The sequence below is a fragment of the Bos grunniens genome, chromosome 9, assembly GCF_055505025.1.
Source record: "Bos grunniens cultivar Pamir isolate PY7600 chromosome 9, Bosgru_T2T1.0, whole genome shotgun sequence".
Classification (NCBI taxonomy): Eukaryota; Metazoa; Chordata; class Mammalia; order Artiodactyla; family Bovidae; genus Bos; species Bos grunniens.
The window spans coordinates 65,623,072-65,695,160 of NC_141173.1; the positions used below are offsets into that span (position 1 = coordinate 65,623,072).

General features: G+C 40.8%; 1 protein-coding gene and 1 long non-coding RNA gene across 3 annotated transcripts; one reads left to right on the forward strand and one right to left on the reverse strand.

Moving 5' to 3' along the window:
- Window positions 1-4,126: 4,126 nt before the first annotated feature.
- LOC147366065 (uncharacterized) lies at window positions 4,127-12,720 on the reverse strand. Its single transcript, XR_015132363.1, has 4 exons — window positions 12,562-12,720; window positions 11,551-11,614; window positions 10,617-10,675; window positions 4,127-4,455 (listed from the first exon to the last, which is right to left on the reverse strand). It is a non-coding gene; the product is annotated as an uncharacterized LOC147366065 (long non-coding RNA).
- Window positions 12,721-21,862: 9,142 nt separating this feature from the next.
- TBX18 (T-box transcription factor 18) lies at window positions 21,863-50,858 on the forward strand. Of its 2 annotated transcripts, none has more exons than XM_086316398.1 (8): window positions 21,863-22,607; window positions 23,753-23,957; window positions 26,163-26,264; window positions 29,358-29,529; window positions 35,579-35,746; window positions 40,411-40,475; window positions 47,077-47,171; window positions 48,769-50,858. In XM_086316398.1, exons 1-8 carry the CDS (start codon window positions 22,301-22,303, stop codon window positions 49,491-49,493), a joined length of 1,839 nt encoding a protein of 612 aa, XP_086172524.1. In that variant the 5' UTR covers window positions 21,863-22,300; the 3' UTR covers window positions 49,494-50,858. The 2 variants fall into 2 exon arrangements, with proteins under 2 accessions (XP_086172524.1, XP_086172525.1); XM_086316399.1 differs by lacking the exon at window positions 21,863-22,607 and adding an exon at window positions 23,088-23,587.
- The last annotated feature ends 21,231 nt before the right edge of the window (window positions 50,859-72,089 follow it).

Consider the following 72,089-nt stretch of genomic DNA (forward strand, 5'->3'; position numbering starts at 1 on the left):
TTGACCATCTGGTGATGTCCATGTGTATAGCCTTCTCTTGTGTTGTTGGAAGAGAGTGTTTGTTATGACCAGCGCATTCTCTTGACAAAACTCTGTTAGCCTTTGCCCTGCTTCATTCCATACTCCAAGGCCAAATTTGCCTGTTACTCCAGGGGTTTCTTGACTTTTACTTTTTCATTCCAGTCCCTATAATGAAAAGCACATCTTTTGTGGGTGTTAGTTCTAAAAGGTCTTGTAGGTCTTCATAGAACTGTTCAACTTCAGCTTCTTCAGCGTTATTGGTTGGAGCATAGCATATTGGTTGGATTACCGTGATATTGAATGGTTTGCCTTGGAAATGAACAGAGATCATTCTGTTGTTTTTTGAGATTGCATCCAAGTATTGCATTTTGGACTCTTTTGTTGACTATGATGGCTACTCCATTTCTTCTAAGGGATTCCTGCCCACAGTAGTAGATATAATGGTCATCTGAGTTAAATTCACCCATTCCAGTCCATTTTAGTTTGCTTATTCCTAGAATGTCAACGTTCACTCTTGCCATCTCCTGTTTGACCACTTCCAAATTGCCTTGATTCATGGACCTGACATTCCAGATTCCTATGCAATATTGCTCTTCACAGCATTGGACCTTGCTTCTATCAGCAGTCACATCCACAACTGGGTATTGTTTTTGCTTTGGCTCCATCCTTTCATTCTTTCTGAAGTTATTTCTCCACTGATCTCCAGTAGCACATTTGGCACCTACCGACCCGGGGAGTTCCTCTTTCAGTATCCTATCATTTTCCTTTTCATACTGTTCATGGGGTTTTCAAGGCAAGAATACTCAAGTGGTTTGCCATTCCCTTCTCCAGTGGACCACATTCTGTCAGACCTCTCCACCATGACCCTCCTGTCTTAGGTGGCCCCACACGGAATGGCTTAGTTTCACTGAGGTAGACAAGGCTGTGGTCTGTGTGATCAGACTGGCTAGTTTTCTATGATTATGGTTTCAGTGTGTCTACCCTCTGATGCCCTTTTGCAACACCTACAGTCTTACTTGGGATTCTCTTACCTTGGACATGGGGTATCTCTTCACGGCTGCTCCAGAAAGTGCAGCCTCTGCTCCTTTCCTTGGACGAGGGGTATCTCCTCACGGCCGCCCCTCCTGACCTTGAAGGTGGAGTAGCTCCTCTCGGCCCTCCTGTGCCCGCACAGCCGCCACTCCTTGGATATGGTGTTGCTCCTCTCGGCCACCTCCCCTGACCTGGGGCATGGGGTAGCTCCTCTCGGCCACCACCCCTGATCTTGGACGCCCCAGTTTCCTATGCAATATTGCTCTTTACAGCTTCGGACCTTGCTTCTATCACCAGTCACATCACTGCAGATGGTGATTGCAGCCATGAAATTAAAAGATGCTTACGCCTTGGAAGGAAAGTTATGACCAACCTAGATAGTATACTGAAAAGCAGAGATATTACTTTGCCAACAAAGGTCCATCTAGTCAAGGCTATGGTTTTTCCTGTGGTCATGTATGGATGTGAGTGTTGGACTGTGAAGAAAGCTGAGTGCCGAAGAATTCATGCTTTTGAACTGTGGTGTTGGAGAAGACTCTTGAGAGTCCCTTGGACTGCAAGGAGATCCAACCAGTCCATCCTAAAGGAGATCAGTCCTGGGTGTTCATTGGAAGGACTGATGCTGAAGCTGAAACTCCAAAACTTTGGCCACCTCATGCAAAGAGTTGACTCATTGGAAAAGACCCTGATGCTCGGAGGGATTGGGAGCAGGAGGAGAAGGGGACAACAGAGGATGAGATGCCTCAATGGCATCACCGACTCGATGAACATGAGTTTGAGTGAACTCCGGGAGTTGGTGATGGACAGGGAGGCCTGGCGTGCTGTGATTCATGGGGTTGCAAAGAGTCGGACACGACTGAGCGACTGAACTGAACTGAGAGACTTTGAAATTTTATCTTTGTCCTGCTTGAAAACACACAAATAAAAAACAGCACAGTTCAGTAGCTCCCAATTGCCCACAAAAACCAAACTCTTATATAAAACATTTAAAATCCTTCTAGATGTGACTTCAACTTCCCTCTCCAGCTAAATGCCTCCATCTCCCTGGGCTATTTCACCAATATGCCATCCACTGTCACTCTGCCATGGTTCTCCGAGCTATGTCCCTGTGTGGGGTGACTTTATCAACACCTCTTCCTCTGGCAGCATCTCACATCAGGACTCTGCTTCAATGTTATCTTTTCTGTGAACATTTCCTGACTCTCTTTAACAATCCTTTTCTCAAACCAGACAAAATTAATAGCTCCCTCTTTAACACTCCTAGTATATTTTGTTGGCACTTACAATGCCCCACTGGATTTTAAACAACTTGAGATAAAGGACTATATTAGTTCATCTGTGGATGCCTGGCATCCAGCTCAGTGCTTGGTATATTAGTAGGTCCTTAATAAATAGAGGTAGAATTGATCTAACCCAATTTTAATATTTTGGTTTTCATGTTAAAGCTATCTGGAAGCAGAAGTTTAAAGTACTGATTAAACGGATGCTGATTTTGTTGCAGTCTCTATTTCTTCTTCTTCCGTATTATTAGAACTCACAATTTCTGGTTGGACTCTTGGCTCTTGGAATAGAAACTACATTTCTCAGCTTCCTTGTAGCAAGGTGTGGTCATTTGTTAAATTCTGGATGGTAACATATAAGCAGAGGTGGCATGGCAACTTATAGGAAGGCTGAAAGGGAAAGCCCTGGAATGTGGACATAATTGCTGAGCCTCCAACTTTGACATGCATGGCTACTTTGGGAGTGCAAGCCTTGTAAAGCACAGCAGCAGGACAGATGGAGCCTCGGCCCTCTCCCCGTGGACTCAGTGTGCCACATCAGATCCAGCTGCATTATCCAATGGATATGAGACAAGGAAGTTAGATCCCACAGTTTTAAATTGTGTTTTACTTATTTGCTGAACCCAATTTTTAGTGATATAATTTAAAAATACTGGTATTTATATTAAAATATTTAACAAAACACAGCTTATTTCCCTAACCTTTAAACAGAGAGTTTAAAATATGATTTACTCTTCTTCTGATTAACAAGTATCACAGAACTATAATGATATGTGACATCATCCAGGAGACCACAATTACCTGCTTAAGAGGACTGTGCTTATAAGATTGTTTTCCTTGTCAGCTCTACCACTTCTTACTTTCAGTGTGCCTGCATCTACAAGGTAGGACGATATCCCTTTAAATTTTTTTCTATCTTCTGAAGCAGTCACCTACATAAAGTTTCATGTTCTCATTCTCCAATAATGACCCATAAAGGAAGTATCACTATATTTGAAAGAATGAGTTCCCCTCCTACATCTGCATATATAAAGCCTCAAAGTAGAAGACAACTTTGAGACCATGCACCACACTGTAAGTCCATAAACCATTATCTGTTCACAAAGATAAAAAACCGAAAAATAAAAACTTACAGCACTTTTGATATTTCTGTGACAGGCAAGCCCATGACAAGCAGTGTACTTGTTCACTGAATAGAGTGCAAACCACTTTGGATGCCATTTAATTCACTTGTTAAGTCACATGTGGCATGACCCGAGTGTATGTCATGTATACCAAGACCATGTGTTAACTGAAGATGGGTTCACATTTTAAAAAAACTTCAGAGAGTTCAAAACACTGGTCTACATCTGGGGTCAGAACTTGGGGTTCCTGATTTCTGGCTCAGCACTGGCTGCCTTGGTCCTTTGCTGCACTCAGGTGCTAACACTGATGTCACCAACCCATATCTCACCACTTGAGGGGCTTCAGAGTCATTGTCTAAACACAGCTCTAAACCTGCTGTGAGTGCTTCTGCAATGTGATTGGTTTCGCTGTGTCTGAACACCAGTTTTCCTGGGATGGACCCCATATACCTGGGTTCCAAGGACTGCTTCACCCCAGCATTGGCCTCCACTCCTACCGTCCCCTCAACACTATTCTCGATCCTGCTTCAAACTGAATAAACTATGAATCTTTCTCTCATCCAGTTCTGAAAATCTCCACTGCCTAAGTGCCACTACAGCAGTGCTCACGCTTCTTCAACAGAGAGAGAGAGAAACAGGGAAAGCACTTTAGATTCAACCCACACTCACTTGAATCAGTGGTCACCGTTTACTGGTCTGATGAAGTTGTTGAATGACCAATTCACTGAGTCATTGTTGAATTTTTAAAAAGATTAGTTCTGGCGATTGTGCACAGCAGTAGTTTTCACAAATGTTTGGGTAGGGTAGCTCAGTTATCAGTTTCCCACATGATTTACATTTCAGATACTAAAGCAATTCTCCGGGACTTAGCATTTAAGATGTGGATGGAGGAGTTATCCTTTAAACACACTTTATAGCCTTTTATATTTCTGCAGGTGTCTGTCCTGGCCATGCCTCTGCTTCTGCTGGTGAAAAGGCTCTTTACGAATCTTCTCCACCTGGTAAAAGATATATACCTGACAGTTTTCTGCAATTAGTAATTTGGCAAGTTGTCAAAGAATTGATCTGCAGCCATCACCAAGTGCCACATCCTACACCACTTGAATTATGTTTCCATTCATATAGCAAATGACTTCAGCAGCTGAAAGTAAACTTTGGGAGAAAGAATTGCCTCTACTAACATCACTGATTTTACATGTACTTTTTGTGTCAAAGCACACCAAATCAATTACCTCCATACCACCTCCACCCCAAAGAGTTGTTTCCTGTGGATTCTTTCCTTCTGCTTCAAAGAAGAGCCACAACAGTTTGTGCGTGGATTGTGGGGTGGTAAGCTACCTGTATGCAGTATTTTACTTTAAAGTGCTTTCAAATATACTGTCTCATCTGATTCACATAATCAGTTAATGCGTTTGCCAGGGTCCACATTACTCTGTATTTTTGTGTTTTTTTTTTGGGGGGGGGGGAGGAGCTGAGGAAACAGGCTCATCAAAGTTAGAAAACTTCCCTCAAAGTCATATAGGCAGCAAGTTAAAGGATCTGCACCAGAAACAATCTCTCAACTCTTACTTCTTCACCTGGCCCTGATTCCTATTCGGGCATTTTTAAATATTTCTGCATAAAAGAATATCAGTGAAGTATTTTCAGTCTTTACAGTATTTAGGTGCTATCATTAGTTTGCCTCTGACTATGCTTTCCTAGCCCTATTAATATAAATAACTTATTTTTGGTGTTTTCATATGGTTCATTTAGCTGTAAACTTTTGAAGGTGAAGGCCAGTTCTTCTCCATGGTCAGTATTGTTCATGACATGTGTCTCCTGGCACTCAAGGGATCCCCATTTAGTTTCTTTTGGCCAGAGCCTTCCTTGGGTGCTTTGAATCTGGCCAGTGAGCATTAACCAATCAAACAGCTTCTACGGTTCTGGCAGGACTTCTAAGACCTTCTCTCACACAAAAGTTCAGGAATGAGAATAATAAGTCAGGCTATTTTAAACAATAAATGCAACTATTCTAAGAACAGACAGCACAAAGGTTTTTCTAGTCTCTTTGAAGACTAGAACTATGGATCAATGTGCAATGACCATCATCTCTCTTAAAAAGAGGAGATTTCACGTTTTCTTCTCTTAACTCTATTTCTCATCTGGAAAATGTGAGTGTACTGGTGTTGAATCAACTATTCTAAATGGTATTACAATATACTGTTCAGTGAAAAAGTAAAATGCAAGAATATGTTGGGAAAAGAACTTAACAAGAAGGCTGCAACCACTTTAGAAGTGTAAAACTCCATCCGCAGGGGAGTTGGGACACTAAAACTTCCATCAAAGCACATGAAAATGACATCAGTGGTCTGTTATCCCCTCATAAATGAACCAGACCTGGGCAAGGACGTTTGAGCAACATCAACCCTTGTCAAACCCTTAACAAAGTTTGACATCTGTTAAATCATTAGAGGGACAAATAAAATGTTAACCAAGACAGAGAAGGAAGGGAGAGTGCTGATAGAAAGTATTAGGACTAAAGGTAAAAGACCAGAAAAGACATGATTAATTCCTGGATTTGGAATATCTCTATAACTTGTTGGCTAAACCTTCCCAAGTTCCAAGTCACTGGAAACTACTCTGGCAATAAAAACACTATGGAGATCTGTAATAGATGGATTTAGGGCTTTTAACACTGATACAGCTGTTTTCACAATAAGTGGAGATCCTTTGGCTCTTCATATCCTCATCTTCCTCCAGACACCTTGTTTCAATTCCATGGAATGTAATTCTCCCTGACCTCAAAGAGACCTTTGTCCTTGAACCAGCTTCGTAAGAACAAAAACCAAACATTGGCCTATAGTACTTATCTTAGTTTTTATACCTGATTAAACAGTGCACTCTTATTTTCTCTGTCCTTTGAGTCTGGGGCATACTAGTCTGGGATCACTTGTACAGAAAAGAGTGGGGTTTCCCTTCAAAACTTAGGACAGAGAAAAATCTACTGCTGTGTTGTGCAAGTGGCTTCAGTCACGTCCAACTCTTTGCAACCCCATGGACTGTAGCCTGCCAGACTCCTCTGTCCAAGGGATTCTCCAGGAAAGAATATTGGTGCCATGAGTATTGGCATCATGATAAGTGAGGTGCCATGCCCTCCTCCAGGGGATCTTCCCAACCCAGGGATTGAACTCACGTCTCTTACATCTCCCGTATTGGCAGGCAGGTTCTTTACCACTATCGCCACCTGGGGAGTCCTCAAGAATTGCTTGATACATCAGTTAGCATTACTTTCCATGACTAATACGTAACTTATACTATATTGAAATTTACAAAAACAAATAAGCTTGAGACTTATATGATAAATGTACCATAAATGGATCGGGATAAATATGCATCCAAATCTAACTGGCCTGAAGGTGAACAGCAACCAACCTTCATATGTGGGTACATGAGGACTTTCTGCAGCAACAAGGAGAGGTGCACAGGAAGTAACATTCCACACCTTTGGGCCTGCCAGTCAAAGAAAGGACCTTTAGAAGGAATAGCTAAAGTGCATTAGCTCATTCTTACTCTGTGTGTGGGTGAAGCCAGGCAAGAAAAATCCAAGAGAATTCACAGCAGGAGGAAAAGAAGTAATCTGGACTACTGCAGCCCAACCCCATGCAGACAAGAAGCACTTTGGCAGGGCCTCCAACACGTAAGACCTAAACATGTATGCAGGTCCAGCAATGGGAAGTTGGGGTAACCATGGAGATAGTATCAGTAACCAAAGCAACAGGTAAGTATAGCAACTTAATGGCAGCAAACAATAGCAGCAGAAGCTCCAGAAGAACCAGTTTTCCAGGGAGGAAGTGCAGGAGTGCCGCACCAGTTGGCCAAGCTGAAGCTCTGGGTGGACCATACCACGAAGGGCTGCTCAGAGGAAGCTCTAGTGACAGGTGAGCAGAGAGGACTGAGACAGGGGCTGGGTTGCAGGTCCCATGATCCAACTGATAGGGGAAGCAAGAAAATGTCTTCTTGTGAGAATGTACTGTAACCTTCTCCTCCAGTATTCTCCTAGAAAATACTCCACTGGTTCTGCCTGCAGCCTTAATTCTAGAATCCATTAACACCAGCAGAAGAACTCAGATTCACATACTTTAATAGAGTACAGTTGTATTCTCACTCCTTCTTTCCCTTCCCCTGAGAGAGTTTCAGGCAGTTGGCAAACATGGCCACAAAAACCATGCCACATGAATAGTCTGGCCTCTCTAAACTCCTTCCCACGGCCAGGTGGACCCTGTTGTGGGCTGCATGCCATACTCTGTACCCAATAACTGCATTATTAGGTGGGAAAAATCCCATCACAAGAAAACATCATAAAGCTTGCTTCCCTTCTGCCATATTCTGTGCATTTTCCAAGGAAAGGAGCTGGATATTTATTCTAAATCACTTGGCCTGTACTTCACAAACAACAAGGACAAGTGCACTTCTTGGCATCTTAATCATGGGGCCATGCCAACCTGAAACAAATTACCTGCCATTCTAAATGCAGTCAATCAATGCATAAACACCAAGATGTTTATGGCCTTCGGATGCTTACAATCATGTAGAACAAGTCACACAAGTACATACACATCGCTATTCTCTTCTGGGCTTCCCTGGTGGCTCAGAGGTTAAAGCATCTGCCTGGAATGTGGGATACCCGGGTTCAATCCCTAGGTGGGGAAGATCCCCTGGAGAAGGAAATGGCAACCCACTCCAGTACTTTTCTTTTCTAAGATATAACTAATGTTGGAAAATACAAAGACTTGGATACGCTAGATTGATATTTGACCCAGTACCAACCTTCAAGCTTTAGCAGGAGAAATGTGAGAGTTTAGTGGGTATTGAGCAGGTGAAAGAGGACGAAGAAGGAAGAGGGATAAAAAGAGAGGACCTCTTGGGGACAACTGCCTGGATAGTCTTAGGTGGTGGACCCGCAACAGAGAACCTGTCTCTGCAAAACCTAGAACCACTACTGGATTCTTCACAAGTACTCAGTTTAGAAGTTCTACACAGTAAGAGGCAGAGTGAGGGAGGTAGGGGGCAAGGGGAGGGTTATCTTGTATTTAGTTCCTGCCCCAAATCCTCAGTACTTCTAAGATTACTGACTTTCTAGAGTGACGGCAAAACTGTAGCTCCTGTCCCCGTCAAAAAAATACTCAAGAGATCTAACTACTTTCTCTTGGAATTCATTCATGCCATGACTCACCTCATTACCAAGGTGACCCAGACAGTTGCCACTTCCCCTGGTACCTAGGAGTGGGGCTACTGCACAGCATCCACTTGTGGCCCTGAAGCCTCAAGACTGACACTTCTTATACTTGCTGGATTAAGACAAGGTCTGTCTTACCAATACCTCCCTCTCTCTCCAGAAAAATAACTACTACAGGTAAGCAGGGAGAGTAAAGGAGCTCAGAGACCTTGCTTATATGCCTGTACTTGCAGGTCTTCCAGTCTTAAAGCTTGGCATTCTTATTTGCTCTGAGGCCCAAACGGAGAAGTGCCATTGAATGCTTTGTGGCTGTGGAAAAGGAGAAAGGAAACTAATGATTGTGTTATTATTAAGGGCAATAAAGACAGCAGTTACAGCCTCACACAAAGTTTCTTAGTGTCAGGCTAAAAACTGGGAAAGGCATACATCAGGGCTGTATACTGTCACCCTGCTTACGTAACTTATATGCAGAGTACACCATGAGAAATGCCAGGCTGGGTGAAGCACAAGCTGGAATCAAGATTGTCGGAAGAAATATCAAATAACCTCAGATATGCAGATGGCACCTTATGGCAGAAAGTGAAGAGGAACTAAAAAACCTCCCAATGAGAGGAGAGTGATGAAGCTGGCTTAAAATTCGACATTCAAAAGATGATGGCATCCAGTTCCATCACTTCATGGCAAATAGATGGGGAAACAATAGAAACAGAGACAGACTTTATTTTCTTGGGCTCCAAAATCAGTGCAGATGGTGACTGCAGCCATGAAATTAAAAGACGCTTGCTCCTTGGAAGAAAAGCTATGATAAACCTAGACAGTGTATTTAAAAGCAGAGACTTCACTTTGCCAACAAAGGTCTATCTAGTCAAAGCTATGGTTTTTCCAGTAGTCATGTACAGATGTGAGAGCTGGATCATAAAGAAGACTGTGTGCCAAAGAATCGATGCTTTTGAACTGTGGTGTTGGAGAAGACTCTTGAGAGACCCTGGGAAAGCAAGAAGATCCAACCAGTCAATCCTAAAGGAAATCAATCCTGAATATTCATTGGAAAGACTGATGCTGAAGCTCCAATACTTTGGCCACCTGATGCAAAGAGCTGACTCATTAGAAAAGACCTTGATGCTGGGAAAGATTGAAGGCAGGAGGTGAAGGGGACGGTAGAGGACAAGATGGTTGGATGGCATCACTGACTTAATGGCATGAGTTTGAGCAAGCTCTGGGAGATGGTGAAGGACAGGGAAACCTGGCATGCTGCAGTCCGTGGGGTCTCAGAGTCGGACAGGACTGAGCGACTGAATAACTAGAATACCCTCTCCTTCTGGCCTATGGGCTAGTTTGTCTCCACTTTATAAAGAAAACTGGGTCTCAGAGAGGCTTTGCCAAGGGCAGAACCCTAAGTGCAAAAGCCAGTAATGTACTCAGATCCCTCTGATTTCAAAGGTCTTTCCAGACACTGAACTGCCTCTGTGTAGAGAAGCAACTTCAGCCTAATTCTAACAAAGTAAAAACAACCCAAAAAGAGTACCTGAGTGTGTTGGAACTTGGGGGCCAGGAAGGGGAAAGGCAGTTGATCTCCCAAATGAAACAGCTGCTGCTACTAACATCATCACTAAAGTGATGGGAACACTTAGTATATTTTTAAAAACTGATTAGATTTCTCCTTGTGCATTATAAGCATCTTGTTTTGCTCTTTACTCTTGCTTCCAGGAAGCTCAGAGACAAACCCAAAGTTCCTGTTTAGTAACTGTGCAGTAAGCCACATGCATATCAGTATTTTCATCTTGATCCTGGATTTTGATTTCTATTTCACTTGGTTCTAACCTTTACTCACCATTTATCTATTTATTCACATGAGAAACCTCAATTTATTCTCATGAGAAACCTCAAAACTTTAGTGGAATAAGGTTAAGGTATGCGTGACATTAATTAAAAAAAATAATTTACCTGGGTGCAGCTTTCATCTGTAGCATCACACAGATTCTTTAGTCCTTTGAATTCTATTGCTAAAATATCCGAAGCAAAAAAAAAAAAAAAAAAGACACCATCTGGAGCCTTTGGAAAGACAGAGGTAATCAGGTCTTTGATCTGCTCTGCACATGGACTGGGAGAGGGAAATAGGACCAAATCTCCCTGACACAGACAATCATTTGCTTTATTAAACAAGTGTCTTGTATTACACACAGAGTAGTGCGTTATGTGGATGCACAAGAAAAAAAGATGATGAAAAGTAGATACTGAGCATATTGAATACTCTGGGTTTTGAAACATTAACATCACAGCTGTTTCTAATAATTTTTTCTCTAACTGCAAGCTTATTTCCACAACATGTTCTAATGTAACTGTAACTGCCCCAAAATGTTTTTCATTTTTTCAAATGAAGTCTTGTTAGAAATAACTATGCATCGGAGAGCCCATAGTCATCTTAGCTTACTACCCCATATACAGGTTATTTTGTATTCATTTATTGGTGTGTTATGTGATTCAAGACGTGACAGTTTGAAACAATCTAACCTACTTTTAAATTAGTGAAATGTGCCTTTTTAAACAACAGAACAACAACAACAACAAAACCCAAGAATACCTCACTAATGAGAGAAGTCAAGAAAGTTCATCAGTGGAGTGCCCTGCAGTTTTAAACGTAAATGACAACGAGAAGCTCATTCCTCCACCATCTGTATCTTGGGTACTGATAATGGTTAACAGGTCACTGCAACTGGCCTGGGAACTATGCTAGCAGGCCCAGGGCCTAGTTGGACATATCTAAGTCTTTTGTAGGAGGGTTCTTTGGTTTAAAGCATTCAAACTATGGGGTTAACCTAAATTCAGATGCAAAGAAAATACACATTAATACTCCTTTTAAGTTCCTCTTTATATTTACCTTGTTTTTCTCAACTGTCTCCCTCCATCCATGTAGCTGCTTTTTCTTCTAAATAGTTTCATACCTTTGTAAAAAGTTTGGGGATGTCTTCAATTGAGACTCTCCCAGGAGGTTTGACCATCAGAGGCCAATCTCTTCTCTGGGCTTGATTTTCCAATGAGACCCAGGACAGTTCAGGACAACCTAGAGGGGTCCCCTTTCAACCTGGGTTTTGGGTGACGCTCAGTTTCTGTTCCAGCCAGGAGTCTCCCGCTGCGGCAGCTGCCCATGGCGAGATGGTGAGGTCGACCAAGAGCCTAGTATAGGGTTCCAGCAAGGCTGCTCTGCTCTAGGCAGGGCTCAGGGACAGTGCGGCCCAGCGGTCCCCAAGGGCATCACGTGTCCTGGCCTGAAGCGTGGCCAGGACACTAAACGACCACTAGCCCCTTCTACTGGGAGGTCGCAGGCCGGGACCTGTAACCCCCTCACTCCACCACCCTCCAATCTGGGAGGGCTGTGAACTGCCACCCGGCGGGATAGTTGACAAGTCTCTCCCAGCCGGAATATATATTATCCCGCCACCACATGGTGGGCGAGCCGGCAAAGACTATTATCCCCGTTGTAAAGCTGAGGAGGTTAAGGCCGGGACAAGGCCGGGGTCCCGAAACAAATGCGTGTGGAATCATTTCAGGAGAGGAGCTCAGTCCGCCTGCCCCCGCCCCAAACTTCGGAGCCGGGCGGGCCGCGGGCCAGGGAGTTGGCCGAGGCCCGAGTGAATTAGCGTTTACGCCCTTGGGGAAGGAAGCGGTGGGCGGCGCGGCTGGCGAGGTCAGGGGCCCGGAACCGCCGAGGCGAGGGCGAAGAAAAGGCCTGAGCCGCGGAGCCCAGGAGCCACAAAGAGGCCCAGGCTCCCCAGGACGCAGCCACCAGACCTCAGCAGCGGACGCAGTGGGCGCCCAACTCCCACGCGCTGCCCCGGAACCAGAGCTCTCCGCGGGGCGTGGGGGGGGGGGGGGGGGGGCTTAGGTTTACCTCACTTCGCTCTTTAAGCCATTTTTAAAAGGAGAGGCTTCACTGGCAGCTACAAGGGACAAACACACCCTCCATGCCCCGCTCCAAACCCTCGCAGTCTCCCGCAGCAACCCGGCCTAACGGCCCGCGCCGTCTCCGCACGCACACGCACGCACACATGCGCACACGCCGCTCACGCCAGGTCTGGGCTCTGCGGCGCCGCTCTAGCAGCTCTCGCCGGTTGGGCTGAAGCCCGGGAAATCGGCGGCGGTGTGGTTGTGAGTGTTTCTGAGGGTTAGTTTCCCTCGGAGGAGCCAGCGCCGCACTAGGCAAGGGGCCCGCGGCGTTCGGGGCAGCAAGCCCTTTCAGCCTACGAGCGGAGGCGCAAGCGCGTCGCGGCCGCCCACACTAATCAATAACTCTCGGCTGGCTCCGAACGGCAGGGGGCTGAGAGATCTTTCCGAGAGAGCCGGCCCGGGAGATGATGTATTTATTCTTCGCACTTACTGTGCACTTAGCACCAAGAGGGCTGTTCTTTGCTCTTAGCGAAAGAAAGAAACCCTCGGCTCCGCAGCCTTGACTCCCTGTGGCCGCTGAACGCGAGTCCGCCTGGGGTCGCGGAATCATAGACTTGGTCTCTGCAACAGGTGGCGAGGGCCGGCGGCGACCGACCGGGACACCTTCCCCTCTGCCTGACCCACATCTCCTGGGTGTCGTGGCCGGCCACTTCGCCCCAAAGAAGAGGCCGAGGACTCTTGTGCACTGGGGAGTGAAAAGACTGGCGGGCCACGGGCTCCAAGCAGTTCCAGCGCCGAGGCAGAGAGTTTTCCAGGCTCCTTTGATTTTCCGTAAAATAGATTTACTTAATGGCTGAGACGAATCTCGCTTTCAAGTGACTTGAGCAATCAGAGAAACTCCTCTCTGGCATTCAGAGAGAGTCGAGGAATTGTTATTCCTTGCTCAGTCCCCCACCCCTCAGTTTGCCTCCCTAGTCTTCCTGACTTCATTCACAGACAACCCACTGGACAACTCTCAGAGATAAATTAGGGAGTCGTTTAGGCGTGGCCATGCCTTTCTACCCTACATGCCGCTTCCGCGGATGACTCTGAACTCGGAGTAGAATCCTATTCCCGCTCAGATCCCCGGAGCCGAGCCTCACTCACTCCAACCAGGCGAGCCCAGCGGCTGCTGGAACATCGTGGCTGCCGCGGGCGCGCGGCTTCGAGCGCGCTGCTCCCCGAAGCCGCCGCGATGCTGATTTATGCTCCAGCCGCTCGCGAGAACCCCAACGCTTTGGCTGGGTTAATTTTTGTCAATTGTTCCTCATCACACTGAGATAGTTTGCAGCTTGAGGCGGGTTTTATTTATCACCCTGCACATTTGAAATACAGTCAGACATAAAAATAACTGACTCTGGGACTCTGGCGCAATATTGGAGCCGTCGGGGAATAATTTGGCTAACTGACTTGGACGTTTCACCTTCTAAACAGAAATGCAACTCTCAGTCAAACTGTAAATCAAATTGTCTTCGGCAATGGAGGGGGAAAAAAAAGCACCAAACCCAGAAGGGAACAGAAACAAAATGAAAGAGAACGCAGATATTGACCAAAGCAAAACGAGCTGCAGAAACCCAGATTGGATTTTAATTTTAGGCGTGGAACCTCGTCGAGAATGTGAATTAGTAAATGTTTTACCAGTCGGATCCGCCTTGGAGATTCTAGGGTGCCCTGGAAACTGGACCGATTTCTTTCTTTTTTTAACTGCTACTGCTGTTTTTGTTATTAAATAATATATGCTATTGGCGGGGGGGGGGGGGGTGTCCCCTTGAAGAGTTCCAATTGTAAATGTTAAGGACAATGATCTGGGTAGGACGGGGTAGGAATTCTGGGAACCACCTAAAACTTGGAGAAAGAGGTCAGAAATTTCCTGGCACTTTCCTGTCCCCAAATTTCTTGTGAATAGGTAGAAAAGAATCTGATAATCTTTTCGGCTCCTCCGGCATTCCTCCCCCGCCCCCAACACCTGTCTGGAAGCCCCCAATAATGAAAGCTCAATTTCTTACCGCGGCACCAAGACCGAGTGGTCTAAATCTTGGCGGGGAGTGGCTTTCAGGAAGACAGGAACTGGAAGAGAAACCCACCCCCAAGCGACCACTCAACAATTGATCAATTAGAGGAACTCAAAACGCAACCAAATAAAAATTCTGCCAGTGTGGGGAGCATCTGCTATTATTTTTGTATTATTTCACACAGCCCGAACTCCAGCAAGTAGATTTCATTCCTGCACAACAAAGCGGAGATCAGCCTCCTGCATTTCCCAAGCTTCTACAAGGGAAATCTGAAGACCGTTTTCTTGACATGAAGCCACAGCGACCTTAAATGTAGACACCTTCCCCTGTCATAGGGTATTAAACATTTATATATTTGTTTAAACTTCTTTTTAACCAAGACTATTCACATAACTTGCGTCTAACATTTCTCCAAATAAACTGGAACAGGAGAGCTGTGACTCTTAAAATCCACAAATTAAAATTAAATTTCAAGATAGCAAAGGGGGCTTCAGGTAGAAACTTGGCGGGATTATTTTCAAGTAACTATGAAAGTTTAAGATACTTCTATAGTTGATAGTCCTTGGTATCTCTTCTGAATATATAATATTAAATTGTGGTTGCAATCAAAACGTGGTTTCAAAGGGATTAAATGAAATAAAATTTAATTTTTTATGGGGGAAAAGATCGGCAAGTAGTTGGAAATTTCTCTCAAAAACAAATTTATTTGGTGTGTTTTTGACATTTGCATGATCCAGTTCTTAACCTAGTGGTTTTTATATCAACCCCAAACTGGTTTTGCTCAAGTTGACATCTCTGCTTCTTCACATTGGGAACTCGGTAAGCGCAGCGTGCTCTGCTGACAGGCAACTCCTGTGTTGTGAGTATTCCTTTGCCAATACATGGTGTGATGTCCTTTTCAGTGTAACGAGTAGGAAAAATAAAAGAAAAATTTGCCTCTCCACACATTTACTTTTATTTGTTGTTTTTTCTTTATTTCTAACACATCAAGATGAGTTCTTTCTCTTAGAATCTCAAACCACAAATATCTCCTTAAAACGTATATTTAAAAAAAAATTAAATCTACAGATGTAATACATAGTGTGAACCCTATAAAATGCGTTTACAATGCTGACTTAAAGAAAGAAATTTATAACTTTCATATGTACCTTCCTTTTGCAATAGGCAACTGCCATATGTTTCCGACTTCCATAATTCAGTTTTTCCTGGACATCTGTAGCAGGTAGTGAGTGCTTCTTAAAGTACATTTTATGTAATTTGAGAAGGAAGCCGAACCAAAGACTAAAGGTTAACATAAAAAAGCACAAGTCTTTCTAGAAATGTTAGTTATTCAAAATTTACATCACCTATTGTGCATGGCCTGAGTTACTTTTTTTCGCTCTTCTTCTTTCTTCTTGAGACTGAATTTGGAAATGCAGTATTGTGAATGCTGAGAATTTTCCCACATGCAGCATTTCCAAAATGTCTAAATGCTTTGGTAGAGTTCCTCTTGTTTTTACTGTTCTTTAGCCTTTTGCTTGAAGATTCTCATTTGGTTCTTTTGAAAACCCACATTGGAAGTGTTTTCCAGTAAGATTATTTTGAGACACATTGTAATATTTTTATATCAAAAGAGGGAAATCATAAGCTCTTTCATTTTTCCTTTATCTTAGCTGTTCATCTTATACTTGTTAAAGGATGGAAGAGTTTACATGATTAAAAATGAAAACAAACCCAAAAGTAATGTAGAAAAGCCAAGCTTGTTTTCAGGTTTTTTTGACTGTGTGTTTAAATTCAGAGTTCATTATTAATGCTAATACTACATTTCAGTAGCTCACTTCTTTTTGTGAATTTCCAGTGCTAGACTTAATCTGTCAAAATCCCCTTCATTCAGCTGAAACTGAAATGTTTCATCTGTCAGTACAAAACTATGAATATATTCTAGCCACATTCTTTATTGTTCATATTTTCAGCAGATTATATAAATGCACACTAAATATTTACTGTTTAATAACTGTAGGTATCTACAGATGTGAAATAGGAGAACAGGGTCCAATTTATAGCCAATTAGATGGTGTAATAATTTGTATAAAAAGCTAAAAACCTTACCTACTGATTCTTACATGGAAACTAAACAGGGACTCAGTTTTCTTTTCAATTCATTTTATTAAATCAGCAGACTCAAGATAATCCTCATTCATGGGGAAAATAGCATTAAATATTTAGTTCTAAGAATATGAAGCTACATATTTAAAATATCAATTTAAACATGATTTTATGAAGTATAAACTATTAAAATGCCCATCAACTATTTAGGGAATATTGTTTAATTTCCCCATTCTTTGTCCCAATTTGGTTTATGTCCAAATTGACCTGTTGCAATATTGGTATCAGCAATGTCCAACTACCCACCTTTGGGTATTCATTTACATCTAGGTGTTAATTTCATTAACCACCTCCAAATCAGCTAACACCTGATTAGTGACAGAGGCAAATTTTGCTTATTGCATTTTTCTGTTACTAACCCTTTACTGTAGTAGGGTCATTAGAGTGTGGGTCAATGAATGAGGAAGTGAAGGGGGTGGTTTTTCATGCACAGGGTGAAAAATAATTCCAGCATCGTCTGGAAACACAGCCGATAACTGCTGGAAATTGGACATGAGTGGGGAAGCTTATTCCCCCCAGCAGAGTGAGTTTCCTTCCGGATTCATTACAGGTTCTTTCCGTCCTCACCATCCCTCAACTTGGTGGGTTAGAGGACCTCTTTCTCCTTTCCTTTCCTTCCTTAAACTGGAGAACTTGGACATGGGAGGGAGGAATAATGATGACAAGCTTACACTCCTTTTGCTTTCCCCAAACTGCGCATCTCCCCTAAACCTCACTGAGAAATGAGCATTGACTGCAAAACCAACACTAGAAGGCGTCTCTTCAGGCTCTAAATCGAGTTTGGGCGCCTGGGAGCCCTGAAGAACGCTTCCGTCGGCTGCGGCACTTCTTTGGTAGCGAGACTCGTTCTCAACTGACGAGAATACTTGAGAGACTGGTTGTTAGAAAAAGAGAATGATAATCAATTGCCAGCGTGTAGGATGTGCTGTCTGTGTGTGCAAATCCGCAACACAAGCCTCGAGGAATTGCGGTTCTGGATCTCTTTCTCTACGGGGCCTGGGTTTGCAGTTGGAGACTCGGCAGGGAGGAGGCCCGCGAGAGCGGAGATCGAATGTACTCTCTTAGTCCTTGTAAACTTACACAGGTTACATTTTCTTATTTTTGTTAACCCAGATCAGAGAGAGAGGCGAAAAGAAGAGCAGAGCAGAGAAGAAAGGAAGTGGAGGAGAAAGGGAGCCCCGCCCTCGAGTAAGGTGCTGCTGAATGACTGGGGCGGGGGGTGGGGGGTGGGGGGGGGGGACTCTGAAATCCACGCCCCCAATTAGGATGCGGCTTCTTCCCAGATTCACTTGCAAATTAAGGCAGCCAAATAAGTACTCCCTTGGTGCCCTTGTCACCCCCTCTCTCGAGTCTATTTCTGTTTTTCTCACTATGTTAATCCTCTAGCTAATAAAAAACTTTTTTTTTTTTTTTTTTTTAACGCGTGAGAAGAAAGTCAGGATCCTGCCTGTTCGGAAGTTCGGGGACCATCTGATGCAACTCCCATTCAAAAGCCAAGAACAAACTCTCTTGTGTGCCAGGGCTCACCTCCTGTGTCAGGTCTTGTGTGGGGGAAATTATCACAAGGGTTAGAAACTCATGGCCATCGTCAAGTGTAAAAGATTTTTTTTAAAAAAGTCTATTTAGAGAAGAAAATCCTCGCTAGAATTTTTAACTTTAGAATTTAAAAATATGCTGTTTATAAATATAATACAAGTAGTTATGTTAAGTAAACGTAAATAGCAAGCTGTCTCCAAACATGTATGTGTGTGTGCTCAGTTGCTAGGTCGTGTCTGGCTCTTTGCAACCCGATGGACTGTAGCCCCACCAGGCTCCTCTGTCCATGGGATTTCCCAGGCAAGAATACTGGACTGGATTGTCATTTCTTTCTCCAGGGGATCTTCCCCACCCAGGGATGGAACCCATGTTTCCTGCATTGGCAGGTGGAATCTATGTATATTACACTATAGTGTAAATAGGGTCTAGGCTGAGAAAGCACAGTGGGAACGTAAGCATTTTTAAAAAAATCTCTCAGAACTGTCCAATTTTAAAATGCACCGAGAAAAATAAAGAAGAGGAATCAACTTGCTTTTCAACGCCCACCGTCCTTCCTGCGTTAGTTTTGCTATCTGGCTGGACACGGATTCCACTAGGTACAGTTCACAGGGCTGTTCTGTTCTTTCCTCTCCGTGCCCGCCGCCCCAAGTTCTGGAGACAAGCCCACTGACAACGTTCTTGCCTGGATGGCTTTTACTTGAAATAGAGCACTGCTATTCTTGTCAGAAGCTTGACAGTTTAATTCCGTTTTAATCGTTTCCTTAACGTAGCTCATACTGGGAACAGACATTTTCTCTCTTCAAGTGAGGAGAGGCACACGCTCCCCGGTCACACGCCCCCCACCCATGTTTGCACGCGCGCAGGTGCACACACGCGCACCCATGCAAAAATGCAAATACAGACACGTGCACGCGCGCACGGGGTTAAGTTTTTCTCCCGCCAATTCGCTCCCTGTCCCTGCTTCTTTTGCTCTCTAGACTCGCAAAGTGCAAGGCCTGGCTTGGTTCTGGCACGCGCATGCCGTGCTTTTGAGAAAACGCAGCAATAAGGTGCTAGCTTCGCCAGCACTTCGAAGGCCGAGACTCCGAAAGCATGCCAAGCCAGCCCTCCTTCCCTCCCGACCCCATGAGAAGCTCGGCGCACCCTCTCTGGAGCGAAAGTCGGGGGTGCACTGAGGTCTGCGACTTTCTGCTTCCCGGCGGTTGGGGGCAACTGGTCCCGCTGGGTCCTTGGGTCCAGGAGTCTGAGCAGGATTCAGCGCGAGCCCAAAGTGGAGAGCGGTGGTGTGGCTCTATGGCTGTGGTTCCCAAAGCCCAGCCGGGACTTGGACTAGGGAGACAAGAGCCTAGGTTCTGTCCCGGGCGCCCAGGGCACACCTGGATTATTTCTATGGGTCACGTTCCATCTGACGTAGTGGGTGTGTGTGAGGCCCGGCTTTCCGGCTTGTTTAAGTGGACACAAGTCCTAGGTGCCCGCGCGTCGGGAAGGCTGCGTCCATCGCCGCCGGGGATAAAGGAGAAAATGGTGTAGGAGGATAGGAGGCCTTGGTGCTGTGTGAACCTCAGAGTGCCCTGTAGGCCCGTGCAGTTCTCTCTGAATGTTTGAGCTGCGAGGCATGTAAACGGACAAGAACCCGTCTACAAAGCAGGCTTCCCGTCTGGAAAACCGTGACCGTCCCAGGCGACCTGGGGTTGCTCCTTCCCCTCTAGTGGGGCCGGAGTAGGCCTGAGGGCCCTGGGGACTCCAACTCTGGGCCTCAGCGCTTCCACATCCCCAAGGCCGCAAGGGCGGCTTGGAGGAGCATCGCGTCGCTTCTTCTAGGGGTCGCCGAGGGCCGGGGCCGGGCGCAGGGCGCTCGGTCCCCGCAGGCTGCGGATGTTGGCTCCAGATGCCCCGGCCGAGCGGAGCTCGGTGCGCAGCCTCCTGCCACGTCTGCGGCCCTCCCACCACCGCATCCCCCTCCCCACCGCTTGCCCGAGCCCTCCGGGCGGCCTCCTCGCTCTCCCAGGCTCGCGCCCGTCTTAGGGCAGGCTTCAGAAACCGGATTTGCGCTTACTTTTAAAGTTATACTACCCGCCCAGGGCGCCGCGGCGTTTGGAGGTCCTCCGAAGACCGACCCGCTCCACACTGTGCGCACAGCCTTCTTTTGCAAATGCAAAACACCTCCGCCAGGTTGAGTAGGGTTCTCAATCTTTTAAAAAAGGCCTCCTCCGCAGGTTGCTAGGGAGTCGTTTTTGACACAGAGATTGCTGGGCCCGCCGGAGGGCAGCGAGTGCGGGGACGCCTCTGAACACAGCTTGCTCTGCTTTCTGCTCTCCTGGTTGCCTTGGAGGAACCGCGAGTTCCCCCTGGATAAAAAAAAAAAAAAAAAAAAAAAACTGAGAAGCTACTGCTTGAATAGCTGTACTGGAAACTACGAGAGAAGTAAGAGATAATGGGGCAGCGGATAGCGTGGAGGTTAAACAGTGCGAGAGAAAGAGAGAGAAACAAAACAACACAACCCTTTGTCCTGTATTTTACATCAAAAATTTAAGAGTAACATGCATAATGAATTTTATTCTACAAGAGACTCGCTCTACTTACACCACCTCCATTATTTTTGTTCAGTTCAGTTAATCCAGGGCAAAAATCGAGTAGAAAGTACAAAACAAACTGTGCAGATACGCTTAGTGTTATTCAATTAAAAAGCATTTTAAAATTTGTTTTAAAGAAACATGTTGATTCTAATAAAAGCCTGAGAAAAGAAGTAGCAAATTGTAAAAAACAGGGAAAATATGAAGCTACGTTAAGTCACAGAGACACTTTTAAAACTGCAATGGAAATCTTATTGCATCTTAAAACATATTTCACTTTGCAAACTGTTTAGGCGTCTTAAAGCTACGTCCTATCGTTAAAAAATTAAAATCCTAGGTTTAAATTAACTATCACGGTATGAAAGAAATGGGAGGCTCCGGAAAGAGCGTGCTTTTTCTGACTAGTTCATAGAAAGAACTGAACTAAAATAGGATAGAATTTTGCTTTCCTAAATATAAAGGATTTAAACATACCTTGAATTCTCCCGCCCTCCCCAAGAAAAATTCACAGAGTAAAAGAAATAAATACGTCTATGCCACTCCCGGTGCAGAATGGGTGTAAGTAAAGGCAGGAATGTGTAGAGCAGAAAAGATGGGCCTGGCGGCTGTGAATTCTCTCCATTCAAAATGTTCTTAGTTGTGGCAATATTAAGCGATACGGGAAAGGGCCTGGAACTTTAGGTTTACTGAAAGATTCTTGGTATTCTAATGTGGTGATCACTTCGGTTCAAAGCCAGGAACCTCAGCCTTTCCAGGTCCCGGTGGGGAAAGCTGGAGACTCCTGGGCTGGACTGGGCTGTGGGAGGCAAGGAGACTGACCCAGTTCAGCGCCCGGGTTGGCGCTTCCAAGCCAGATGGCGGCGCTTTCCACTCTAGGTTTTTTGCAACCTTGTAAGGAAGTGGGCGCGGGCTGAGCGGAGTCGGCGCCTTCTGATTGGCTGGACGTCTCAGTGATTGACAGGACCCCGGACTCCGCCCCCGCCCCTTTATTGACACTAATGAGCAAGTTCTTCCCACCGCTCTCCTGCCTGGAAGTGCTGACAGATCAAGGCAACAAATTTCAATTACAATCCCTAATTTGTGTCCGCAGAGTGTTTTTTACCCATGTTAGTTCTCGCTGGCGCATCAGTCGAGGCAGATCTTGGAGCAGCAGGAGGAGGTGGAGGGGGTGGGAGCGAAGGAGTCCATCAGTGAGAGAGCGCGCGCGAGAGACCGAGGGAAGGAAACTTGGCGGGCGCGTCGCTGGTTCCTCGGATCCCAACACAGTCGCGAGAGAGGAAACGCCAAATTTGTCTTTGCCCGCAGCGGGGAAGGGAGCTGATCTGGGCCTGCGGGAGGCCCCGAGAGTCGTTCAGATTTTGGTGGGGGAAGGAGAACGAGTGTGTGCGTGTGCCCGCGCGCGTGTATATGAGCGAGGGGAGGGCGCCGGGCGGCGGGGATGGCCGAGAAACGGAGGGGCTCGCCGTGCAGCATGCTAAGCCTTAAGGCGCACGCCTTTTCGGTGGAGGCACTGATCGGCGCCGAGAAGCAGCAACAGCTTCAGAAGAAGAGGCGAAAGCTGGGCGCGGAGGAGGCGGCCGGGGCCTTAGATGACGGAGGCTGCAGCCGCGGCGGCGGCGCCGGCGAAAAGGGCTCCTCCGAGGGAGATGAAGGCTCTGCGCTCCAGCCGCCGGCTGGGGCGGCTTCCGGGCCCACCCGGAGTTGCGCAGACCTGGAGCGGAGCTGCGGCTCCCGCGGAACCGCGGGTGAGTCGGCCCCTCCCGCCTAAACTTCTTCCCTGCACGTCCCCTCCCGGTCCCGCGGGCCCGTACCGCCGCGGAGAACCTGAACTTATGCGAGTTGTGGGCGTGCGAGCGCGCGGTGTCCCTACGCACCCAGGGCAACTCAGCCACAGGAGCACTAGCGATGGGTGTCAGGGCTCAAAGCTCCCGCTGCCCTGGCCGCTCCTCCGCGCAACTCGGGTCACCGTCCAGACGGTTAAAATGCCGCTTCCAGTCTGGCTTCTCAGGCGGCCGCCGCCCACTAGGCGAAGCTCACCCGTAGCAGCTGCAATTTGTGGCGCTCAGCGGTGCAGATCTGTGCTTTCCGCATCTGCCTCCCTTGGGCTTCTAGCCCCTGGGTGCTCTTTTTATTTCCTAACTTTTCAAAGCTAGAGAGTAGGGTGAGCGACGGCGTACCCCCCCGAAACCGAAACAAATGCCTAAACCATTTGGGCAAACCAGGAAGAGGGCGGTGTATTTGCAAACGTGGTTTCCCAAGGGCTAGCTGAGCGGTTCCCTTGCCTCCCCCCAACCCTTGGTTCCCGCTACCAAGGCCGACGGCGATCTTGGGCTTGTTTTTCGCGCTCTTCTATTCCCTGTGCTGCTTTGCTAGGACGCTCTGGACGGCCGGGGAGTTTGGCGAGAGCGGTGTCTGGAGAGATTTCTAGAGGATACCTCCGGCCGGGCCCTAAGCAAGGACGCCGATTGGGAAGCGAGGCCCAAGCATAGGAGACCTGGAACCCGAGCGCCAGGCGCTTTTGCTCTGTGCTCTCCATGGCTCGGGTGTATCCGGCACGGATCCCAGACTCCGGCTGCGGCACAAAACTTATTTTGGGGCCTTGACCGGGCGGAAGCAGAGAGGGTGGGGTGGACTTGGGCCGCACGCCTCTTCAGGACTTGAGACTTGGGGGCCAAGAGGGCCCTACTTGAGCGTCGAGTGCCCGTCCCTTCGGCGGGCGGAGCAGGTATTTACCCACCCGTGGGCCTGTTAAAAGGGCCGGATGGCAGGAAAACTTCCGTTTCTCCCGCTGCCCTTTTCTCTCCCCAGCCGCCCGCGGGGGATTTATCTCTCCACTAGGCTTCCCATCTCCAGCCCTCACCGGTACCCCTCTCTACCCTTTGCTGCCCAGGCGGCTGTGAGGATGGCTTCCTGCAGGGCGCTTCCCCGCTGGCATCCCCAGGAGGCTCCCCGAAGGGGTCCCCGGCGCCCACCCTTGCCCGGCCCGGGACCCCGCTGCCCTCGCCGCAGGCCCCGCGGGTGGATCTGCAAGGAGCTGAGCTCTGGAAGCGCTTTCACGAGATCGGCACGGAGATGATCATCACCAAGGCGGGCAGGTAAAGGGCAAGCTGGCGCGAACGGCCCGGGCCCTGGCCTCACTCCACGCCTTGGTGGGTGAGGGAAAAGGATCTGCAGCACGATGGGGTCTCTGGTTAGCAGTTTGTACAGATAAGACTAGGCCCTCGGTAGTGGTTCACTTTTGAGACCGACTTTGCCTACCTAACCTGGAGTGCAGTCGGCGCGGGGAGTCCTCTCGTTGGATGCTGCGGAGAAATCACTGTGGCCGCCGAGGCGGTGACGGTGACTACTGATATTCCGTGGGCAGGGGTGTTAAAGATTCGTGATCCGACTTAGCATCTGTTCATGTATTTAGTTAGACTTTCGTTATGTTTCTGAAACTGTGGAACAGATTATCCACCACCACACTACCCCTTTTTTAAAAAACGCAGTTTACTCTTTAGCCAAACTCTCGTTTGCTTTTATAGATTTGAAACTTCCAATTGCTTCTTTATCCACAGATTCGCTGGCAGTATGAGTATGTGCTGTGTTATGCTCTCTTGATATTAGATTAGGATGAAAATTACTAGAATCATCTGTAAACCATGTTTAATCCCTGCAAAAACAATTGCTCTGATTTTTAAAAACCATTCTTTTTATAGATTCACAGTTACTATAGTTTTTTCCCCTTAGTGAAATCCAACAAATTAGCCTAAATTTGCTGAGGAATACCAAAACAAAATTTGTAAGTTTTATCTATTTTTTGAAAGTGTGAAATTTCCACATCCATCAGTTAGTAAAATAAATGGATTTGTTGCACAGATCATGTTAATTCGAAGGCACACAGCAATATTTCCGTTTTTAAGTTTTCAGTTCATTTAGTGCAGTGAAATCTACGACTACTATCTTCCTCAAAAGAAACTTTTAACACACACACAACTCTTTCAGGGAGTACACATGGCAAAAACCTGGATAGTATAAAAGTATCCAAACTAGTTAGAAATTACAAAAACATATTTTATTGAATCCATATGCTACCTTCTACATTTTCACAGAGCTTTTATTAATGATCCAAATTCAGTCTTCAACAACACAAAGCAACAGTTGTCTTATAAAGGTTGTAGTTAAACACCTTTACTCTTTATCTTACAGGTGCACTGAGAAAAACACTTAAACAGCCAGTGTATTAAACTGTTCTCATGCCTAGTTAGGAATAATGGACTTTCTTTTCTCTGGAAGTGGTCTTTAATGGCATTATTGTTATGAAAACATTTTTGGTAAATAACAGTACTAAAATTTGTGTTATAAGGTTAAATTAGCAAAAATTAGATTACCTGGAAGGGTCCTAGACATAAATCAGTAGATGAAAGTTTTTTGTTTTTTTCTTGAAGAGGGAACTGCTCATATATATATATACACACACACACACACATACATATATACACAATAATTTGCTGTTGTATTCCTTGCTACTGTGCTTTTAAAAAAGATAGATGCATTTACTTTAGTATCTCCTTTGATAAGCATCTCTGGGAAGCTAAAAGAAATGTGGGTTTCATTTGTTTTAATTAGCAAAGTTGTGAGTAAGTGTGGTTAAAGTATTTTCAGGGCATGGTGGGGGAAGGAATGATTTGGTAAATATACATTGTGTTTAGTTTCTGCTTTCAATAAAGAAGTTTTACTATACCTTTCAAATTTAGAGCAACTTTTGCACTTCACCTTTACCATGCGGCAGACAGGAAGTCCTGTCTCAATAAAGAACATATTGTTTGGTTATGGCATGGCACATTGGCTCCTTGTGCTTTTTTATAACCCTTTTAAAATTTCACATTATAGTATATTTTATCACTTTGAGAAAATCAGATTTTCTATTTCTACTATTTGGAACCATTTATTATTTGTTTTGTTAAAGTCAGCCTGCTTACTGATTTTTGTTTAAAAAATAAAGTGCTTTCTGTACCATTATTTCTTCAGAATATATGTGTGTGTGTGTGTGTGTGTGTGTGTGTATTTGGCTTTTAGATATACTGACATTTCAGTAAACATAGAATGCAAATACAGGTATAACAAATTACATTTAAATGATTCAGTTTTATACATCCTGTGTTCAGATTCTTTGGATTACATTTGCCAAAGTGAATGCTATAAATTTGTCCACATGAAAAATACAGATTCAAGAGCTTTCTTTGCTTATTCATTCTTCAAGCATAATCATAACCCAAAACAAAACCCAAACCATCTTTCCTCCCCTCTCTTATACATAGGCGCATGTTTCCAGCAATGAGAGTGAAGATCTCAGGATTAGATCCTCACCAGCAGTATTATATTGCCATGGATATTGTGCCAGTGGACAACAAAAGATACAGGTACAGTGATCAGATGGGTACAGAGAATAAGAAAGCCCCAGGATTTCACAGGCTAAGTGGATTTCATCTGTACTGACTATGATATTTGTTTCCAGAAGCCTGTAGAATGATTGGATCCACAGTCCAACCCCAGTCACTTGCAGTAGTCTAGATGGTGCCTTCTCTTGCAGTAAATGTGAACATTTATTTTTTGTTTTGTTTTTAATAGATACAGAAATGTCTTTAAGTGTTGAGGAATTTTAATAAGTGGCCAGTTTAGCATTGGTAAGCTAAGTATGTCTTTTATGTTGATCACATTTTGATTAGGATTTTGAGAGGAAATATGAAGTAAAATTTGTACGTGTACATAATAGTTAAACTGTTTCAATTTCTTCCTGATTATTTTGTGACCTTTAAATAAATTCCCTTTATTTTGTTATGTACAAAATCATAACTGTTTACAGGCTTTTTTCTCTTTAATATGAGAAAATTATTGAAGATTTTTTATAATTTAGGAAAACAAAATCATAATTCATTATGATATCAAGACATCTTTAAGCTGGTAATAAATTTGTTATCTTATTGTTTTTTGTGGCTGGTAGTTAACAGAGAATTTTTTAAAATTATTATAATATTTGGGTTTTGAGAGAATATATTTATCTAGATATCAAGTAAAGCTGGATTCCAGTAAAGCTGGAAAAGATACTTTCTTCAGTACCAAGCCAAACTTTGCTTTTCCTTCTGTGAGTAAACAAATCAACAGTCTTCAATGACAATTATTTTTATTTTCCTGGGGAGTTGAAAATGCTAACATTTAAAAAAAGGAAATTCTGAGTGGCAAGTTGGAAGACCCTGCTTTAAATTTTGGTCTCTTTTGTTTCTGTCTTTTAAATAAACACCTAGAACATTTAGTAAGTTTTTAAATGAAATCAGATTTGGTTTTTATTACTTTTTAAGATTTAGGGAGTCACTTTTTGGAAACAGGTTTATGGTGTCAAAAGTATACAGATTTAATTAGTAGAGGCACATATGGAATGCTAAAAATATGGGTAGTAAAAAGGACTTTTTTGTGTATAAGTTGTATCATTTATTTTAATTAAATAATTCATTAGGGAGTTTTGTTAAAATTGTCTACTCCATAATAGAAGCTAGAAGTGCCTTGAAGTTTATCTTTAAGTATACTTGGTTTAAAATCCATATTCTAATTTGGGTTTGTGCAGAGGAAAACAGTGTAATTCTAGTGAGTTTAGACATCTTTCCTTTCTCTTCTAAGTTTGTCTTCTATTTCTTCTTCCAAATCTCTCTCATATATTTTGGATGGCTTATTTTATTTAATTGATGCCTATTCGTCACATATAAAACAAGAAAAATTTCAAGTATTAGTACTAAGATGCCAGATTTTAAAAGATCAAATTCTAAAACATAAATTTGCTTTCAGTTAAATTGCTTCTCAAGAAAAATTTGTTTTGAGCATTTGTATTTAGAATGTTTCACAAAGAATATGTAACATGTAGCATTTATTCTCTTAGTGGGTATAGATTTTTGAACTGTTCAATATGCATACTTTTCAAAATTTTGACAGAGCATATTGTTCTATTTATTTTGGCAATAGCTCTGTATCCGTTGTGCTGCTTTTTCTTGCATTTCTAAGATTTATTTTCCAACTTTTTCAGCAATAGTAGAAATAAATATTTTGGCTCTTTCTCTGCTATCAAAGAATGGTATTTGGTCAAATGAAAAGTGATTGTGACTTATTAGAATGTAAAATTCATATTCACAAAAGCCCATGCACAGAGCTTATTTATTGAAATTACACTGTATCAATTAAGGGAAATTGTTTTTATTGTTATTCTTAATTTTGTGATAATGTATTTTTTCCCAAGAAAAGGAATTAGAGAATAGAAGGCATATTGAATTCAAAAGAGAATGAAATGTGTGAACATAGTTGAAACAGTGGGCCTCATCAGGGATATTATGAAAATACTTCATGCTATTTTAAGAAGAAAATTTCATAGTATACTCGTAGAATTCTTTGAGACTATTCATAAATTGTTGCTTTAAATTGTATGCCATATTTTAAAACAAAAGGAAGACAAGCATCCAAATATATATTTTCATTTTCTATCCTTTTTTAAATTAATCATTGATATACTAGTTTCTAGTTTTTGAGTTAGTCTATTTTAAACTAACCATAAGTGATAGTCTGAATATAAGATTAAACATTATTATCTTATATACTACTTGAAACATTGTTATATAAGTGTGTTATTTTTATAGAGTCCGTGTAGTTGACAGACATAAACAAGTAGAATAGGATGTTTTGCCTCTTAATTAGAAAGGTAATATTATTTAGATAAATCGTAATTTTAAAAGTTTGATGTATATTTTAATTAGTGGTATAAAAATTTAAAGATTTTCTGACAATAGTAAAAAAAGAGAATTAGAAGAGATAAAAGCCTATGTTTTATGATTATACAAACTTTTAAATTAAACTGAATTTTAACAAAATTAAACTGAATTTTCAGTTTCTAGTGTAATGGAGTTAGAAAAAAATAATTCTAAATAATAGAAGGGACTTTTTTCCCTATGAAAATAAATTTGCTGTACATTCTGACAATTTCCCCTTGACTTTCTACCATGTCTCTTATCAGTTTGAACATAAGCCTAAAATGGGGAGTGATAAAGAAAGTTAGACCGTTGAAGATATAACTCTCGAGTATTTTTGGGATTTCCTTAAAGCAGACCTTGACAACTTAATAGTTTCTTCATGTCAATTGCATATCCAGAAGAAAAATGGAAAACATCAGAATACAGACAGAATGTCTAACATGAATAAGTGTGATTTATCCAAATTGAAATTCTTGCATTTATGGTGGAAATAATGTGCATATTTTTCACTAAATCCTTAACATATCACCTTGAGTGGTCAGCAGGCTACCACTGCTTCAGAGAGTTTTTTAAAAGTATTTGAATTCTTATTTTATACACATTGAATCTAAAGAGCAAATCCTTGAATTTTAGACTTAAAAGGGTGCCCGTTTTGTCTGAGGCTACAGAGTTGGAAATTCCAAGAAAGCAACAATCCACAAACAGAGCCTTGTCCTTGCCTTCTAGGTATGTTTATCACAGCTCTAAATGGATGGTGGCAGGCAATGCTGACTCCCCTGTGCCACCCCGCGTGTACATTCATCCAGACTCACCTGCCTCGGGGGAGACTTGGATGAGACAAGTGATCAGTTTCGACAAGCTGAAGCTCACCAACAACGAGCTGGACGACCAAGGCCACGTGAGTAGAGGGCCTCCCTAATTTGCCTCCGTTGGATGGCACGACCATTATCTATACTGTGTCTGCCTGAAGGAAATGAACTTTTCTAAGATCGTGACATTCCTCTCCTGGTTGACTAGAGTGTGCACAGCTGTGCAACATCAAGGTTACATTTTCATCAGAGGCTATGCCTGTGGCCAGAGTATTCTATGAAGCTTTTAATAGGTAAAACTGGATACTGCACTTGTGTCAGAAGATAATTTTAGCCAGCACATTTGTTTGAAATTTCATAAAGTGATAATTACTACACTTTGAATATGAATTCTAGAAGTTCGGTGAACCGTGATAATGATTTATGGTGTCCTGCCTATAGCCTCTTCTTTTCCCAGCTGAGGTTCATCGCTTGTCAACAATGGCCCAGGCTTATGTTATCTGTGTGTTCCATCTGCAAGCTTCCAATTGTTTTGTAATGACATCTAATGTGTCAAAATATGTTGTAATAATAATTCCTTTCATCTTAAAACTGAAATATGAAATATATGCTAAAGTCAGTAGTTTCAATAATATAGTCATTTTTAACACTTTAATGATTTTCACACAGTGTTGTTTGTAGGTGAGATATCTACCTTATTATTGATGTTTTAATAAATAAGAAACTGAATATGTGCTGATTTCCACTCAGTGCTAGCATTTCTGTTAGATTTCTGTTATTTGAAAGAGTTTTGACTGAAGCAGGATTGATGTGCCTTTTGAAGAGTGTATCATACATAAAAGGAATACCAATTCATTCATTTCTCAAAGGGGTGACATGAAGATAGCTTATTTACGGGCCAGTCTTTTAAAACAAAAAATGCAAACTGTCATAAGATGGTAATACAGTGGTGACAGGATGTGATTTGTAAGTTGCTAGACAATATCTTAAGCAATTGACCTTAACGAAGACATTCAAGTACACATTTCATTGTGGTACAGATGCAGTATCTAGATTTGTAAGACTCATCTCTCTGAAACTGCCAGTGCTTTTTGTAATTTGAAGCCTAGTACATTTCACTTCTGAATGATACAACTTCATGTCCTGAAAGTACATTACTTTCTGTTTTTTTCTTTATGTACATAGTCAGGTTGTAACAGTTCTTTTTCACTTGACTTCAGTGAAAGGACATTAGTTTCTTCTGTCTCAATGAGGGAGCTAAGTGTGAAATTTTGCCAGTGTGTCCATTGAAGAGTCTTTACTTTTTTTTAGAATAAAAAATTGAAAAATAAATGGCACTAAATGTTGATGATTTTCAAAAGCTTAAATATACTCTATTTTTTGGAGTTCTATAGTTTGAGTGTATATATATATATATATATATATGTATTTGAGTACATATCTTTTGAAGAGATAATGGATCCAAAAACTATACACTGTCGTAGATAAGATACAAATGACTTTAAATAATTTAAATAAATATGGTGATTTTATAATTCTAATTCTGATCAAATTACTGGCTTTATACCTAATATATCTACAGTATTAGAGGTAGTAATTTATCTATCTATATGATTTTATCTTCATAATTTCACTAGATTCTATTTAAAACAGCATTCTCTAGAAAAACAGAACCAACAGATTATATTATACACACACACACACACACATACACACGAGAGAGAGACATTTATTTTAGGGAACTGACTAACACAGATGTAGGGCTGGTAGGTCCAAAATTTGCAGGGTGGATTGGCAAAGACCCAGGGAAGACCTGATATTACAACTTGAGTCTGGAGGCAGTCTGGAAGCAGACTTTCCTTTTCCTCAGTGGACCTCAATTTTTTTTTCTTAAGTTTTTCAACTAATTGGATGAGACTCACCTGTATTACAGAGGATAATATGCTTTGCTCAGATGTCTACTGATTTAAATCACACAGCATTTGTTTAAAACACAAAATAATAGATTGCCAATTGAACCCCAGTTGTTTATACCTGAATAATAATATTTCACTATTAAGAAAAATAAAAACTCAGAAAACAAGCAATATCTATAGAAGTGTGTCATCTTCCAAAAAAAATTTTTTCTTTTAAAGTTGTGGCAGGATGTAATACTTTAATAAAAAAAAAGTATTGTGTAGGGGGAATGGAGAGAGAAAAATATGTACCTATACATTTTGGAAGCAAGAAAATTGCCTTTGCTATTAGTAGAAATCACGTATTGCTTGATACTAGAGGAGAAGGTAGGAGGGAGAGTACTCTTGTCTGTTATTTATTTAAAAACAAAAGTTTTGAAGACTTTGTAAAATGTAGTAAGAGATGAAAAGCCATAGTCTCTGGCTTCAGTGATCTAACCTAGACAAAAGAGAAGACTAGCACACAGATTCGGAGAAGGCAATGGCACCCCACTCCAGTACTCTTGCCTGGAAAATCCCATGGACAGAGGAGCCTGCTAGGCTGCAATCCATGTGGTCGCTGAGGGTCGGACACAACTGAGCGACTTCGCTTTCACTTTTCACTTTCATGCATTGGAGAAGGAAATGGCAACCCACTGCAGTGTTCTTGCCTGGAGAATCCCAGGGATGGGGGAGCCTGGTGGGCTGCCTTCTATGGGGTCACACAGAGTCGGACACAACTAAAGCGACTTAGCAGCAGCAGCAGCAGCAGCAGCAGCACACAGATTATGGTGCTGTCAGAGCAGCGCAGTACGGCAGCCATTTTGTTCCAGCCAAGAGAGATTGGGAAGGCTCTGCAAAGAAGGTGTCTATTAGGGTTTTTTTTTGCTCAGTTTTATCACCCTAAATAAGGTTAGATTAGAGATTAGGAAGTCATATTCTACTGTTGATGTGATTCAGGGTCTGAGAAGACAACAGTACTATTGTGAGGGGACTAACTCAGTCGCTTTCTTGATGCAGGGACCTCACAGGGACTCTCATCCCTCTGCCCTTATATGATAGGCAGCATCAGAACTAAGTAATAACGCTTCTTTTGACTCAAACCTAGTGTCTTTTTAAAAAAGTAATTTATTCTGCTTCATAAGAAATAAAGAAATTGAAAGAGAGTCAGAATTGTGAAGAATATACGAGAAGGAAATTGGAAGACTAGTAATGGCTAAATTTTAAAATATTAGTTATCCCACCAATGTCAAACCTAATGTCTTTAACATGGGGAAAATGTGTATTAACCTACACATGGGAAAGCACCCTGTTTGTATGGACAGAGATTTATGTTACTATCTGTGCTAATAGATAGCATCCAAAAGAAAAAATATCCTCCATCTAAACAGAACAGAGAATATAGAACATGCAGATCAGATTATAATTATTTGAGTTTCAGTAATGGATATTATCATTGTGGTCTTTTTGTTCATAAGGGCAGTGGTTCTCTTAGTTCTACTTTAGTTCTAATAAAAAGCAAATTATTCATGACCATTTGTCATCATAACTTTGATAGTTCGTTAAAAAACAAATAATGCTATTTTATATATAGGAACTAAGGCTTGTTTAGCATTCCCTAAAAATTTGTAGGGATATACTAAATTCCTATAGGTAATATTGAGAATAAATTATTTTTTTGAATAATATTCAGATTACTGTTGGCAGTTACCCTTTAATGTACAAACATAGGCATGCCTCAGCTATTTCTGTACCCTACTCCCAGTATATCCCACCTTAAATCATTTTGGAGATTGCATAAGGATATAAACAAATAATCGGAGAAGGCAATGGCACCCTACTCCAGCACTCTTGCCTGGAAAATCCCATGGATGGAGGAGCCTGGTAGGCTGTAGTCCATGGGGTCGCTAAGAGTCAGACACGACTGAGCGACTTCCCTTTCGCTTTTCACTTTCATGCATTGGAGAAGGAAATGGCAACCCACTCCAGTGTTCTTGCCTGGAGAATCCCAAGGACGGGGGAGCCTGGTGGGCTGCTGTCTCTGGGGTCGCACAGAGTCGGACACGACTGAAGCAACTTAGTAGTAGCAGCAGCAGCTTAAACAAATAATACTATTAAAATATAGAGAGCTGTATGGAGAAATCTGCTTGAGAGAAAAAAGATTTCATAAAACAAGAATTTACTTTTCATTGACTAGTAAACAGAAACCTAAATGACTTTTTATTTCCTTCACTTCAAGTCAGTTAACTCTCATCTTTTGAAACTAACCATGCCTTTTATTTTTGTTTAATGTAAAGTGACTTTTTCCAGTTTTTCTCCAGCTCTGGAATTTATGAATCATTAGAATTAAATCTTGCTTTTTCAGACTTTTAATCTGATTACAGCCAGACATACATTTTATGTTTAACTTAGTGTATATACACACACCCCAACAGGCAGTGTTTTGCAAAACAGAACTTATCCTTACTAAATACAGCACGTTTTATTTTTTTACTTTATTTGCTAATTTTACTTATCTAAAGATTTCCAGTTGTAACCCTTTAATTGACTTTGTGAGTCATGAATAAGTTGAAATTCTGTCCTTTTATATATCTGGAAAAAAAACTTTTCCCGAGGTTGCTGATTTGTGTTGTGTCCCCCCAGATGACAATGAGGGCTATTGTCTCCTCTTGTCCTTTATTCAGACTCATGCTATCCCTCCATCAGGCATGTGTGGTGAGTATCATCATTAGATTTACTCTCTAGGCATTTCCTCCACTGATAGAAAGAAAAGTTTAGGTTAGAAAAACCTCACAACTGTTGGTTAATAATGGAAGATAAACACATTCCTTTGGGGCAGCAAACACACTCTATAAGTAGAGAGATGTTTAGGTTGACCAGTGATTCTGAATTTGGTTTATTAAACTGTGCACATCCTGAAAAGCATGAGGCAGGTAAACCAACCACTGTGGTTGTGTTTTTTTCCCTCAGACTTTTGTTTAAGCATTTCTCCAAACTTCTAACACTTCAAAGCTTGAATTCAAGTTGTATAGCTCAGGAAAGATATAGATTTGTTAATTAAACTCATTAGTGAATAACTGAATTTGGATTTCCAGCAGCACATAGAAAATCTCATTGGATGAAGCTATTTCTTTACCTACCTCCTCTACCTTGAAAGTGTAAAACAAATGAAGAAGAAAACATTCATCCACAATTCCATCATCTAGAGATGACCACTGTTCATGTCTTTGTATGGGTCCTTTTACTGTCTATTTTTATGTAGTTATGGTAAGTTTAAAAACAACTCGGATCCTTTATTCTAATTTAGGGTTTAAAAAGAAGTGTTTCATTATGTCGTTAAAAATGTTCTAAAAGCGTTAGTAATGGCTGAATAATGTTGTAACCATTGTGTGGATTTTCATTTACCTAACCAATCTATTCATGTGGTTTATAGTTTTTCCACTGTTGTAAATCGTGCATTGCACATCTTTGTACATGAAACACTTTTTGGGATTTGGAATATTTCCTTAGGATAAATTCTCAGAAGTGGAATCATTGGGCAGAAGGCAGTTGAACCATATCATCAGATTCCCCGAGCTGAGTCTGAGAGCTTTTTCATCCCCGGACATCTGGGTTTTGGAAGCCTTGTTGTGATGGAAGCACGAATGCTGGGCTTTCCAGGCAAACCAGAGACTTTGTGAACCACACATAAGGCAGACCCTGGGGTATCCTTAAAATCCCTTTGCCCTTGAGTAGATATGTTGTAGTTACCAACAGAGGAAAAATGTTCTCTGAAGAAAATCTTGGTGTGCAAATACTTACTTTTAGGGGATGGGTGTGGTGGAATTAAAACAGTCATTTCAGTCTCATTTTTAGTTTTATTGTTTTGGACTCTGTGTTCCATTAGGTTCATTATAAATAAAAATGCTGATGAATTTATTCTTGTGTTTTCAGAAACAGAAAATGTGATGCTACATTCATATGGTTGCACACAGGGCTTCAACCAAAATAATTACTTGCCTTTTTTTCTTTTTGTATGCACACTTTCCAAACAGCTTCCTAATTGTCTCACTCCAGTTTTCATACACTGTATTAAATTGGGACTTTCACAGCCTTGGGTATCTTTATTTCTAACTGGGATTTGTTTTACACATTCAGTATTTAGTCAGAGGTTGAGGTTGGGTAGAAGTTGCTGACAAATTTGTCTTCTCTTTCCTTGATATAGATTATACTTCATTCTATGCACAAATACCAACCGCGAGTCCACATCATCCGTAAAGACTGTGGGGATGATCTTTCTCCTATCAAGCCTGTTCCATCTGGAGAGGGAGTGAAGGCATTTTCCTTTCCAGAAACTGTTTTCACCACTGTCACCGCCTATCAGAACCAGCAGGTATTGTTTTCAGAATTGGAATCTTTCTAGACTTTTAATTTCATGTGCAGATTAAAAGCTAGCTCTCTTTTTCACTCTATCTAAAAGTTAAGAATGGTCATAAAGTGCTTGCCATGTATGACATCCAGAATGTGTGTGTGTATATATATACACATATACCCCCACCTGTCAACACAGGAGACATAACAAAAGGGGTTTGATTGCTGGGTCAGGAAAATCCCCTGGAGGAGGGTATTGCAACCCACTCCAGTATTCTTGCCTGGAGACTCCCATGGACAGAGAAGCCTGGTGGGCTACGGTCCATAGGATTGCAAAGAGTCAGACATGACTGAAGTGACTTAGCATGCATGCATATGTAGTAATATTTATCCAAGATGCCCTTGTAAAGCTACTCTTTACAAGTGAAGATTTCTTCAGACCAGAATGTCTCTCATGACTGGCAGTGTAAGTTTACTTTCCATTTTGAGACATTGAATCCTGATGTTATAATTAAAATTAGAAAGCATGTGTACTGACTAGGAAATACACCCGTAGAATATGAAAGTGAGTTGTATCACAGGACATGAGATTTGTCAGCTCACTTTATTTTAAAGCTGCCATCCATGTGTTCGGGGAAGTATTTCAGAATCATTTATCCTTCTTATATGTACAAAAGTGCTATTTCTTCAATTGTGATAGAGGGTTATACATACCCTTACTGTCTGAGAGATGAGCAATTGTGGAGTAATCCTTCCATTAAATTAGAAATAATTTGAGAAGTGAAATATTTCTTTTCTCTATAAGTTAGCATTAATATATGTCATTATTTAAGGCTGTATCAAGCAGGTGGAAAATTGAGTGGAGGCAATTATTTGACCCATGCAATTTTCTGGCCAGTTTTCATAAGAAATAGCAATGTAGTGGAGCAATGTGGTCTGTGGTAGATTTTTTTTTTTAATTTTCAAAGGTCAGCAGCATTATTTTAGATTTTCACTTCTCTTGACATTTATATACATCTCAGTCAACAATCTAAGGCTTTAAGGTCTCTGTTTTGTTTTCTTTTGTTTTAAATCTTCTTAGGAGATTTGAACCCTGCCCTATGAGTTCTCCCTTAGGGCTGAGAAGCTCCTCTGCTCTCATCCATGGGTGACACCACCCAAGCTGTCTTGTCCTCTCACACTCACACTGTCACACTTTTTATGTAGGCTTTTAGGAAGGAACATGAAATTAACCTTTAAAAGGGCTGGAGATAATTAAGTTTTTTTTAAGATATAGCCCCTTAGGGCTTCTCAGGTGGCCCTAGTGATAAAGAACCCACCTGCCAATACAGGAAATGTAAGAGATGTGGGTTCAATCCCTGGGTCATGAAGATTACCTGGAGGAGGGCATGGCAATCCACTCCAGTATTCTTGCCTGGAGAATCCTGTAGACAAGGAGTCCATGGCAGTCTAGAGTTCATAGAGTCACACAGAATCGGACACAACTGAAGTGACACATGCACGCTCCCTTTTAGTCTTTATTGGCTTTGTTACAATATTTCTTCTGTTTTATGTTTTGTGTTTTTGGCTGTGAGGCATGTGGGATCTTATCTCTTCAACCAGGGATGGAACCAGAAGCCCCCTCATTAGAAGGCAAAGTATTAACAACTGGACCACCAGCAAGTCCCAGGAATATATTCTTAAAATATATCAGTCATAGAAAATGATTTTTTTTTTCAGGAAAAATACAATGTGTAAGGAGAAAAGAGGCATTTTGTACCTTTGGTACCTTTTAAACAACCCTGTTAATCTTTCTTCTCTGTCTGTCTCTCTCTGAATTACGCATCCAATTAACTGTGTATTAAATGTTATTTTAAACATGTATTTTCTCCAAGCCTCTGTTATACAATAAACAAGATACAGTGGGTTTTTGATACATATTGGTGACTCACACCAATTCACAAATGCTGATAAATCAGTTAAGAGGGTGGAAAAGTTGGAAGAAAGGAAATTGATCATGAAAAATGCAGTTGTTCTTTTTTTTGGTTAACATCTCAACTGTGTTTTGAAGAACTTATGGGAAATTGATAGGCTTCCATGCCTGGTGGTTACCAGCATAAGCTCTGAAACTTGGGGTTCCAGTCCAGTCCTATGGCCAAGTAACCTTATAATCATAAAAAACTTAAGCCAGTATAAAAGAAAACATAAAATTGGGATAATAACTACATCTAAGTTGCTATGAGAATTAAATGAAATAATTTGTGCAAAACTCGTATTACAGCATACATGGTATGCGCGTAATAGGTGTGATGTCAGTGTAATGATGCTGGTGATTGCAATGTATTTAAACAAGCACCATGATATAAATCTGAGCTCCTTTTTATTTTTTTTATTTAAAAATTTATTTATTTATTTTAATTGGAGACTAATTACTTTACAACATTGTGGTGGTTTTTGCCATACCTGAATCAGCCATGGGTGTACATGTGTTCCCCATCCTGAACCCCCCTCCCACCTCCCTCCCCATCCCATCCCTCAGGGTCATCCCAGTGCACCAGCCCTGAGCACCCTGTCTCATGCATCGAACCTGGACTGGCGATCTATTTAACATATGATAATATACATGTTTCAATGCTATTCTCTCAAATCATCCCACCCTCGCCTTCTCCCACAGAGTCCAAAAGTTTGTTCTTTACATCTGTCTCTTTTGCTGTCTTGCATATAGGGTCATTGTTACCATCTTTCTAAATTCCATAATATGCGTTAATATACTGTATTGGTGTTTTTCTTTCTGACTTACTTCACTCTGTATGATAGGCTCCAGTTTCATCCACCTCATTAGAACTGATTCAAATGCATTCTTTGTAATAGCTGTAAACTCTTTTTTAAAATACTATTTTTTGCTTTGTCTTTCCATTTACTTATAGCTCAGAAATATTTTTTTAAACTTCTTCCCCTGTACTTTATTTTTTTTTATTTTTAATTTTTTTTATTGGAGTGTAATTGCTTTACAATGTTGTATTAGTTTCTGCTGTACAACAATATGAATAACTCATATGTATATGTGTATATTCCCTCTGTCTTGAACCTCCTTCCCACCCCACCCCAACATCCCACCCCTCTAGGTCATCACAGAACCCCAAGGTGAACTTCCTGTGCTATACAGCAGCTTCCCATTAGCTATCTATTTTACTCATGGTAGTTTATATATGTCAATATTCCTCCCCCAATTTATTCCACCCTCCCCTTTCCCACTGTGTTAAAATACTGTTTTAAATGAATGTTTAAGTTATTAGGTGTTCTTTAAGCATTATTTAAATGAACAGATAATTGAGCTATAATGAATTATAAAGAATTCTTTCAATGGCAGAGTGATAGACATAGTGAATTACTTAGCAGACCCTTACATTATCTTGTTATAATGTAGTTTCATCCACAAACTTGGAGAAGGAAATGGCAACCCACTCCAGTATTCTTGCCTAGAGAATCTTGTGGACGGAGGAGCCTGGTGAGCTGCTGTCCATGGGGCTGCACAGAGTCGGACACGAAGGAAGCAACTGAGCAGCAGCATCCACAAACTAAGTAGTAGCATGTGGAATACACCTCCCTTAGGTGTTGCAAAGCTGACTGGCAGATGGCTGAAAGCACACACAACATGATATAGGGGGATTTCAGGTGACTCTCCAGAGATGCCTTTCTTTGCCTTAGTGTCATTCAGCAGTGTTCATTTGTCCTTGACCAAAATGGCACAATTAGAACTTAGTAGATTCTACTAAACCAAGAAACACAGAAAACAAAGCATGATGTGCTTCTTAGAAAATAGGCTATAAACTTCTCTGGGCAAGATGGAGATATGGTCAGAAACAGATGGGATGTTGTTTATTAGTGTCAATTTCAAGATGGTATAACTAAAAAAATTGTTTATAATGGAGATGATTAGACCACTTATAAAAAATTTTCCCTCATATCTTGGGATCTTCCTGAATAAAAATCTAGTTATAGGTCAACAAATTACAGCTGTAGTTAAAATGAAGCTATTATTTATTTCTCCTATGTGTATAAGATTGAATCTTATTAAAACCTTCAAGTCACGGTTACCTTTGGTTAGACATTCACTGTAGTCCTCTGACCAGGTCACGACTCCACAGATGAAAGAGGAGATGAGAGCTTAAAGATGATTTGAGGAGAGACAAAGAAAAACGGAAGGCAGGAAGGTTCAAGGAGTATATATTGCCCATTTCTGAAGAACATTAACAACATTTAAGTGTATACGTGGCTGTTAAATAGAAGTTGGATATTAGCTGTTCTCCATCAGCACTACTGCAAAAGAAGCAGACACATTTCACAGAGTTAAGAAAGGGAAGAGTTTTAAAGAGATTGTCAAACGAAGGGCAATTATCAACAGACGATTCAGAATCCCCTTCTCCAGGGATATTAATAGCAAAGCAAACTTTATTACAGTGCTTGGATAGAAGTAGGGGAATGTTCTTTTCATAGCAAATGAATGTCTAGATGACTTCTGAAATATTCTTGTAGCTTTGCTGCTAAGATAATAAATACCCGAGAAACAGGGGAGAAGAACACAGTAGAATCCTCTGACAGTTGATTCTGGAGTTTCTTATAGTTCTTCCATCACTACCATTTTTTATAACCTTCCTTGGCTTTTATCTTAAGATTTGATGTGATTTTTTTTTTCCTACTCTGCAGATTACTCGCCTGAAGATAGATAGGAATCCCTTTGCCAAAGGCTTCCGAGACTCCGGGCGTAATAGGTGAGTCTTAGTTAAAAACATTCTGGCTGTGATAAATACATTTGATTCTTATGGTGAATTTTCCACTACAAAGTAAACAGTTAAATTTACTTATGTGATTTTGAAATCGTTTTTTATAAAGTTTAAATTTGTTAATATCACTGAGGCATGAATATAACTTATTTTGGGTGCATCATTGTGGCTTACTCATTTCTAAGCTGAATGTTGATGTGAAATGCTGGGGTGAAAACGGAAGTTCTCAGGGTGTACAGTGCATGCTGCCTCTGGAGGGACTTTGTAGAAACCTGTGCCTCCAGAGCCAGGATCTTTAATATCCCAAGTCAAAATACTGTCTGCATCTGCTCTTGGTTTAGAATTTGCTCAACAATGTCACAACTATGTATTGATCTGTCTTCGAAATATGACAGAGACTCTTGTTCACTCAGATTTTCAACTAGAATTTGAAACTACTCCCCACTGCCAAGACAGCTGATGTTCTTTAGTTTCCAAATTTGTCTTGGCTCTACTGACAGCCACACACTTGTTTATTTTTTCTGTGTCGTGTTTTATGGTGTTTGTACTAAGTGGGAGAGCTACAGTAATGAATTCCACTCTATTACTCTTTATCAAAAAGCAGATCTCCTTAGTCTGTGTGCCAAGAGTTTTTGAATTTATTGATATGATTCTATTCCAATAGAGTTGGTGTGACATTTTCTAAAATATTTTATAACTGTTGATAGTTAATAATAGACTAACGTTCTCCAGATGCCCTCTCTGGGTAAGACTTTGACTTAAATGTTTTGAAAAGCATTTTGTTTTTAAAAAGTATTTGAGACATTTTTATCACTTATTCCAGACATTATTCTAATACTTCTTAAAAACTTTGTATTGATAGGCTGTGGCTATATGAGGTCGAAACCCTCGATTATTTTATTTTAGGAACAATTACACTTAAAATTGTAGAGAGAAAACAATCACATAGGAGTCCAGACTTTTAGTTCTTTCAGATGATTGGCTGAGCAAGGTAAGTATAGACAGAGACCTTTTCTCAGAATAAACTTATGTGCCTGCAGAAAGACTTGATTTCATCTTCATGTGCAATGGCTCTTTTATTTATTTTTTTTCTTTTTCAGATTATTTTCCATTGTGGTTTATTATAAGATATTGAATATAGTTCCCTGTGCTATACAGTAGGACACTGTGGTTTATCTACTTTATATATAGTAGTTTGTATCTGCTAATCACTAATTTATCCCTCCCCCTTTGGTAATGCAGTGGTTCTTTTAAACACCATGTACTATGAGGACTGGGCATCACCGACCTGATGGACATGAGTTTGAGTAGGCTCTGGGGGTTGGTGATGGACAGGGAAGCCTGGTGTGCTGCAGTTCCATGGGGTCATAAAGAGTCGGACACGACTGAGTGACTGAATTGACTGAATGCTGCTGCTGCTGCTCCTAAGTTGCTTCAGTTGTGTCCAACTCTGTGCGACCCCATAGACAGCAGCCCACCAGGCTCTCCCATCCCTGGGATTCTCCAGGCAAGAACACTGGAGTGGGTTGCCATTTCCAGGACTTAAATGTATGAGAGTAGAATACCCTCTAGTTTAGCGCAGGCAGATCAATAAGACTGACTAATAATGCAGCTTCCATCTGAAATCCTTTACTCTGTAGGAAGATTTCCGGATGTTCCTACCATACGTCTGCTGTACTGAGATTATTCTATTGTTTTAGATGTCTCTTTCCATGTGGAGAAAAACTTTGCTTGGCTTTTGTTACATCATTGCATTAGCTCCTAGTTAACATTGCTTTTCAGAGGAGTTTCTGAAAGCTCTTCTGAAATCTTCTGAAATCAGTAACCGAGGTGCTTATTGGTGAGGTGACTGGGAGCCCCTGGGATGATTCCTTTTTCGACCTTGACAAATACTTTGATGAAATCTTCTTGTGACTTTTCTGATAGCAGAATATTTATCTATTTAAGAACCTTCTTTTTTTTTTTTTTTAAACAGAGAATGAATTTATTGAAACTCACTGAAACTCCAGAAAGGCAGCACTGAGACTTGAGACTATACTGTGCTCTGCTTAGTCATTCAGTCGTGTCCAACTCTTGCGACCCCATGGACTGTAGCCTGCCAGGCTCCTCTGTCCATTTAGATTCTCCAGGCAGGAATACTGGAGTAGGTTGCCATGCCCTCCTCCAGGGGATCTTCCCAACCCAGAGATCCAACCCAGGCCTCCCCTGTTGCAGGCAGATTCTTTACTGACTGAGCCACCTGGGAAGCCATGTGACTATACTGCCAGGACTAATTCCAGGCTCTCCTGTAGGATGACTCTAGCAAAGACCTCACTGCTGTTGACATTGTGAGGTCACATGGCTTGAACACTGTCTTTTTTTTTTTTTTCTTTCCACATTTATTGAGATGTCATTGACATACAGCACTGCTAAAGTTTAAGGTGTACCACATAATGATTTAACTCACATACATCATGAAACAATTATCATAATAAGTTTAGTGAGCATACATCATCTCATATAGGCATAAATTAAAGAAAAATAGTTTTTTCCTCATGACGAGAACTTAACTTTCTTATATAACATAGAGCAGTGTTAGTGATGTTTATCATTTTGTGCACTACTGTCAGTTCTTTTTTGAAGTGATAACCTTAAACATTTTTAAAGATGTATCTTGGGTAGTGTTTATACTGCATAAGCCTGTAAATGGAAGTGAGATGATAGATACATATTAGGTTGGCCAAAAAGTTTGTTCAGAATAATTTTCCATAAGATGTAATGGAGAAACCCAAACGAACTTTTTAGCCAACCAATATTGCAAGGCTTCAAAAAGAATTTTAGGTAAGTTGGCACAATTAAAAGGTGTTTTTTTTTTGGATCAGTTAAAAAAAAAATCAGAGGCATTGGTCAAAATAAACCACTAAGTCTCTTGTTTGGTATCATGAGGTCAAAGTGCTAGGTTCAATAGAAATTTTTCTTTCCTTTCACTGTTGAAGGGGTATAAGTCATGGTGCTGGCTACTGTTTATTTCCTGATTCTACACCTTTTAAAGTTTTTAATAGATATGCAAAAAATAATGAATTTTATCTTAACACTTTTTAAAAGGTTGTTAAACTTTGAAATTTTTATTTTACTCCAACTGTTTAAATAATACCTTAATATAGGAAAAAAACTACTGAGCTTATATATAGCTTCCCTGTTGGTGAAATGAATAGTTTCACTTTTTTTCTCATTAAAATGAATTCTCCTGCTTATGACAGACAAACTCTTCAGTGCTTATTTTTGAATGCTAAATATCTATGACTCAATATTAAATATCTGTGAGTCAATATTAAATACTTTAACGTTTTCCACTGATAAATGCGAAAGACACTTTTATGGAAAAGAGAGAATGTGGTAAGCTTTGAAGATTTCTAACTTACGTGTTATTTTCCTTAAGAAAAAAAAAAAAAAAAGAGCCCAAGTTATCTATAAGATCAGGAGGATGCGTTAGTGCTGAGGACTTGGGGAAGGGGTAATATGTTTTCATATGTTAATAGAGGAAAAATCCCATGAGAAAAAGTGCAAAATATTTCTTTAATACCCCTGATTTTGATGTACTGTTACTACTTTTTAATATACATTCTGTTTTTATTTTTTCCCTATACATGAAATAAACAAATTATGCAGGACGAGAAATAAACTTGGACTTGTGATTTTTTAAACTTTATAAAACAATTTGCTTTAATTAAAAATTATACCTTCCTGGCTATTTATGGTCCTACAGCCTATTTTATAGAAATCAGTAGCTTCAGCCCTTAAAAGCGCTCCTGCAGGACATTTGTTACGTGAAGGAGAATTTATGTGCTGAGAATAGTTTCATTCTTCAGTTAGGCCTTAGGGTTGACCCTATAAAATCTTTTACTCAGGAAGGTACAAAAATTTCTTCTCTTTAAATACTTTAGGAAAAAACATAACCATTTTACTAAATAAACTCGGCTATTTGATAGCATAAATTAGGGTGGTGATAAAATGTGGAAATTGTTCAAAGGCATCTTGTATAAATTATCGCCTTGGCTACACTCCTGCAGGAGGTGCCTTTTATCTTTTCTTTAACTAGACGGGAAAAGTCTCCATTACTGGGGAAAATAAAGACTTTTTTTTTTTTTTAAAGTCCAGATTCAGCTAATAAATATTTTATAACTGTTTCCTGTAAAATATCTGAAATCCTTTCTGGAACTTGCAGTGTGAAACAGCAGCCTCAAGAAAAATATCAATAGGTCCAAATCAGACCACTTGTAGATCTGTAACCTTCAGAGCATCTCTTTAAGGCTTAGGGTTACCTATTTGTGAGGATTAGTAACTTCTCCCTAAGAATTTGGAGTATGGGTTTGTATTTGAAACATAGTCAAGTTTACACCGCTAAAGCAAATAATGCACGGATGCTCATCTCCACAGTTAATAAATTTCTAAGTCCTGTAAATATTCATTAATTGCCTCTTAGTAAATTCCCCCTGAGGCCCCTCCAGGACTACTTACGTATCCTGAATATTTAAAACTGTAATTACAAAAATTCATCTGTGTTTAATGAAACAGTTTAGGACAAAACTGTGTCCTAAATTCTATAACTTAAAAAAGCTTGTTTCTAGAAAGTCATAAAAAAATTGAGTATTAGTACAGGCTAAAATAAAGTAATGGAATAAACAGCACCCAGCATTCATGAGGGGCTTCCCAGGTGGTGCTGGTGGTAAAGAATCTGCCTGACAATGCAAGAGATGTAAGAGATGTGAGTTCAATTCCTGGTCGGGAAGATCCCCTGGAGGATGGCATGGCAACCCACGGCACTATTCTTGCCTGGGGAATCCTATGGACAGAGGAACCTGGTGGGCTACAGTCCATAGAGTCAAAAAGAGTTGGACACAACTGAAGCAACTTAGCATGCATGCATGTACAGCATTCATGAGTCTGCAACCTGCAGATTATGTGGGGCTTTGAGACTGATACGGCTGCCAAACTTATACCTTCAATACTTTACATAAAATATTGTTGAGTAGAGTGTTCTTAGACCTGGTTTGTAGTCAGCCACGGATACAATGTCTGGTTTGTAAATTGCTTAGTGGTAAACTTTAGGGCTAGGAGAGGACTCAGAACTTTGTATTCCAGTCCTCACTTTATGGGAAATGGCAGTCCAGGGAGCTCCAAACATTTACTCAATGTTAGAGGGTTGTAGTCACAGTCCAATTCTCCTGACCCCAATCCAGTGTCCTGAGCACTAACTAGTCCTCTCTCTGGGGCACAATGATTCCATCCAAAGCCAGACTCTGTTCTTCATGCTCAGTGCAGCCCAGGGCAAGTAAGGGAAGATGGTTTTATCTGTATGCACAGGTCACTTACTCTGGGTCTCCCAGGAGTTTTCACCATGTTGTATAGGAGGTGTGACTCTGAAGGGGGTGTTTCTCTAGTCCTAGTTCATAGGTTATGACTTGGAGATGCAGGGAATCTACAGCAGCTATCACATGGAGTCTAAGCTGTTAATCATACTCACTGTCTTTAAATTTGCATTAAACACAGATTATCTGCATTCACTAAAACTGTATCTGACAATCTCAAAAAGGTGGCCTTGTATAGTGTGACACTCAGGAATCAGGCATTTTCTTCAGCAAAGCTGTGCGTTTCATGGAAAGCGTAATGTTACCTGAATTAACAGATTGATTAGGGCTCAAATGGTTGAGGGAAAAGTGGAAAGGCCTTGAGAAGGTGCTAGTTGAGTGAAGGAACTCATTTCTAGGACCTGGAGGACTTAATTATCTGATATACAATAAGGAAGACTCTGAATCACTTACGGTAGGAGACACATACATTTTTGTGTGTATTTAGAGTAGTCAGCCATGTTTTAAAATTTATAGATATTATGTGGATAGTCCATTATGAAGTTATCCTATCTCTTTGTGTCCATTTATTAAGTGTATGTAGAGGCTTTACCATAATGTCTGATGCTAATACTAGGTCTGTGTACCTTAGCCCCCTATGAGATAACCTTGTTGTGGTCCTCCTGGAGGCTGGGTTGAGAATTCAGGGCTGCTGCCCTGAGCTCTCCCCGGCTGTCCTGGGTGTGGTGATCATGCCTCAGAGAGAGAAGTGAATTTTCCTTGGATGACTGCTCTTCGTGGCTGGCAGTCAAGGCACTGAACGATGGGTAGAAATGCCTCTTTGCAGGAGCACACTTTTGTGGCAGAGCCCTCCTCATCAGAGGGGTAGTAATGTGTCAGGGAAAGAGGGTGCTTCCAGATCACACAGAGCCTTGGACTCAGGGCGGCCAGGATGGATGGTCTTCACGTCGTCTTCCTAGCTCAGGGGCCAGCTTTTGTATCCCCTGAGATCAGCTCATTTTTCAGAGAATATTAACAGGACCTGCTGGTGGTTTCTATCCTCTGTGCTCTTGGTGACAGAATAGTAGCTCATCTCCAGACCATTTTTTTGGTGTGTGTGTGTGCCAAGCTTTTAACCTGCCAATGAGGGAGGCACTGTCAACTCCAGTGGTGTTTCCTGAGCAGCTTATTACGAGTGAAAACTCCAACTGCTCCTAACTTGGCTTCTTGTGTTCGTCCCCTGTCCTGACCCTTCCATTTAGAATGGGTTTGGAAGCTCTTGTGGAGTCATATGCATTCTGGAGACCTTCACTACGGACCCTCACCTTTGAAGATATCCCTGGAATTCCCAAGCAAGGTAAATCATGAAGTCTCCTGGGTCATAGATATGGTCAGTTCCTACCTAGATGCTCAGGCACTGAAAAATGCCGCAGTCATTACTATTGTCTAATGGCTACCTCATTACCAACATCCTTCTATTACAAGATCCCTCCCTTTTGTGTCTGGTGTAGGTATGGAAAATGGCTAGTGTGGTCATAAGTTAAGTTTTGGATGTTTTAGGCCGTTTATGTATTTCATGACCTTTATTTCACCTTTAATTTTTTTTTTTTCTTAAAATTAGAAGTAGACTAGTTGGCCCTGGTACCTGGTGTACTTCACAAGAAATTACAGATACTGGTCCCAGATCATCTTTTTTGCTCCCTTCTTTCTTCACTTCCTTCAACTGAATTGCCTCTAGGCTTGTTTCTCCTGCTGATTTATGTTGAGAAGTTCAGGTACACTGAGGCAGCCTTCCCTGAGATCACTGTTGAGCATTTCAAACAAGCCCAGGGCTGGTGTTTCCTCAAAGAGGCTGCATGGAACAGGATGATGCTTCCTTCTCTACTGGGTAGCTAGGACTCACAGCCCAATCCTGCACCCAGTCCTGCACTTAATGCCTGACCCTGCCTGGCATCCCCATGAGAATTTAGTATGCTAGGATTTTAGATAATTATCATTGGGTGGATTGTGCTTTTAGATTATTTTGAGAAGCTATATAAAACACTGTCTCTAGAGCAATGAAGGTTTTACAACCTGTCCAGCCCATTGGAATTCTCTTCTCTCCCTAAGTTCCATCAAGTTGCAGACATCAATCTGCCAGCAAATCTGGGGAGTGGGGGGCGATCAGCTGCCACCACTGTTATTGATTGGAGGCAGGGTTAAACACCCTCTCTATTTCACAGGACTGTTTATCTGTTGGACCTCTGCTCTTGGGTTAGCATGTGATTCACCAAACCGCTTTCTGTTTGGAAATGAGATTTTTGAAGTTTGAGACTGTTGCCTTATTGTAGTAGCCCTGCATGCGTGGTAGTCACTGATCCACAGAAGCTTTCAGTGGGAGGTTGCCAGTTCGTTTGAGACAGGATGGGTCTGGCCAGTTTCGATTTTTCCTTTGAATTCCTTCTTTTTTCTTGCAAGAAAATATATTGATCCAGAGCAAACTCTGCTGAAAAAAAGAGTAAAAAGTGGGTAGAAATGAGGTGATGGTTATACTTCTGGAAAAAATTACAGAGTAAGATGAAATTTATATTTTCTTAAGTTGCTGGGAAAGTTAATATTTGTAATGTTTATTACAAAATAATGAGAAAACTCTGAGAAAACTAATTGAGGGAGAAAACGTGAAAAATTGATGTGGTAGAGTCCTAATACCTTTTGCAAAAAAAACAAACAAAAACAATAAAAAGCAAACAAATAAACAAAAAAGACCATCCCTTGGGGAGATAATTTTTCTTGAAAATTTTGAGAGTATCTGTGTTTAAAGTCATTCAGTCTAAATTCAATTACATTACAATTCCTGAGAGCAGAGACCATCTCCTTTTTGTCTTTTTACCTGCTCTATGTAACAAGTTGCGTCTAGCTCATGTGTACAAAATTGAAAGGAAAAGAGGCTCTTTACATTTCAACTTCTTTTGTAGGAAATACAGGTTCCTCTACCTTACTCCAAGGTTCTGGGAATGGTGTTGCAGCCACCCACCCTCATCTTTTGTCCGGCTCCCCTTGCTCATCTCCTGCCTTCCATCTGGGACCCAACACCAGCCAGCTGTGTGGTCTGGCCCCAGCTGACTATTCCGCCTGCGCCCGCTCTGGCCTCACCCTCAACCGATACAGCACATCCTTGGCTGAGACTTACAACAGGCTCACCAACCAGACAGGGGAGACGTTCGCCCCTCCCAGGACTCCCTCCTACGTGGGCGTCAGCAGCAGTGCCTCGGTGAACATGTCCATGGGCGGCACGGATGGGGACACCTTCAGCTGCCCACAGACCAGCTTGTCCATGCAGATTTCAGGGATGTCTCCCCAGCTCCAGTACATCATGCCTTCACCCCCCAGCAACGCCTTTGCTGCTAACCAGACCCACCAGGGTTCCTACAACACGTTCAGATTGCACAGCCCCTGTGCCTTGTATGGGTATAACTTCTCCACATCCCCTAAACTGGCTGCCAGTCCTGAGAAAATTGTTTCTTCCCAAGGAAGTTTCTTGGGGTCCTCACCGAGTGGGACCATGACGGATCGGCAGATGTTGCCCCCCGTGGAAGGCGTGCACCTGCTTAGCAGTGGGGGTCAGCAGAGTTTCTTTGACTCTAGGACCCTAGGAAGCTTAACTCTCTCATCATCTCAAGTATCTGCACATATGGTCTGATGAAGCCTTTAAGTTAAACTGCATTCGAATCCAGCTAATGTATTTTCTTTCTTTGTTTTCTTTTACTATTTTTTCTTTCACTTTGGAAAGCAATATGAAAAGAAACTTATCAAGTAGCTTGTAAAATGTATATATAATAGAAAATGAAGGCTCACTGAGGTTTTTGACTTCCTCATGGTGAGATTGTGATTAGCTATGGTACATATGTATACTGTATGTGGCATGTGGAGTTTGCAGCCTACAAAACCACATCCTCCCTCTATTTTTCTCCCCAGTTGCACAGAGTATTGGCATCATGTAGTATGTTTAACCAAAGTTCTTATACTTAAAAAAAACAAAAACAAACAGCAAACTTAAAACTTGGCAATGATACTAACCAGACTAAGACGTATAACTTAATTTATCAGGAAAATGCTCTACACAGTTTCCTACTTGAGTGTTGATAACCAGCAGTAACCAGCACACAGAGTCTTGCAATTTGTTATTCTTGGGCACAGTGTGAGAACCTAAGATGCAAAAGCCAGTTGAAGTCTCAGTAATAGTTCTGAGGTATTTGTAATCATGAAGGATTAGCTTTTGTGTTCCTGCTTGCTCTTATTTATCACGTCTATTAGGTGACTTTGGTCCTGTAAAAATTCATAATCCATAATAATTATTTCCCTAAAAAAGATAGAGAGGCTTGTAATTTTTTCACTTTCCATCGGACATATAAGAGGTATTTATTCATATGCAGAGAATAAATTTCCAGTGTTTTGGACTTTCCTGGTTCATTTTATTTAGTATCAAGTAGACCAATAAATATTTTAAATTCTAGTTTTCACCAGAAAAGGAATATATGCTATGACTGAAATGGCAAAAAGAAAATAAATCCACCTCAAATACTTTAATTCCAATGAAAAATGTCTTAACTTTTTAAATCAAGAGGAATAATATTTTCTGCTTTCCCTTAGGTTTTTATAGTGTGTTTTTTTTCATTCAGGTTTCTTTTTCCATCTTGCTTTGAGATTCCTGACCCATGATCTAGAAGTAAAAAGAAAAGGCATTTACACTACTTATTTATGTCTCGAAAATTCCTGCAAATCGAAACCTCTCCCCTCCCTGAACCTTGTCCCTTTGTCTGAGTCTTTTTCAAAACAGATAGATTCTAGGCCTTCATGGTGTTAAATAGCGCTGTAAGGAATTTCAGGGGGTTATCTCCAGCAATCTGTCTTTTAGGGGTTGCAGTGCAAAGGCCAAAACCCATTACTATAAAGTCCTTCTTGGAAGACTAAGGAGGAAGATACCAATTATGATAAAGGAGCTGTAAAACTTTTAACCTCAACATCATTTTTAGCCTTGAAACTGAAAAAAAAAAAAAAAGAAAAAGATTATTTTTAAAAAATTCCCCCAAATAATGTGCACATGGTTTCAAAACAAGTAGTAACTTTGATAGCACAAAATGAGATTAATAGGAAAAATTAAGAATGCAAGATGAGCATCACCATATATTTGTTGAGAATAAAATTATGTGTCTGGACATTGACTCATTACGTTTCATATATTTGTCAAGCGAAAGCAGTGGAGTTTCCTTTCAGTGCTAAACAGAATGGCATTGTCCTATCCTTAGTTTGATGGGGAAAGAATGTAGTTCCTGATTTGCTTCTTTACCTTAAAACAGCATGGATGTTATATATTTAGGGGGGTTACTATTTGAACAGTATTTTCACACAATGTGACTCTGTTTATACATACTGATAAATTTCTTCATGGATGCTCTAACAGTTCATCAAGTGAGTATTGATCTTTAAATTTAAAATTAGTGTGAAGGTACATGACATATTTCCAGTAAGTAGATCTATGTAACATGTTTGTGTATGGTATTAATAGATAAAGATTTTGGAAAAGTCCTTATTATGAACATATCCCAGCCTCAGAGTCTGGCATAATTTCAGGAGAACAAGAGAGTTTTCCAACTTGAGAAAACATGGAAAGTAATGATCTATTCCTATATATATATTAATAAGATGAGAATTTTCCTTTCTGCTCTTTGTGATTTGAGATGACACCACAATATGAGGAGAATTTTTAATCTTTTCCTTTTGATCAGCAATATTGTACAAGTGCTATTTCCTTTAGGTTTTACTGTAAATATTAATCATCATGTCACTTCAAAGACTAGCCTTTTATCGTTATATTAAATGACATACATGCATTGATAATTATAATTATATATCTGTATTTTATTAAAAAATGCTTAAGAAATTATATATTAAAGTGTGTTACTAAACCCTTTTATGGCTTTGAAGAGGAATCATTTAAAGTGTCTATAAATGTTGTTCCAAGAATAGGCATACACATGCAGACTCCAAACACAAATTTTGTAGCTTACAATTACAAGGCATGAGGACATGGGCCTGGTATTCATTTTTCATGTGTTAAATATAATTTCTTGGTGCCTTGACCATGTCATTGAAGGTGAAGCCCTGACAAATGGTGAACACATGAAAATTCAAATGTGAGAAGAAGAGGAAGGCAGACTGGGATGTTTTGTTTTGGGTCCAAGGGGGAAGGGCAAGGATGTAAGAATAAGCTACTTGTACCACTGACCAGTGATGACAGATCACTTTTAGACCCCTTGCCCAGAAAACATTCCAAGGGACATTGTGATGAGGTGAGGTTGTTGCTATCACAACCAGTCACATTTTGAAAATTAACACTTGCTTCCACACAAGCTCCGTCCCAGAGGTCAACAGCTTTTCTCTAGCAGGGCACCCAGTTGCTGACCCCTAGTTTCTGGAATGTAGGGGGGTCAGGAGACTTTGGTGGCCTCCAGAGGAGGTTGGGGCATAGTACTGCGGATATGGCAGTGGCTCACACACTTTACCCTAGTGGAATTTTGAACAGAATGCACCCAACTTTTAACGTGTGAATTCCTCTTGAGACCTCACTCCCTAGACGTAAACCTATTAGCAACTCACAGCTTAGTATGAAATAGATAACACAGAAGTTTTGGAGATAACTGAAGGTTTGATTAAGAGAAGAGAGTAAATTTTGGAGTAGGGCAGTTCTGAGAAGATTTAGATGTGAAGGAGAAGGTGCAAGAAGAGTGATCACTAACCAAGTCTGGTGTAAAGCCATTAAAAATAATTTCATAAGTTTTATTCAGGAGTCATGGTAGAGTTGGTGGATGCTATGCTGATGCTCTCTTCTATTAGACAGGTTTGTAAAGAATCCTCTATTTCAAAGTGTAACTCTGCCAGGTGTCCTCATGGTGAGTTTATTGACTCATCTACATGGAGAGTTTCTTCCACTGGAAATTAAATCATTTTATTAAATCATTACCACATTGTGTTTTAATCTCATTAATCATCATTCCTTAAAATAGGTGCTCAGAGAAGTTGCAGGTGAAGTTGACTATATGAAGAGTAAAGTAGACATACATGATTACAGCCTTCTGGGAGCTCAAAGCTTAAAAACATTGTCGGGGGAAATGAACAAATATATATGCATATATATATGTGTGTGTGTATGTATATATATATATATTTCAAGTATAGAAACATCCAACAGAGGTTGATAAACCTTAATATCCATCTACATGCTGATAGATTTTCAAATCATGAATTTTCTTTTTTTTGGAAGTTTAAAGCAGATCATCACTTCCTTGAGAATGAGGGAACCTGATTTCAAACCATGGATTTCCCAATCATGGTTTTAGACAAAATGTAACCGCTTTAGATCTCAGTTTTTTATGTCTTAAAGGAGTGTCTGTGATGAGAAGTTTAACTAGCCCTTTCAGTTTCAAATTCATAGACAACCTTGGTGTATAAATAATATTCAGCTTAATAAAAGAAAAATACTTTTATAAAAATGAATTTTCAGAGATATGTACATGTCTTTGGATATACATATATTTCCAAAAGATATCTTTTTATAAAAATATTTAGGTATATATCTTTATAAAGAACATTACACTACCAGAATTTTTAAAAATTTATTGGATTACTTATAACTTTTAAAAATGGAATTGTGCTTTATTTAGTTATAATATATAAGACATACTTTTATACATTATTATTTGAAGGAAGCTGCACATAATAATGGAGAAGGTGATGGCACCCCACTCCAGTACTCTTGCCTGGAAAATCCCATGGATGGAGGAGCCTCGTAGGCTGCAGTCCATGGGGTCGCTAAGGGTAGGACACGACTGAGCAACTTCACTTTCACTTTTCACTTTCCTGCATTGGAGAAGGTAATGGCAACCCACTCCAGTGTTCTTGCCTGGAGAGTTCCAGGGACAGGGGAGCCTGGTGGGCTACCATTTATGAGGTTGCACAGAGTCAGACACAACTGAAGCAACTTAGCAGCAGCACTTAATAATGCATTTGCTATTTTATACTGAACAGAAAAAGAAGTTAATAAAATTTCCTTTTCATGATGCTCTTAATTGCATGGTATAAAATTGTTTCAGTTTGGAAATAAGTTAAATAATTATCAGTTCAGTTCAGTTCAGTTGCTCAGTCATGTCCGACTCTTTGTGACCCCATGGACTGCAGCATGCCAGGCCTCCCTGTCCATCACCAACTCCCGGAGTTTACTCAAACTCATGTCCATTGAGTCGGTGATGCCATCCAACCATCTCATCCTCTGTCGTCCCCTTCTCCTCCTGCCCTCAATCTTTCCCAGCATCGGTCTTTTCAAATGAGTCAGTTATTTGCATCAAGTGACCAAAGTATTGGAGCTTCAGCTTCAGCATCAGTCCTTCCAATGAATATTCAGGACTGATTTCCTTTAGGATGGACTGGTTGGATCTGCTTGCAGTTCATGGGATTCTCAAGAGTCTTCTCCAACGCCACAGTTCAAAAGCATCAGTTCTTCGGCACTCACCTTTCTTCATAGTCCAACTCTCACATCCACACATGACTACTGGAAAAACCATAGCTTTGACTAGATGGACCTTTGTTGGCAAAGTAATGTCTCTGCTATTTAATATGCTGTCTAGGTTGGTCATAACTTTTCTTCTAAGGAGCAAGTGTCTTTTAATTTCATGGCTGCATTCACCATCTGCAGTGATTTTGGAGCCCCCCAAAATAAGGTCTGTCACTGTTTCCCCATCTATTTGCATCTAGTAAAACATTTAGAGATGATTCCAATTTGAATTCCAAGTCATTCAAAGTTCATTTAAATTTAATGAAATTAAACTTTCATTTAAATGAAAATGAAGATAAATTTTAAAAATTAAATTTTCATTGGCAAAAATCTTAATTTGTCATTTTGAAAGGTTTTATTCATGCTGAATTAGATACAAAACAGCTGATTACTCTGCAATTCACTGAGTTTACACAAGGTGGGATCAACATACCTACTCTTTGTTCATTAGAAAAATTACATTAACTTTAAAATTATGTTTTAAAATATTTTTAAAATTACAGTATTTTTTATTTTTTTAATTTATTTTTAATTGAAGGATAATTGCTTTACAGGTTGTATTGGTTTCTATCAAACATCAACACGAATCAGTCATAGGTTTACCCATGTACTCTTGCACTTCAACATCCCTGCCACCCCCCTCCCCATCCCACCCCTCTAGATTATTAGTGAACTTTGGTTTGAGTTTCCTGAATCATACAGCAAATTTTCACTGGCTATCTATTTTACATGTGGTAATGTATGTTTTCATAATTTAAAAATTATATTAAGTCACTAGAATAACTTAATAATACAGCAAAGATATTTTTCTCAATAACAACTTTATTGAGATATAATTCACAAACCATACAATTCACCTGTTTAAAGTGAACAATTCAGGGAATTCTCTGGCAATCCAGTGGTTAGGAGTCTTGAGCTTCCACTACAGGGGGCACGAGTTTGATCCCTGGTTGGGGAACTAAGATCCCTGCAAGCTGCACTGATGCAGGCTAAATAAACTGAACAGTTCAGTAGTTTTGGGTATAACTGTGCCACCCTCACTACAATTTTAGAACACTCTCATCACCCTGCAAAAAACTCCATACCAATCAAATGTCACTCACTTTTCCCTCTACTCTTTTTTTACCCCAAACTCCTAGGCAACCACTAATCTACTTTCAGTCTATAGATTTGCCCACTTCTCATTGTCAGTGGAACAATAGGATATGTGGTCCTTTGTGACTGGCATCTTGCATTTAACATAATGCTTTCAAGGTTCATTCAAGTTGTGGCATGTATCAGTACACAATTCCTTTTTCTTGCTGAATAGTATTACATTGTAGGTGTACACTAAGTGAGTGAAGTTGCTCAGTCGTGTCTGACTCTTTGCTACTGTAGCCCACCATGCTCCTCCGTCCATGGAATTTTCCAGGCAAGAGTACTTGAGTGGGTTGCCATTTTCTTCTCCAGAAGGTATACACTACATTTTATTAATCCATTCATTGATGGACATTTGGATTATTTTCATTCTTTGCTGTTATGAATAATGCTGATAAAAACTGGTGTACATGTTTTTGTGTGAATATGTTTTCATTTCTGTTGAGTATATGCCTAAGAATGAATCCTGTCATAATATTTTGTGGATCCTGTTATAATATTTTGTGGAACTTCCAGACTGTCTCCCAAGTGGTTGCACCATTATACATTCTTATCAGCACCATGTGAGGGTTGATTTTTCCATATCCTCACTAACAGTTGTTATTATCAGTCTTTTTGTATATAGCCATCCTACTAGGTGTGAGTGATATCTCATTGTGGTTTGGATTTTCATTCCCTGATGACTGATGATATTGAGCGTGTTTTCCTGTGCTTTATTGGTCGTTTTTAGATCTTTAGAGAAATGTCTGTTCAGATCCTTCACCCATCTTTAATTGGGTTGTCTTTTAATTATTGAGGTATAAGATTTCTTTATATATTCTAGATATAAATCTCATCAGATATATTGTTTGCGAATATTTTCTTCCATTTGGTGAGCTGTGTTTTGAGTTTATTGAGTTGATGTCCTCTGCTTCACAAAAGTTTTTAATTTTGAAGAGATTTAATTTACTTATTTTTTTCTTTCATTGCTTGTACCTTTGGTATGAGGCCTAAGACACTGGATGAATTTTAAAAAATCTGCCTTTTCACATTCTTAGTAAAAGTAGTAGTAACAGAAGTGCATTTTAAAGTTCTTTTTGAGTGTATATATCTGCTAAATTATATATATAATTTATATATCTGATAAATTATCCCTCCTCCCAACTCACCTGAAATATTGTCATTGGATAAATAATTACATGGGTTTCCCAGGTTGTTCAGTGGTAAAGAAAATGCCTGCCTGTGCAGGAGATGCAGGAGACACAAGTTTGATCCCTGGGTTGGGAAGATCCCCTGGAAGAGGAAATGGCAAACCACTCCAATATTCTTGCCTGGAAAATTCCATGAACAGAGGAGCTTGGCAGGCTATAATCCATGTGGTCACAAAGAATCGGACACGACTCAGTGACAGCGCACATGAAAATAATTATACACCCTTCAGTGTCTTAAAAAAAAAAAAAAGGAAAGTGAAAGGATCCCAAAACATCATGACACTTTTATTACCCTAGAAAAAGGTTGGCACTTTCAATATTTATTCAATCAGTAAGTATTTACTGAGCATCTACATTGGCATTATTTTAGACATTTGGGGTACTGCAGTTAAAAAATGTTGGGTGTCTTCAATGCCCTGTAAAAGTTGAAATGCTGGTTTCCTAGGGAAAAGCCTTCATACTGCAACATATCACAGTTGGCAGGAAAAAAGTGTTGCCTCTTGGCTTCTCTGTGTGTTGGTGCCCTCGCCCTTATTATGATATTACATATCCCAGATGGTCACTGCAGAATGCCTGCTCCTGTGCCAAGGTACAACAGGGATGCATTATCGCCTTAATTCTGAGTTTGTTTTGTGGTTTTCTTTGGAAACCCTAACATCATTTAAATGCAATTTCTTCAATTTGGCTCTGTTTACAGAACTGTAATAAGATATTTCTCTATTAATAACTGGAAGGGCAAAACTTACTAGTTTCGGGTTTTGGAAAACTCCTGCACATTTTTCTTAAAGGTGTTTGGTGAAATGGCTTTGCAGAAATTTGCAGATTTCTTCTTATTAATTTGCCTAATTGAATTTCAAGGGAAAATGACTTGAACTGTTTTTTTTTTTTCCCCAACAAAATAGAAGCTCTCACTCAGCAATGATAAAGACAATTTCAAAAGTCATTTCTATAAAGGAGTGTCACAAAGTTCTAGTAGTCCTTTGCCTTAGGGACTAAGGAATGAATGAATATCATGGTGGGTGCCTTGAAGCTTCCGCTTACTTTATTTTTCTGAATTTGATGAACTTGGTGTGTAGAGAAGAGAGGAAATAGAAATTGTATATGTTTAAATGTCTGCTGTCCTCTCAATTTTACCTTGGGAGGGCATGGTGGGGAGATAGAAATATAAAAAGTAGAGCTAGAAGATCCTGAAGGGTCAAGTAGGAGAGTAATATGTGGAATAGCAAGGGACCTTCGGAATAACCATGTTGACCTGTCTACAAGCTTCAAACAAGATATTCAAAAAATTCAGGGATAGCCTCCATCGATGACATTAAACACTTTCAAGCTTCCTTGTCTTTCTTCATGTTTTTCCCTCAGCCCCGAATGTCCTTAAAGCCTACATTCTCATTTTTCAAGGAATTGCTTTCTCTTTCCTCAGTGAATCCTTTCTAATTCCCATTCTTTCTGTCTTCCTTTCCCCAGGAGAAATAACCCCCCCACCTCAGAATGTCACCGCAGTACGCTATGTGTACTTGTCTTAAAAGAAAGTACCTCAATATATGCTTTCTTATAGGTTGACCAGCCCAGCCACAATGGGAGGTCCACAAGAGAGGGTGCTGTGTCTCATTTATTTTTGTACAGCGTGTGGTGAAATTTGTTTTAAAAAGTGATTAATGAAGAAATGGATACATGAATAAGTATATGAATAAATTAATGAAAATTTAAATTAATTTTATAGACTTGCAAAGGAATCTAAAACTTTGTAGGTTTGGAGGTTTTGTTTGGTGAGCTGCCAATTTGCTGTTATTAGCAGAGACACAGAGATCAGTAGCTTCTCATAGAAGGACAGGAAAAGAAAGACTTTCTTTCTTCTTCCCTTCCACCTTCCTTCCCTTCCTTTCTTCCTTCCTCCCTTTCTTCTTTCCTTCCTTCCTAACATAGATAACACATGAGGTTACTAACATAGTCACTTCTAGGTTATTATTATACATTTGTGCCAGTGAGTTGATATTGCAATATCATTTCATCTAGAAAAAGTGCTTGTTTTGCAACATGAAAAAATAAAATTACAGAAGAGGACCTAGAGATCTTTCTAGCTCTCATGGTTTAAGAGTGCTCTGTCAGGAAAAAAATATGTTCTCCATTGGTGGAGACCCAAGACTCCTTGGAGAAAATCTGTTTTGCTATGAGGAAACTCATAACAGTGGCTGTTGACCTAGCATCTGGTGCTGTCTTCAGGATGAGCAGCTTAGATGAGTGAGGCCCTGCATATTGGGGCATAGAGGGAGCCTCTTCTTGCTACCTGCCTGTTCCCTTTTCTCTGATATGTGGGAGAATATTTGGCTTGGCTTTTCTTCAGATTCTAGTGATAAGATCCACCTAAGAGATTGGGGGTGAAATGGACATACAACAAGAGAAGTGAGCATCCTCTGCCTTCACAAAGTAAATTTAACCGTAGCTGTACTTTGGCGGGGGTACCAGATATCTGCTCAGATTGATAAGACTGTATTTCATTTCTGTTTTTTCTGTTTTCTGTATGTGTGTGTGATGTACCTGTCAGAGCCCCAAAGAGAAGGCTGTGAAGGACACCCTGAGCTCCTAATACACGTGTTTGCTTATTTACATGCACTTCAGTCACTTATTCATCCCTGTATTTAGTGTTGAACACTTGCCGCATGCCAGTTGCTGTTGCTGGAGTCGAGATGAACAAGGAAATGTTCTTTGAGGGGTGCTCAGAGTCCCAACAGAGAGGAAGTTGCAAAAACACAGTCCCGACACAGTGTAGTAAATGTTACAATAGAGGCAGTACCAAGAGCTGTGGGAACATTGGAGGATGTGACTGAGGTTAGAAGGGGACAAGGAAGAGGTCAAGTAAAGCTGTGAAGATGAGATGCTATTTGATAAAGTTCAAGGAAGGCTTGCGGGAGTAGGGAATGAATATTCTGGGGCAGAATTCTCCAGTAGTCCAATAGAGCTTTGTGCAAGAGTGATAATATTCTCTATCTGCACCAACCATTACCGTAGCCACACACGGCTAATGAGCACTGCAAAATAAGGCTAGCGTGATTTAGGAGCTGGCTTTTTTATTTCATTGAATATTAATTATTTCAAATTTAAGTAAAAAATAAAACCACCTGGCTAGAGGCTACCACGCTGGACACTGAAGCTCCAGAAAGCTCTGTGAAGCAGAAAGAGAAGTGTGGAATGGACAACAGTGAGAATAAAACTTCCTCAATACACGGTTCAGCCACTATGTGGATGATGCTTCGGAGGGTTATTACCAGCAGGTGGTGACTCTACTGTCACTGAAAACGGACTAAGCTACAAGACTCTGCCTGGCAACCCATCCATGACATGAATGGGTCCATGTGCGTTACTGAGCACCTGTGCAGCTCTCCTCTGTCCTCCACACGGCTGGGCTGGTCACACAGTCATCCAGCAATGAGTCACGCCTCAGGTCATTTCTCTTCTGTCAGGGAGAAACCAAGGAAGTTCTTTCAGGGGTCTTTACACATTATAATTCCTTTTGACAAGGCTTGTTTTGGGGGGAAATGGTTATTAATTCTGAAGCGAAAAGGACTTTTTCTGGTGTTAGTGGGTTCCTTCCTGGCTGAGGTGACTTAAAATACCTCAGGCCCCTTCTCCTTGCTCTGCTCCTACCCTCTCCCTGCAGTACCCACTGACGAATAACAGGATGAAAGGTTGTCATTGTATTGCTTTGTCAAACCATGGTAAAGTCCAGGTAACTACTAGAGAATATGCCTCCTTCTCTTGCCTTAGCTCCATTAAATGAATTAAGAAGACTATTCATTCTAGGGGAAGATGGGAGAAAATTAATGCAGACGGTTCCTCAAGTGAGCTATTTAAAAAATGACTAGTGTTTGCACAGCATTTTATAGAACATACTGCATAGTCACATACATTATCCCATTTAGTCCTTACAACACTCGTGTGAGATGCTTTAATCCTCACTTTATAGGTGAGGAAATTGAGTTTCATGAAAACTAAGGACTTTCCCACAAACAGTGGGCCATTGGGTGACAAACTGGGGTAAAGCCTGTTTCCTGATGCCTACATAGTGTCTGACAGTGCTGAAGGAAGGTGATTGGGGCAGTCATAATGGTTGAGGGGAAATCCTAACTGGTAGAGAAGGGAAGAGAGAAAAGGGAAGGAAAGTGCTCCTTGCTGATTCTGTGTGACTAAAACATGAAGCTCTTTCCAGGAAAAGCAATTGGTTGGCAGTAATAATTCCCAGAATTATCAGTACAGCTTCCCTTCCTCTTGTTACCTGCTTTCTTGGGAACAGCCCCTAACTTGTGTGGGTAGCTGAGGCATTCAGAGCTAGCTCCAAGCCAGTGGGAAAATCTTAGTTATATTAAAAGTTGTTAAAAGATAAACTGAGGCATGTTAAATGTTTTCAGAGTTTATTTGAGCAAAAAATTGGTTCTAACATGGCAGTGCTAAATTTTAAGTGGTTAGAAGAGCTCCACAGACAGGAGCTTAGGGTTAGTCTATTATAAAGTCCAAAGTAAAGGGAGGGAATTACTGCTTGACTATAGCTTACAGTCCAGCCTAGTTGGCTGTTTGTGTTGGGCTGTCCTTAGGATTTTGATTTTGGAAACTTGAAGCATCTGCAGGCTGAAATTAGGGGTTGCTTACATAGGTGGCCTCAGAGCCACCTCAGTCTAATGGCCTCGAAAGTTAACTTAACAGGGTTTACTATTAGGGATTGAGAAGAGGAAAAATGAAATGGTCAGCTTTCCCTCTTATGATCCCCCTGGAAATATGTGATGTTGTAGTTGTTCAGTTGCTTAGTCAAATCTGACTCTTTTGCGACCCCATGGACTGTAGCCCACCAGGTTCCTCTGTCCATGGGATTCTCCAGTCAAGAATACTGGAGTGGCTTGCCATTTCCTTCTCCAGGGGATCTTCCCGACCCCAGGATCGAACTCCCATCTCCTGCATTGGCAGGCAGATTCTTTACTGAGCCACCAGGGAAGTCTAGAGATATATTTCAGTTCAGTTCAGTTCAGTTCAGTTGCTCAGTCATGTCCAACTCTTTGCGACCCCATGAATCACAGCACGCCAGACCTCCCTGTCCATCAGCAACTCCCGGAGTTCACTCAGACACACGTCCATTGAGTCAGTGATGCCACCCAGCCATCTCATGCTCTGTCGTCCCCTTCTCCTCCTGCCTCTAATCCCTCCCAGCATCAGAGTCTTTTCCAATGAAAAGATATTTCAAAGATCTGATATTTCCTCAGATATGCAGATGATACCACCCTTATGGCAGAAAGTGAAGAGGAACTAAAAAGCCTCTTGATGAAAGTGAAAGAGGAGAGTGAAAAAATTGGCTTAAAGTTCAACATTCAGAAAATGAAGATCATGGCATCTGGTCTCATCACTTCATGGGAAATAGATGGGGAAACAGTGCAAACAGTGTCAGACTTTGCTTTTTGGGGCTCCAAAATCACTGAAGATGGTGACTGCAGCCATGGAATTAAAAGATGCTTACTCCTTGGAAGAAAAGTTATGACCAACATAGATAGCATATTCAAAAGGAGAGACATTACTTTGCCAACAAAGGTCCGTCTAGTCAAGGCTATGGTTTTTCCAGTGGTCATGTATGGATGTGAGAGTTGGACTGTGAAGAAAGCTGAGCGCCGAAGAATTGATGCTTTTGAACTGTGGTGTTGGAGAAGACTCTTGAGAGTCCCTCGGACTGCAAGGAGATCCAACCAGTCCATTCTGAAGGAGATCAGCCCTGGGATTTCTTTGGAAGGAATGATGCTAAAGCTGAAACTCCAGTACTTTGGCCACCTCATGTGAAGAGTTGACTCATTGGAAAAGACCCTGATGCTGGGAGGGACTGGGGGCAGGAGGAGAAGGGGACGACAGAGGATGAGATGGCTGGATGGTATCACCGACTTGATGGATGTGAGTCTGAATGAACTCCGGGAGTTGGTGATGGACAGGGAAGCCTGGCGTGCTATGATTCATGGGGTCTCAAAGAGTCGGACACGACTGAGCAACTGAACTGAACTGAACTGTGTTACAAAACATAATGCAAGGCAGCAAAAGATAGATACATTGGACTTCATCAAAACTGAAACATTTGTGTGTCAGAGACCACTATCAACAGAGTGAAAAGACAACCTATGGAATAGGAGAAAATACTTGCAAATATTTGATATTTGAAAATATCATATATCTGATAAGGCATTAATATTATTTATTAATTAGCTTAATATATAATGCACAAAGTAAGCAAATCCATGAAGATAACTATCTGTCATATATAATGGTGTGAAATGGCTATTAAAACAAATTTAAAAGGTAACCTGCTTAAAGAATGAGCAGCCTGGGTCTCCTGCATTGCTGGAAGATTCTTTACAGTCTGAGCTACCAGGGAAGCCCAGAGAATGGGCAAGGGACTTGAAAGCACATATACAAATGTCCAACAGCCACATGAAAAGATGCTCAACATCACAAAGCATTCAGTTCAGTTCAGTTCAGTCCCTCAGTCATGTCCGACTCTTTGCGACCCCATGAATCGCAGCACGCCAGGCCTCCCTGTCCATCACCAACTCCTGGAGTTCATTCAGACTCACTTCCATCGAGTCAGTGATGCCATCCAGCCATCTCATCCTCTGTCGTCCCCTTCTCCTCCTGCCCCCGATCCCTCCCAGCATCAGAGTCTTTTCCAATGAGTCAACTCTTCACATGAGGTGGCCAAAGTACTGGAGTTTCAGCTTTAGCTTCATTCCTTCCAAAGAAATCCCAGGGCTGATCTCCTTCAGAATGGACTGGTTGGATCTCCTTGCAGTCCGAGGGACTCTCAAGACTCTTCTCCAACACCACAGTTCAAAAGCATCAATTCTTCGGCGCTCAGCTTTCTTCACAGTCCAACTCTCACATCCATACATGACCACTGGAAAAACCATAGCCTTGACTAGATGGACCTTTGTTGGCAAAGTAATGTCTCTCCTTTTGAATATGCTATCTATGTTGGTCATAACTTTTCTTCCAAGGAGTAAGCGTCTTTTAATTTCATGACTGCAATCACCATCTTCAGTGATTTTGGAGACCAAAAAAATAAAGTCTGACACTGTTTCCACTGTTTCCCCATCTATTTCCCATGAAGTGATGGGAAATGCAAATGAAAATCACAGTGAGCTATCACTTCATAAAACTATAGAATGGATATTAGAATCCTTATGCATTGCAGGCTGCAATGGTTCAGCCTCTGTGGAAGAAGGTATGGTGTCTTCTTAAAAGATTAATAGAACTCCCATATAACCCAGCTTCTCACTTCTGGACATATATCCAAAAGAACTGAAAGCCGGGACTTGAACAAATATTTGTGCAGCCACATTCACAGCAGCATTATTCACAGTAGCCAGAAGGTAGAAGTGATCCAAAATGTCCGTCGACAAATAAGCAGATAAAGTGTGGCCTATGTATACAATGCAATACTTTTAAGACTTAGAAGGAATGAAATTCTGGTCCATGCTACAACATGGATGAGCCTTGAAACCATTATGCTAAGTGAAGCAGGCCAGACACAAAAAGACAATTCTTGCATGATTCCACTTATATGAGATATCTAGGGTAGTCAAATTCAAAGAGACACAAAGTTGAGTGGTGGTTGTCAGGAGCTGGGGGAGATAGGAAAAGCGAATAAGAGTTTAATGATACAGAATTTCAGTTTGGGAAAACAAAATTGTGCTGGAGATACATGGTGGTGTTAGTTGCACAATGATGTCAACTACAGAACTGTACTCTTTAAAATGGTTAAATGGTATATTTTGTTATGTATATTTTACTAAAATAAAAGTGTAAAGCATAATGTTAGTACATTTATGGCACTGTGCTAATTCTAGTGAGAAAGACTAAAAATAATCATCATAGCTAGTAGAAAATAAATCTCACAATCATTTGGGTATTCATTCTTTCAATCCTTAACAAATATTTATTGAGCATTATTTATGACTCAGGTCTCATTCTAGACATTGGAATACTGTCTAAGTATCAGAATAAGACACAGAGCTGCCTTTCACACATAAGAGTGTACGATCTAACAGAGGAAAGAGACATAATCAAATAATGACTCAAATAAATATAAAAGCACTATGGCATAAATGTTCTCCATGAAAAGAGCATCCATGGTGCTATGAGATTATAGACTAAGAAGGATATGATTGAAGAAAGGAATATTTGATCTTGATTTTAAGTTTAAAACAACTGCATACCCTTGTACCATTTAACATGAGTGGCACTGGTTTCCCAAGTTCCTAATTTCCATGAGTCAAGTGTGTTTGTGAAATTGCTTTACTAAGGAAGAAAAGGGAATATTTCTTGTGCAGCTGCCAGAGTACACTATTGAAAACACAAACCTGAAACACAAATGTGCCTGATACACAAATGAAAATGGCATGTGTTTGATTCTCATCTTCCATCTAACTAGGAAGCATTCTATCCTCCTAGCAATCAAAACAGCCTATCAATATTATTTTGCAAATCTCTATGGTCATTCCTATTAGATCTTTAGCAAAGAAGTAGGGAAGATGTATTTTATTTTATTCACAAGCAGGAGGGCACAGGGAAATTTTATCATTTTTATAGCTGAATGTTGCTCACTAACTAAAGAAAAATTCAAGTGATTCATGTTTTTAAATAATCATTTTAAAAAGTAAATATATAAATTTTAACCAAGCATTGCCTGTGTTAGAAGGGAGAACAGGAAACAACTTATTGTTTACCAGACACAAAGAAGTCTCTTAGGAGTGTATCAGTGAGGTCCAAAGTTAGGCTGAGGGCACAGTTCTTTAAGACTCTCTGTATATTTACTTATGCATTGAATTTTATGGAATATAAGCTGTGTTGTCATTTTTTTTGAGCCACTAAGAAGAAAACATGATGCTAGTTAAACTTGATACAAGGCCTTATCCATCATCCTGTGTAACACCTGATCAGTCACACCAGTTTCTTGTTTCTTTCCTATTTCTTCTGCCTTCCATTGCATTGTTTGGCAGGCAATAGGATACCTTTTTGCACATGTCTCCAATGAACTAGAGCACTTGGCTGTTACTTTGTAAGAAAAGGTGGCATTGACATCATCTTGCCAATGATAACTTCACTAATGTCAATTTATGCCCCATCATCCTCTCTCTCTCATGCCTTTTTATGAATGCAATAGCCTTTGTTTTCAATACTGTATCCTGATGTAATCCTCTTAGAGACATTATATTTTGCAGTTAAACTCAACTCTTGTACCAACAGTGCAAAGAACTCAAAGAAAGTGATTAAAATAAGACCAAAAAAAGGCACACAGCATACAGGCAACAATGATTTCATCATAGCTGCTGCAAGGCCACAGAGACCATAAGATGCCATCAAGTCTCAGAAGCATTTCTGTTTGGAAGGTGTTAAAAATGTAGAAAAAGCTCCACACCCTCGGATATTTGTGATATGATTTACTATGCAGCACTGGGCTTAGTTGCTCAGTCGTGTCTGACTCTTTGCGACCCCATGGATGGTAGACCGCCAGGCTCCTCTGTCCATGGGGATTCTCCAGGCAAGAATACTGGAGGGGGTTGCCATGCCTTCCTCTAAGGGATCTTCCCTCCCAACCCAGGGACTGAACCCAGGTCCCCCCCATTGCAGGCAGATTCTTTACCATTTGAGCCACCAGGGAAGCCCATGATTTACTATAAATTACTTAAAATTATTTCATAGAATCTTTATGGAAAATTTTATATCTGACTGAAAGTTCAATGGAAGTGAAATTAAATGTCAATCTGATCTCATTTTACTTGACCCCGTATGTTCCACCTCCATTTTGTCTCTCAATCTCTCCAAGACTTTTCTCACCTTCAAAGAAAGCAGGCGCAACTTAGTGACTAAACAACAAGAAAACAGAGGCTTTGCAGATACCTTTGAGGTGTTGTCATGAACTTAAACCTGTTGCAGATTTTTGACTAATCTCGGTGAGAGAGGCACCTACAACGAAGGCCGAACAGCTTTCCTTCCTGCTCTATGAACACTTGGCAAAAGTGTTGATGACAGTTGCAAGAACATGATGCACAGCAGTGTTCTTTACAGCAGTTTAGTCTGTGTCATCAAATCCCTAGAAACCATGATTAATAGCAGCACTTGAGTTTGTTCTCAAGTTGTGTATTTGGCAGTGGTGAACTTTGATCCACGGTTTTACTTTAAAGAATCATTATGACACAAACTTTTCCTGTAATCCTTCCATCTAGTCAAGCTCTAGACAGATACCATGTAGGGGAGCACTTAACGCCATTGCTATAAGCTGTGTGTTTATTGTATCATTTGAAGCACTTTGATAAGGGGAAAGGGACGTGTCCTGTCCAGTCATTGAGCGGTTGGCATCACACATAACAATCTCAGCACCCAGAAGTGGCTAGTGCAGCATTTTGGTTAGGAACACAGACTGGAAAATTAACCCTAAAGGGAATTATGAGCCAGCGGTTTTGTCTCAAATAAAATTACTTTCCTTTCATATAGTTGTGTGAAAAGTGAAAGTGTTAGTCGTTCAGTCTTGTCCGACTCTGCAACCCTGTGGACTGTCTGCCACCAAGCTTCTCTGTCCATGGAATTCTCCAGGCAAGAATACTGGAGTAGGTTGCCATTTCTGTCTCTGGGGGATCTTCCTCACCCAGGGATCAAACTCGGGTCTCCTGCATTGCAGGCAGATTATTTACAGTCTGAACCACCAGGGAAGCCTTTTCATATAGTTAGACAGGCTAAATTAATAGTTTCTCATTTTTCCCTCCTCTATCCATCTCCCCCTGCATTTCAATGTAGAACCTATGTTTTCTTTTCTCTTTATAATTCTTTTCTAGAACATCATGCCCAACAGAAGTATAAAATGAGCCACATATGTATAGTTACATTTCCTAATGACCACACTAAAAATCAACAGGTGAAATTAATTTTCTTAAGTATTCTATTTAATCCAATGAATCCTGAACATTATCATTTAAAATGTAATTAATATAACAATGGTTAATGGGAAATTTTCCATTATTTTTTTAGTCAGTCTTTAAATACCAGTATCTATTTTACACTAATAGCACATCTCAATTTAGATGCTAATTTTTCAGTGTAACCTTTCCAAAATTAAAGTTTTGTTTAATGGAAAGATATTTTACATTGCTTCTGTTTTAAAATTTAAGCTTAAATTAATTAAGATTGAGTAAAATCTAGTTCTGTAGTTTCATAAGCCACATTTCAAGTGTTCAGTGGCCACAAGGATTTAGTGGCTACCATATTGGACAGCATAATCCTCAAGCTTCAGTGAGAGCCAGATCTCTGTGATTTGGGAAGTTAATTTCATGCTATTAAATACTTGAACATATGCAATCTTATACCTGAGTTATTGGAAACATGAGAAGTATGAGCATTGTGATCCCCAGGAGGGCTTCAGTGGGACTTCTCTTTAGGAGGTAAAGATTGAACTGTGGTTCTGGAGAAGACTCTTTAGAGTCCCTTGGACTGCAAGGAGGTCAAGCCAGTCACTACTAAAGGAAATCAATCCTGAATATTCATTGGAAGGACTGATGCTGAAGTTCTAATACTTTGACCACCTGATGCAAAGAGCCAACTCATTGGAAAAGACCCTAATGCTGGGAAAGATTGAGGGCAAAAGGGAGTGACAGAGGATGTGATGGCTGGATGGCATCACCGACTCAATGGACATGAACTTGAGCAAACTCTGGGAGACAGTGAAGGTTGCAAAGAGTCGGACACAACTTAGTGACTGAACAACAACAAAGACTGGAAAGAGAAACTCGTAACACAGGATCACTGCAGGTGCTTAAAAAGTGGTAGCCATTAATATGAATTTGTTAGCCTTATATTAACAATATGAAGGTAAGATCCTTGAAGTCACAAAATGGAACTGACACATAATATGTACCTAGTAATCATTAACATTCTTTCTTTCCTCATATCCACTGTAGTAGCCATGTAAAACTTGATCAATAAAATAACAGAAACAAGCCTATTTATCCTTAGGCACGAAACTCATAAAGGCAGTTATCAAAAAAGAAGGTGGACTTCATGTTTGTTTACATAGCCCATCATAAACTTCAAGAAAAGTCTTCTGGGTCCCCATACCGTCTTTCCTCCTGAAGTGAAAATAGGCTGGATAAGGCAGATTATCACTGTGGCTTCTAGAGATTTGATTTCTGCTGTTACTGAATTTGGAAGAAGAAGAGAAAAATGTGCTGTTCTCCAAGTGACTCATTTATGGGCTTCCACACTGGGATGATTCTGTAAGTCCTTGAAACGTGAACTTGAACTGTTCTACCCTGATGAGTGTCAGTTTTTGAAAATGGAACAAATGTAATAGCTTGTGAAGATAATCTATTAAAGTCATTCTTTAATTTTTCCTGATCTGTTGGCATATTTGGCTTGGGTTTTTTTTTTTTTCCTTTTTTGTTTCAGGCGCGAAGAACTATTATTGACCCCTAAAAAAACCACAATATTTTCCTCCTAAGTTCTTTGAAATTTGGTTTTCATGTTGATTCTATTAAAGGTAAGTCTTTTCCTGGGCAAACAGCCTGTGGTTTTTCCTTAGCCCACTTCTTTTCTATCAAGAATGAGGAGAAGGCTTTTTCAGAAGCTTTGTTGTTATTCGGTTGCTAAGTTGTATCTGACTCTTTGTGACCCCATGAACTGCAGCACCCTAGACTTCCCTGTCCTTCACCATCTCCCAGAGTTTGCTCAAACTCATGTTTATTGAATTGGTGATGCCATCCAACCATCTCATCCTCTGTCGCCCCCTTTTCTTGCCCTAATCTTTCCCAGCATCAGGGTCTTATCCAGTGAGTCGGCTCTTCCCATCAGGTGGCCAAAATATTGGAGCTTCAGCTTCAGCATCAGTCCTCTGAAGGGAAGAAAGGCAGAGAACTGGGAGGTTTCTTTTCTCTTCCTTCTTTCTGATAGAGGTGATTCCTTTCCCACAGTCCTCGGTGATTAAGGGGCAGCTAGTGGTAACAGTCATAGCTGCTCTTATTTGTGTACTTTCTATGTTTCAGATACTCTATTAAGCCCTTCACCTAATTTATATTATATAATCTATGTAACTGTGCTAGGAGAGAGGTAATTTTATTACCCTGATTTTACAGATGAAGAAACTAAGACTCAGCCAAATAAATAATTTACCAAAGGTACACGGCTAGTATATACTCAAGGCAAGACTCATACCAGGTCTGATTCTTCACAAAGCCCACTTTATGAAGGGCTGTTAAGTATTAGTAGGCATTAGTAAGTGAGAGTCTTAAACCAAGTTCCTCGGCTCCAGTCCTTTCCTCTACCTACTGACTTCTCTCCAGGTTCCCGTGCTTCCTTTTCCATTTCTGATTTATATGTCCAACATGCTCTTTGGGTTCTGCTCCTGCTTGTGTTTTGGGAATGGAAAGCTTCCAAAATTTATAATGCATACAAAGTTGGCAAAGAAACCTTACAGTGATTAAAAGACACACATATACAAAGTTATAAAAACAAGGGAATCAGGAAATCTAGAACAAAATTTGGCCAAGTGAAGGGTGAAAAAAAAAGGATGCAGAAACAAGAAAGGGGAGTTTTGATTTTCTCATCTGATGGCTTCAGTTCTGAAATAATAGCTTTCATTCATGTGTGTGTGTGTGTGTGTGTGTACAAACATGCAGATCTATGTTTTAAAGAAGCAATCACTTATATGAGGCTTCTCTGGTGGCTCAGTGGTAAAGAACCCACCTACCATTACAGGAGATGTGGGTTCAATCCCTGAATGGGGAAGATCCCCTGGAGAAGGACATGGCAACCCACTTCAGTATTCTTGCCTGGAAAATCCTACTGACAGAGAAGCTTGGCAGGCTACAATCCAGAGGGTTGCAAACAGATACAAGTGAAGCAACTGAGCATGCCCACACGTATTTCTGGCTCCAGAAATGATGCTTTTCATCACCTCTGCTATGTTAAAGAATTGTAGGGCTTCCAAAGCATCTGAACAGTAACAGGTTCACAGAGCCGGGTGCTGCAAGGCTGCAATTCAGTCCCAGGTCTTGTCCATGTTGAGGTCTCTGTATACTTTATGTCACACTGGGTTGTTTTCACAATAATATATGCTGAATAAATGAACACTCTAGAAAAGAGACAGGAAAAAAAGTTTTCTTTTTTAATTATGGGTTATTTATTTATTTATTTATTTATATATTTTATTGGTTTTGGAGGGAAGTGGGAGGGGGCTTCAGGATGGAAAAAAGGTTTTTTGAACATCATGATACTGGGAATAGATACTGGTATATGGTGATACTGGGGATGCAGTCTTAATTGTCAGCTGTAGGCAGGGTCCTCGCTCCCTCAACTACACTCACATACAGACAGTACATGATTTCATTTCCAACTGGCATACTATTCAAAACTAACTGATAGGTGTCAAGTTCTTGCACAAATGCATCCCTTGAGAGTTTCTTGCTGAGAAAGATTAAGTGTAATTTTCATGGATTGGTGAGAAGTATTATTCTATATGCCTTTTAGGGGTATAGATCCCAGCACAGACCCACAGAGTAAGCAAAGTGGACAGAGGACGATGGTCCAAGTGCATCCCTCATACGCCAGCTGAGTAGGTCTTGTCCCGGTGACCGAGGACACAACGTGTGAGCCAAAACACACGAGCTCTTGAAGGAAGCCTGTTTCTTTCCTCGCAGCTCTGTAAAATCAAAGTTTGAGGCACCACAGGAGCTCTTTTAAAACGTCCTGGCTGGGCGTGCTGCAGCCCAGATGTTGTTCCAGCCTCGCCGCGAGCTCCAATCAGTGCACAACTCGCGCCCCCGGGCTGCAGCCCGGCTCGCCTCCACTGGCGCTGCGCCCTAGATGTTACAGATGCCACAACTCATTTCTTTGAAGTCAGTGTGTTTTTTAAAAAAACACCCCTTTCGACAGATTTGGCCCAGCTTCTCATTATATAAGCTGATATGTTGGAACATCTGTCACCATGGCCGATTCGGCCCCCATCCTCCACTGAAGTATCAGAGCTTGACATTAATAAATAATGAGGCAGTGCTGGGTTGAATGCACAGATTAGGACGTATGGAGGCTAAAATGGCACCCTTTCATCTTTCAGGAAGAGGAAAGCCTAGATTAAGCAAACAAGGGAAACGCAGCTAGGGCCCGGATGAACACTTCCAACTACTGCTCACTTAAAACAAATGTTAATGTACCTCATGTGATTGTCTATCTCTTGCTAGTACAGATTGACACCAGGTTAGTGGGAAGGATTAGGGCTTACTAGCTGGAGACATATTAACACAGGAACATCCATTCTGCACCCTCTTGGTTACCACATCTCTGAATGCCTTCTTCTGCC

Coding starts and splice junctions, on each gene's coding strand:
- TBX18 (XM_086316398.1), top strand. CDS start 22,301: ATGGCCGAGAAACGGAGGGGCTCGCCGTGCAGCATGCTAAGCCTTAAG. Junction 35,747..40,410: donor CCGCCTATCAGAACCAGCAG/GTATTGTTTTCA, acceptor CCTACTCTGCAG/ATTACTCGCCTGAAGATAGA. Junction 40,476..47,076: donor CGAGACTCCGGGCGTAATAG/GTGAGTCTTAGT, acceptor CCTTCCATTTAG/AATGGGTTTGGAAGCTCTTG.